Raw genomic sequence first — 72,089 nt, 5'->3', positions numbered from 1 at the left:
TATATTATTACACGTAGTGGCATTGCCAAGGATATATTAGTTGGAGGCAACCCTGCTCATGTCCCAAACCAAGGTATATATGCCTGCTTCCATGCTTGTCTAGACCACACTCTTTCTTCTTTTCTTTTGCTTTTGTTCTTTATTCCCCCATCATTTAATTGACCAAGTATTTTGATATAAAAAGTCATTTAAATAAAAATGTTTAAAATATTTTTTTAAAGATATTTTTTAGTAATTAAAATTTAGTATATATAATTAATTAAATTATATTATTTTTGTCAAAATTAAATCAGATAAATTAATTTGACCAAAAAATCAGTGAACTATACCTTAAACCGATCTAAATTAATATTTTTTTTATAAAAATGACTACAACATTTCTATATAAAAAAATAACTAAAATACTATTATTATTATTATTATTATTATTATTATTATTATTATTATTATTATTATTATTGAGAATTCTAAATCTTAACCATTTTCTTTTTTCTTTGTCATTATAGAGTTATGATTTATGATTTTCAATATATATATATATATAATAGAAGTATTTTAGCTATTTTTATAATAGGGTTATTGTAGTTATTTTTTATAAAAAAATATTAATTTAGACTGATTTAAGATTTGGTTTATTGATTTTTCGGACAAATCAATTTATATGATCTAATTTTGACAAAAATAACACGATTTAATTAATTATATATATTAAATTTAATTATTAAAAAATATTTTTAACAAAAGACGTTTTAACCATTGTTGTAAAAATCGAACCGGACCGACAGATTCAACCAAAAAACTGGTGAATCAAACTCTATACTGGTCCAGTCTGATCCGGTATTTGGACCGTACAAAAAATTGAACCAAATTCAGTGAGACTGGTCCGACCGAACCGTTTGAGAGTGAAAATATTTCCAAAATACTTGAAGTGGGGGTTCGAAACCTTGCCCTCATGGAAACAAAAGCACTCCACAAGCACCAAGCTACTATGCTTCTTATTAAAAATTATGCAAATTATAATACATATAGATTTTTTTCATAAAATAATTTATTTTTATTTAATTTATTTTAATTTTAATTATAAATTCACTTATTTTTTATAATTATATAATATCTGTTAATATTATTTTTTAATAAATACTCATAGTATATAATAGTATAATAGATATAAATTAATTAATAAATTATTAAAATTTAAAATAATAGTTATTTTAATATAAAAACAAAATAAAAATGTTTATGATAGTGTAAAAATAATAAAATATTTATTTTTTATATTCCATATTGTTTTAAAATAACTTGATATTTTAAAAATGTTAGTAAAAAATATGTATTTTAAATTTTAATTTTAAACTTTTGATTATTTTTTATTTTTTTTATCATAGGACCGGGTTAACCGGTTCAACTAGTAATCCATCGGTTGAATCAGTGACCTAGTGACCCAGTGACCTGACCGGTTCGATCACGAGATCGGTTCTAACAACTATAGTTTTAACCGTCTTTTATCTAAGTGGCTCCCTTTGATATATTGAGTTCAAATTTAAGGAAAAAAAGAGAACAATCATTTAATTGATTATTGGTAATAATACTTAGATATGGATTATTTAATTTAAAAAATCCTAATTATTTGTTATGTTATTACTTTGTGAAGAACTTTTTAAAGAATTATTGCGTATTTGCAGCATATAGGGAAGAAAAATCAGAATCAAATGTTGGATTAGACGGATTGGTTGAACAAAGTAATATGTCGGGCGTGGGAGGAAGTGTTGATAGACGTTGTTGGAGTTCTTGCTGCTTCTGGACAGGGTGTATATGTTGCGACTTCTTGTCTTTCTTTAATCCACTACCTGCGGGTAACTAAAGAAGAATGTGTTGTTAGAAATAATATATGTTTTGCTAAAATAAGATGTAGACAATAAAACTCTAAATACAAACTCAGTCTTCTTTTGCTCGTGTGATAGCCATGACTCTTGACTCATTTTAGTCTAAAATAATAAAATTAAAAAAGTAGTAAATTAAAATAAAAAATGAAACATAAATTAAAAAAATTGAATAGATCAAATCTATTTTATTATTATTATTATTATTATTATTATTATTTTAACTTTTGATGGTGAACATACAGAATTTCATTAACTAGAAATTAGAAGCCCAACCTTGTAAGAGTCTAAAAGAAACGAGGATTTTAGAATAAGATTCTAAGTTGTTTATTTAGGAGAATATTCTCATGAAGATATCTTCACATAAAAATAATATTGTACAAAGTTTGATATATTTGTCTAAATAGAATTTACAATGTCATCTTTATATAAAGATGTCATAATATGACTATTTCTCGTTTATTTATCTTAAAAAGTATAAAATGTTATTTTTACTACATTCTTGATATATGATACACTTCACTCAAAGACTTTAAAAAAAAATTCGAACTAATGGATATATTTTGTTCTAAATATGAATATGCATGCTCAACAAGTTGAAATGTTTGAAAATAACTAAATAAGTTTTTCTCGTATAAAGAAATTAAAGTAGCCAGATTAGAAAGTTAAAACGTTTAATAAAATCTTACTTTATTTACGTAAAAATCATATAATGAAAATAATAAGATTAGAAATTAGCCACCCTAAAATTATTACCAGATATACTCTTTTCGTTTTGTCAAACAACTTCTAAGCTCAAAGTGATTAAGTACTAATTAATTGGAATATTAGTATGAGAAGTAGTTTTTTTTTTATTTTGACTTAAATAAAGTAGGAATTATAAATTGAAGAAGTATTTCTATCAGTAATATTTTTATTTTTATTTTTTAAAAAAATTAGTAGGCATTTAAAGCATAATTTGAATCATGCTTGGGTTTCTACTTCGCCTCAGCTTGATTAAGTTGGGTTAACAATAGAATATGTGATATAAATCTTTTTAATTTTGTTCTTAAACCATCATAATTGGATAATCACAAGCTAGGTCTCGACAATTTAAATCTTCATGTCATCTCTAGTTTTTTATTTATGTAGAAGCAAAAATTTACCTATATTTATTTAACAAAAAAAGATAAAAACGATAATATTGTTTATTTTTTATTTTTTTTAACGTATAAATAAAACAATTTAAAATAGGTTTTTATTAAAAAAGAAAAAAATTAACTCTTAATATTTTCATGTATTATATATTAAATGAACTAAATTTAATAAATATTTGGATAAAAATTATATTATATAATGATATTTTTAACAAAAATAATTATTTAATAGTTTTAATTTTTTTTAATGAAACAATCTATCTATTTGTCAAGTAATATGAAATAAATATAATTATTTTATATTTTATATGTTATAAATAAAAATAATGGTAATTCACGCAAAGAAATAAGATGCAAACTAATATTATATGGATATGTCTTAAAATCAAATATTTTATATATATGTCCGGATTTAGAGTCTATTTTATATAAATCAAAACTATTAAACTCGATTTAGGGTCATTCCATGTAAATCGAATAAAATAAAGTCGATTTATCTTAGTACACAGTATATCGAATGTAATAGATTCGATTTACTATAATATGTAATAAATTGAATTTGATTTAGTGGTTGTGATGCTCCTAGTAAATTAATTTAATGGATTCATTTTTATAACTCCCAGCTTTGTCATTGATATTGATAAAAAAAAAATTTAAGGATCAATTATAATATAAGTTAGGGATAAGTATTGTTTTGATCCCTAAAATTTAAAATCAAAATCAAAATTGTTCCTAATCTTATTTTTTATTTAAAATCATCCCAAAATTTTATTTAATATTAAAATCATCCTTTCAAACAATTATACCCTCCTATAATCATTTTCATCACAACCCCTTATTCTTATTCCCACTACCAGAAGAGAGAGAGAAGTTGAGACTCAGAGAGACATAGAGAAGCAGAGACTCGGAGAGAAGGAAGCCTCGTCACGCCTAGCCGTCGCTGTCGCGACTCACCCTCACCATCGCCATCGCCGCACCACGACTCCCCATCGCCAGCGCCGGGACTCCCCCACGTACCGTCACCCATCGCATTCGCAGCGCCGCGCCTGACCCTCGCCCTCCTCGTGTTCATCGTCGTCGGAGAGGTAATGGTGGTGGTGGTAATCATGTTTTTCGCATTTTCAAGTTTCTAATTTTTCTTGTTCATTATAATCCCTACTTTCTTAATTTTTGTTCTTAATTTGTGTTCTTGTTCTTCATATACATAATCATGCACAATTATAAATGAAGAAACAAGAGTTTGATTTGTAGCGTGCGATATTAAGGCAGTAAAAGGTGTAAGGTTGGTTATTTTTGAATCTCCATGAAAGACAAAGCAGCAAGAACAATTGAATATAGAAGTTATTTTGCTTCTTCCATTTTTTAAGGTTGCTGTGTTTCATGTGTTTGAATAGCGGGGGTTGGAAGAAAACCAGGGGAGCCATTTTTAAAGGTTGCTGTGGTTCATATATATTAATTATATGTTCTTGGTAATTGCATTTATAAATTTTTTATTCTTGTAATTAGAGATGAATTTGAAGATTTTTTATTCTAGTTAGTTGGATTTAAGTTCTAAATTTTGTTAATTGAAGAAGAAGATGAAAGTTTTGTTATTTGATGAAGAAAAAGACGAAGAAGAAGAGTGAAACGTGAGAAAGGGAGAGTATTTTTGTTATTTAAAAAAATATTTTATTTAAAAAGGACGATTATAATACGAAATAAAACGTTAAGGATGATTTTAAATTTAAAATAAGGTCAGGGACGATTTTGATTTTAACCCGACCAAAACAATACTTATCCGATCCCTATAAGTTAACTAAGCCATTTTTCTCTTATTTTTCATTTTGAAATTTGAAAAAATTAGAATAATAATTTTTTTTTTTTGTAAGGGACTTATTTTTCAACTAATTGGTTTTCTAGAAAAACAAAAATTAGAAAAAAGAATATAAAAAATTTAATTGGCTTTGAAGAACTTCGAAAGTTGCATTGGCGATGTGCTCTGGGCACCCTTGTTTCTTTATTATGTAAGGAAAAACAATTATGGTATTTTTCTCCTTTTCATAAAAAAATTGTAACTTGGAGGGAAAAAAAGTATTGTGATAAAGACAACGCAAAAGGAAAATAATTGAAGGAAGAGAGGTGAGGATAATGACTCAGAAAAAAAAAGATTGAGATCAAGAAGAAAAACAAGAAAGATTGTCGTTGAACTTGAAGTAATGATTTTTTATGGCTAGGAAGGTGAGACCATTGTGGCCCCCTATTGAGAGGGCCAAGTTGCATGCTTTCTGCATATACAAGACAGTGACAATATGGATATTATTTCGAGTGGGTGTCACAGATTTAAAGGGCATGTTTGATTGTAGTGTTATATTTTCTCTGGCATTCTTTCCGATATCCATTGATATTTGTAACTCATGTAGAACAAAGTGAAGTAAACTGGAATGGGCAAAGGTGGTGATGGTTGTTGGTGAAGGGTTAGGAACTGGAGATGAGTAGGATTAGAGTTAGAGGTTAGATTAAATTAAAATAAAAAAATATTTGAAAAGTTTAAATAATTTTTTAGAATTTAAATAATTTTGTTAATAGAATTTATTTATAAATATAATATTAATTTTATTTTTTTGTAAATAAATTTATTGGTGGTCTAAATATTTGTAAAATTTATTCTTTAAATTATCTATTCATTTATCATTTAATACAAAATTGATTTTTTTTATCTTGATTAATATTTAATTTTACAATTAATTTTATCTAGATTAAATGCAAAGTTGGCTTCTTTCCATTGATGTTTAATTTATAATTTAATGTATATGCATATTAATTACAAATTTAACTCTTGGCAGTTGGCACTTGGCACACATTATCATGCACTATAGTGGCAAGTTTGGTAGGAAGCTTTGTAAATATTGAAGATTTTTGAGTTATATTTTTGTTTTATCAACTAAATATTATGGTAACTTATAATACAGTTAAACCTGGATTGAATTTTTGCAATAATAAATTTTATCTTTAATAATGAGTCATTTTTAACTAACTATCCGAGAGTATCTGTAATTATGTCTGAATCTAATATAAAATAATTTTGTAAAATTGTCCACATACTATATGTGTATTGTAACATCTTACCACACAAAACTTTACGCTATAGTCGTAAATTAAAAACGGTGACTAGTGAGGTATTACGATACCTAAAATAAAAAATACATACGTAGTATTTGAAGAATAATAATATAACTAGGAGGCTATAAAGGAAAGATAAACAAAACAATAACCATCACCACACTCAAAGCGTCAAAGATAGAAAATATCGTATACGGAAACAATATATATATATATATATATATATATATATATATATATATATATATAGATTTGGAATATAAACATAATAAATACTAATTTCGACCTTCGAAAAAAAGGTCGGTTAGATTATTACAAAACTAAAAAAGTATACAAGATAAAATTTTGCTTCTCTAAAATAAAATCTCTAGGAGGAATATACAATAATATTTTCAAAAGTAGAGAATAAATACTAAGCTACAAAATACAGCTCAAAACACAAGTCTTCTTTGCTTCACTAAAAGAGTCATACACACTTAACGAGATGCATCACGCTCTATATCTGAAAAACAGAAATTCTCACAACGGGTGAGAATTCGAAGGTTCCTAGTAGGATAATAGTTCCAAATATAGACTATATAAAGAGCCATGAACCTGCTAGACAATTCTAGTCTCCAAACTCACACGGTTCAAACCTATGATTTTACTAATTCTAACAGGGTTAATATGCTAAGTCTCAGCACTTATATATTGTCTCTAGCCTCAATATTTTCCAACACAAAGTTATCATTGGTCTCGATATCATAATTGTTCATTTCAGTAATTCAGTATTCAATTTAGTAGTAACAAATACAATTAATAGTCAATGCAAATTAGACACAAGTAAGAAATAAGTATAGCGCGTAATACAATTAACAATTAACATAAAATTCTGATAGACAAACCAAATATAATATGCACACCCAAATAACAGCAAGTAGATGCATATGATGCATGTCTGTTCTATTGGCCATGAGCTCACATGTCGGTTATTCTACCAAATTCGACACAAAATCCGGCTGGCAACTACCGGACGGTCTCTCGGTGTGCATTCGCATGAGAAATTTAAATAAGTCATGGTACCATTATCTCAACGGAGAGTGTTGTCTCACTTTCTCCTAGAGGTAAAAATCATGTCAAAACAATGGAGACTGCTATCTCACCTTGCAACCTGCGAGAATGGTGCTAGTAGAGATATAGTGCCCGGTACACTCTTGGGATATAGTGCCTAGCACACTCTTAGGATATAGTACATGGCACACTCTTCAATCATAATCACAATCAAAATCGAAATCGGAGTCGAAATCATAATTTCTTATTTTTATATTCATTACAAGGATAGTTATCCTCAAGTCGTGAGTGGGATGAAATTACTGTCCTCACCATAGTTGAAAATTGAACCAAAGAGAATCCTTAACCTTCTATCTAATCTCCCAATGTAACAAGAGAGGGGATTCTCAACATCAAACTTGTCCACAGCAATAAAAAAGGAAATCTTTCATCCTCAATTTGTCTAATTACTCAAGGATATAGTTTCCACCACACTCTTAGGATATAGTGCCCGCCACACTTTTCAATAATAATTTTCATCCTAAGCCTCATAAATCCTCACTTTTTGATCTAAGTCCCAAATTAATTCAGTTTAATCCTAGTCATAATTTTAACCAACTTCGTAAAGCATAACTCATCATAACCCCATTCACATAAATATATATGTACAATTTGGGAAAATCCTCAACCTCCCAATTTGTGAGCGGAATTAAACCACCGTCTTCACATCACACTATAACCACGAATAAGCGAAATGGAACCACTATTCTTGTCCGGTGCAGGTACCAAATCAACACGCAAGGGAGACAAAATCTACGACTTTGCCACGCAAGTAGGATAAACTTCTGACCTTGCCAATTAACTAACAGTTCTAAATAGATGACCCCTTCCTATCCTGCAATTACTAGAACAACCACATGATTCTTCTCAAATGAATGGTGATTGTGACGACTTCGATAATTTAAAAGAAAATTATTTAGATAAATATGAGTATAGTTATTTATTTTATTTTGGATAATTTGTATTATTAGTTGATTACGATTTAGATGAATATAAGTTTGAATTTTATCATTTATTTTATTTTAAATCTTTAATTTAAAACATTATTATTTATTATTTTGCAAAATTTACAAATTTATTATCTAATATTTTAGTATATTTATTTTTATATTTCAAAATTTATTTATATTAATTGTCTATTATTTTTAAATAAAACATTAATAAAAAAAATATGACTAATAAAATCGATAGAACTGTTGTTGCTTTTTTTAATTTGAAAAAAGAGATAACAGTCTTGTGGGTACTTTAATAATAGTAATTATAATCTCTTAAACATAATTTTTTATTTAAATTTGAGAGTAAAAAATTGTTTGAAATAATATACTAAATATGTATTAATATATTATATAAATTTATTATATAATAAAATAGAAAGAATATGTAATATATTAGTACATGAATGATAAGATTTATGTATGATTAAAGTTATGATGTGTGTATTAATGTTTTAAATTAATTAATGTAAAAAAAACTATATAATTATATTATTAAAAAATAATATTATAATTTATTATTAATTAAATTAAAGATTATTAATATAAATTGTACTATAATTATACATACTTTTTTTAAAAATTAAATAATCAAATTATTGTATCATTAATTGAGTAATGTATTTTTTAAGGTCACATATTTAGAGGATAGTTCTAATAGAAAAAATTTCTGTGACACATCGTCTAAGACATTGAAGATACAACCAATATAATAATTCACAATTTTTTTATACATTATAGTGATGTCTTGATATATTCTTTTTATTTTTGTCTATTAAATTTACCTCAATAATTAGAGAATTATTTGTTACTATTTTTAATAATATATCTATCGTTAATTTCTAACTACTACTCAAAACGATATTATTATTATTATTATTATTATTATTATTATTATTATTATTATTATATTGTTTGATATTCGTATAGATTAAAAAAAAATAAGAAATTATTTTAAACAAGTTATATATGTGTATGATATTTTTTTAAAATATATTTCAAACATAAATATAAGAAAATAAATATTTTTGTGCATAAGTATAAACGCTAGTTATCATTTAATACAAAATTGATTTTTTTTATCTCAACTAACATTTAATACAAAATTGATTTTTTTTTATCTCAACTAACATTTAATTTTATAATGAGTAATTATTTAAATCAGTTTTCAAAAAGATTTTAAAAATATACATTTTAGTCTTCAAGAAAAATTAATATACCGATTAATTCCCATGGTTTTATTTTGGCAGATAAATTAGTCTTTAGTTCATTTTCTAGCAAAGTAATTACCTAAATCAGTCTACAAAGATTTTAAAAACAGACATTCACTATAAGGGAGGTGGAATTGGCGGCGGTTTTTTTCTTGATTATCGCCGCAAAATCAAATGCCGGCGGTTAACTGGACCGCCATGGATATGGGCGCCGGGATTGCGTTTGGCGGCGGTTTTCAGCAACCGCTGGTATAACCGCCGCTAAATCAAAATTTTGCGGCACCCCAATAGAAAACCGCCGCCAAATGAGACTGACAGGATTTGCTTCGTATTTACCGGCAGTTTCCAAACCGCCGCAATTTATCTCCATATGTCTAAGTTCCCGCACATTTAGTGGTGGTTTAAAGGGTACTATAGTTTCGCTCAAATTTACCAGCGGTTGCAAACCGCCGCCAGATGTAACAGTTTTCATAATCTTTGAACCTAAACAGAGGCGGTTTAAAATCGCCGCTAATTTAAGAAAATTAAAAAAACGAAATTTGTGTTTTTTCAAAAAAAAAAAAACACGCATAATTTAATTAAAATATTATTGAATTATTTTTTAATTCTTTTTATATTTTTTATTATTTTAAGAGTGAATATTTTTAACTATAGAATCTAAACTTGTAGCAAAATCAAAATTAAAATATAAGCAAAATGAAATAATATATCCATCAAAATACAAAGGAAACAAATCTCTTTCAAAGAGGTGCTCAGTCTAATTCAATAAAAAGTTTGCTTCAATGCAAAATATCTCCAATCCTAATATTCTATTTTTCACTCTATCATTCCACAAAACTCATCCCTGCAGCGATGTCTGGTGGCAGCTCCTCACCCTGCCGTTTAAACAGATAAATCAGAGCACTCTCCATTGCCTTCATCTTTTTCTTATCTGTTGCTGCATCATCCTCCATCGCCTTCCTCTTCAATTTCTCGCCTTCCAGCTCTGCCTGCAGTTCAAGAAGCTTCCTTTGGGTCTCCTCTAGCTGGACTCCGTTACCCAGCGCATGTGAGTTTGGACCAAAAAGTTGACTAGGAGTCGGTCTGAAACCTACATCACACACTCTTCCCGGTTTCTCTTTTCCGAAAACCCGAGCAATGAAATCATTTTGAGACAACACTCTAGCAGACGCATCCTCTTGCTCAATCTCCTCAATTCTTTCCTATAGTCACAAATTAGCAAATACAAGCATGTTGTGGATAGGTCCATCTCATGTCAAGAACACGCCAAACAGGAATATTAATTATATCACTTTCATCACAATAAAACAGACACAAATGTTACAATAAAAATTACGGCGCAACAGATAACAACATAAAACAACTAAAATAGAGCATCTGTTTCATAGGATACCAATCATTATAAAAAGAAATAAAGGATAAGTGAAACTCAATCATTTAAATTCTACCCCAAACACTACAAGAATAAGGCCGATTAGCTACTACAAAAACAGTCAGAAAATCATCGCTAATCTGACGCAAAATACAATTTGTGACGGATTAGCTACCGCCTAGCAACCAATGCTTTCCTCGCTAATTACAAGTCGCAGATCAGTGAGACAAACACAATAGTCGCTAATTCATCGGAAAAGTTTTTTAGCGACTAAATAGATAGTCGCAAATCTATCACTAAATTAAAAGTTAATTCCGTAAAAGAAATAGACTAATAGGTAGTCGCTAATTAGCGTCAAACATTGCTGCAGTAAACTCATCGCTAAATCCAAGCTAACTTCGTAGAGAAAATAGAATGCTTAGTTGACGCTAATTGGTGAGGAATTTTTCCAAATCTAACTCGTCGCAAGTTGTTAGCTAATATGATCGCAAATCTATCACAATTTATAGCAAATCTATAGCTAATCTTTGAAAATCCTTAATTAAATTTGTAGGAATTTTGTTGCTAAACCAAAGCTAGTCTAAATGAGAAACCAAAGTTACAAAGTAGTCACTAATTTGCTAGAAAATAATATATATTTAATTAGTTGCAATACTATCGCAACTGTCATTACAAATTCCTTTTAAACTAGTAACAAATCGATAAATATCTCGCACTATAAGAAAAACTGGCTTTCGCTACGCTTTTAAAGCGTGCCAAAAAGTAGAGATACAACCATGCTTTAAGAAACATGCCAATTGAATTGGTTTTGGCTACGCTTCGAAAGTGTGCCAATAGGAACCATAACCACGCTTTTGAAGGGAGAAAATAAGAAAGTATAAAAAGAATTGATTTTTTATTAATTTACATGCTATAATTATAACTAACAAAATTACAATCCTACAATAAAACTAATAATTTAATTTACATTAGGCAAATGTAATGCCAATAAGCCATAACAACCTCTTTATTTCAAGCTAAAATATGGAGAAAAATGCTTATTCCATTTTTGGTAAATTTGTGGAGAAACCATCAATTGAATGTTGATTACCTCATCAGTTCTGCAGATTACAAAAAAGCAACACAAATCAATAAAAAAGGGAAATTTTTTGTCCATATATGAGGTCATAGAACTATAAGCCAACCTAACCCATGATGTAGAATTCCATAAATGGATTCATAGAAGATGATCACCAAAGTAGTAAGAAATTCAACAAAAAAGAAAAGAAAAGAAATTTATAATCATAAAGAATCCAACAACAGTCAAAATCAAAAGCACTGCACTACACTACACAACATCATGTGATTCTTGTTTGCATGCAAAAGAAATTAATTAAGATAAACAACAGAATCAAATAGAAGAATGCAAGATGAGAAATTAAAGCAGAAACTTTACCAAGAAATACAAATAGGATTGATTTTCAACTCCTCTCAACAGAAGGGAACATGGTGAGTTGAAAATAGTATGAGCCAGCAAATAGCTGAATAATTGATAAGAGACTCTGAAAAAAGAGAGTAAAATAATTGACTATTTAACACTAACCTAAAATCAAACAATTGATTCTCATTAAAAGAGATTGCATCAGAAAACAGGTTCAATAACATCAGTCTACAGTAGTAATTTGTGCAAGTTCAACTAACACAATCAGTAGAGGATGTTAACCTTCTTTCCAGGAGCTGCTTTATTGCCTGGTGCCTGAGCACTTTCCCCTCAACCAACACCTGCATTTTTGCCAGCTTCCTTAGCTGTCTTATGTGTTTTGTTTCCTTTAACTTCATATTTACCTTTCTCAGCAGCAGAAATTGGAAAACCATCCTCATCTTCACTTTTCGAAACAGGATGGCCAGTCTCACCCCTAATAACTATTGGAAACTGAGAACTTTTTGTTATCTTCCTCTTTCATCTAAGCTTCCTGTTTCTTTTTCTTCAATTTCTGAGCTGGATCTTCTTCATTTTTAGGCATTTCATCATCCACTATTTCCTTAATTCTAACTATATAATTAATTAAATGCAATTACAGAACGAATGAATACGCGAATAAACAAGAAGGTTCATGCCACAATACAAAATAATTGCTATTACTTTGTATGAGCATCAATTAGAACACAACATAATGATTTAAAAAAAATAAATAAGAAAAAAAACAACATAAGGAAGGGAAAAAGGCAGAAAAGAATCAGATGCTAGCTTTAACAAAAGTCAATAATAATGCAATCAACTAATCAATACCTCCCCTATTTGGGACAGGCGAAGATCAGTACATTTCCATATCACTGTCATCTGTGTAGTATACCCTCCAATTTCTCAATGCCCTCCCTGACCCTCACCCACTCCATTAAATTCCCACTCTTACACCCTTGCTCACTCTCTTTGTGACTATTTTAAAACCATGAGTTATCCATGGATGAAAAAATGCCCAGATCTTCATGTTCCTACATATTCATGTGAACAAATCTCATTAATCAAGTAGATCAAATTGCACAGTAAATGATAAGCATAATGTTCAACATACAGCAAAAAAAATTTAACCATCAGAAAATCAGTCCAAAAGAGAATTCATACTACCACAAACTCAGCCGCTGCAGCAATATCCTCATCAGATAGAAATTCAGATTCGACTCTTTTCGACATATGTTTAATTAGCATTCGGGTGGAAAAAGATTAGCAGTTAAAGGAGCCGCATCCAAAGCAATGAAATTGTGTTGCGGAAATGAGTAGACTCTTGTGGTAAATTTAGTGGTATTCAATCAATTAGGTAACTCTTAGCAAGTGCTACGCGTGCTTCATACTATATAGAAGTATGGAAATTTCGCCTCTTTTTTATATCACCATTTTCTTTTACGAGATTCTACTAATCCTTATGCTCTAACTAGTCTTAATATTCTAACAACAAATTACAGGTTAAGAAATAACTAAAAAAGAACGGGTACCCACTTCAAGTGGTTTTAGCGGAGAAGAGGAAAGTGATAGCTACTCATGAGCAAGAAGTATCCATCATTTTCTTTTTCTTATATATTTAATAAGAAGTAAAGAAGCAACAAAGTGTAAATAATAGGGGTAGGAGTGGCTAGGCCAGAAACGAAGGATGAGCTAACAGGCTGAAACCTTCCCACTAATCTATATGAGGAGTGCGCCTTTTCTATAACAAGTTCTCCAATGAGTAGATTTGTTCATTATAAATCCTTCTTTTTGCAGTTAGTTTCAGGGTGAAAGCCTATTACCAGATAGTAAATGGGGTTTCTTTTCTATCTATTATCATTCATTTACCATAGTCAGCAACAACATTTCAAAAAATCTCTCAGAATAAGCAAACATAAAAAAATCATTATTATTAACGCAGCAACTCAAATTAAATCCAGCAACTCACAATTAAACGTAAATTAGCAACTCACAATTAAACCTAACTTAGCAACTGAGAATTAAACAAGCAAAAATAATTTTAAGAGATAGAGAGCTTACTGGCACGAGGAAGGAAGGGTAGTGACAGTGATGTAGGAATGGGCAGGGACAGCGATAGAGGAAAGGAAGTGAGCTTGGACGGAGAGAGAGTGAGAGAGAGCTCAAAGCAGGGCCATTGAACTCGGCTACAATACGCTCAACCTTCGTGACGGTGGCAGAGAAATGGGAACTGCCATCGAAGACAGAGAGAAAGAGAGCGCTCGGATGAGAGGAGAGGAGAGCTTCCTACGACGGCGACGAAAGGAGGAACGAATCGAAGAGGGTCGAACCGTCGAGCAGAGCTTCCACACACGACGACGGGAGGAACAAATTGAGGAGAGCCGAACCACCAAACAGAGCTTCTCACGCGCGATGCGGCACCCACGGTCTATCCCTGGAGGAGAAGAGTTCGACGATAACCGAATAGGGATGGTCGCTGCTGCGGCTGCATTCAAGGAGGTTTGGCACTAGTAGGGTTCTCCAATTTTAATTTTTAGAGAAAAAAGATAGAGGTGAAGTGCCTTCATACGAGTTAAATGCTTGTAGGGGTGATTTCAAATTCGAAATAAAATGTTTTTTTTCGAGTTACTGTTTTTTTCTTTTGTTTTCAAATTTTCATTTTGATTTTTTTTTTAAAAGTTTAAATTTTAAAAAAAGATTTATAAGGTAGATAAGATTATTATTAATAAATACAAAAATATTTATGTAAATATCAATGATCTTATATTAAAACAAATAAATTAAAATAATTTTTATTCTTTTAATTTAAGAATATTTTTATATATTAAAATTTATATTTTCATAACCAAAATCTCAAAAATCAGTTCAATTTAATTAAATATATATTATTGAATATTTTGTATTTAATAAAATTTATTTAAAGTATAATTTATAGAACAATATATATCATATAAACAAATAGTAAATAAGTATTCGGCATTCGAATTCCATCTCATATATATACATACATACATACATATATATATATATATATATATATATATATATATATATATATATATATTCATGTAAAATATTTAATAGCTCAAGGACTAATGCGAGTGTCCAATTTGAGTTCATTAAAATTTTGAGGGTCAAATTGAATGCGACCTCAAATTTCAAGGTGGGTCAGATTTCAAGTCGGTTCCACAAAAATAAATGTACTAGCATAGTTGTCAGAACTAAACCGGTGATCGAACCGGTCAAGCTACTAGTTCACTGGTTTATTGGTTCAGCCGATAAATTACTAGTTGAACCGATAAAATTGGTCTCACGTAAATATAAAATATAAAAAAGTTAAAAACTAGTGACTCAATTTGAAATATACATATTTTCAATAACATTTTATGAAGAATCAAGTCTCAACTTCTAAAATAACTAATATAAAAAAAACCATAAAATTTATCAGTAATACTACAATAGTATCTTAATTTGACACAATAAAAAAATAATTAATTCACAAAGCATATCATCTAACTATAAGATTAGTAAATTTTAACACTAATATTAAAACAAATAACCTTAATCACAATACTAGCATTGAAATAGATCAAGTAAATTAATAAATTTTTAGTAGAATTTATATTTATATTAATAATGGTATATAATTAAAATGTAAGTAATTTGAAAAATAGAAAAAACAAAAATTAAATTAAATTAGATATTTATGTATACTATATAATTAATACTTGTCACGTATAATAATAAGAAGTACAATGGTCGAGTGGCAAGTGGAGATTAATTTTGCTGACGGTTAAACTGGTTTGTATCGGTTCTTGTCGATTTTGACCGATTTGATCCAGTTCTTACCGATTTATACCGATTTCCTTCCTTAAACGGTCCAAGAAGTAAATCATACCGAATTAGGGTCCGGTTCACCAGTTTTTCGGTCGAAACGGTCGATCTGGTTTGGTTTTTATAACTATGTGTACTAGCTTTTTTTTTAAAAAAAAAGGCATCTTTTTTGGCTCGGGAGTCGACCAACTTAATTTGTTATTTTTTCTGGTTAATCGAGTTAAGTCATTTAGACTTACATTTTTATGAGATTGATTTTAGAGTAAAATACCTATCTATTTAAGTTAAGTAAATGAGCTAGTGCAATGAATTTGACTCATTTTAAGGATCCTAATTAATTCAAGAGCTAACTCGGGATTAATCTTTTATTGAATGAATTCTAAAATGATTCTAATTAATAATAAAACTTGTACGATCATATGCAAATAAATTCTCATATATAACAATTTATTTATCTTATCTATTATATTTTTTTTAGTATATTTGTGATTGAAAATTATCAACATTATGCTCCTATTTCCTAAAAATATTGAATTTTTAAACTTGTCTTTAAATTATATTAATTTTAAACTTCAATTCAAATTAATAGCAAAATTTTCATTAAAATTCACAAGTTTGTGATTTAATTGGGAAAAAAAAAATCTTTTTTAAGGAAAATCTTTTTATTTGAGTTGTTTGTGAAAACTTTAAGAATTGACATCTTGCTAGAATATTGTAAGTTATTAGTTATTAAAAATTAGCTAGCTAATTATTAGTCACAACTTTGAGACTTTAATTATTCTCTCATTTAAAATTGATTTAGATTAGTGAAAAAATTGTGACAAATTATATTAGCGTGCTTGGCAAATTTGCTTCAAATTTTTCGTGAATTTTTCATGGATTTATATAGAGGTTAGTGAGTAGTAGCAACATGAAATAAGGACAAAATAAGGACTAATGTTTTTTCTGACAAATTAGTAGCAACATGAAATAAGCGAAAAAAAAGTCTATCAGTTGTTAAACGGTCGCTAATTCCTCACTAAATAAGCTTTTGATTAGTGACTCAATTGCGACCAGTTACTTCTAAAATTTTCTCGATCAGCTTTGGGTTTGTTATAACTCTGCGACGGATTTCCAACGAGATTAGCGAGTAATTTGCTACAAAATAAGTAGGATATAGCTTTTGCTTTACGACAAGATTGCAGTTGCCAAGTCGCTCGCTAAATTAAAATTGTGACAACTTAGCGACAAATGTATTTCGCCCGCTAATCAGCGACTTGAAATCAGCGAATGAAGTGTGTCAGTTGTTAAACGGTCGCAAATTTCTCGCTACTTAGATCCCAGGTGCTCAATATCTTATTTCCACTTTAGCGACTAATTAGCAAGGAACACTTTCCTAACTGAATGATTTATCCATTGCGACGAGTTAGCGATGATTGTTTTCTGTCGCTACCCTAATTTTGAATTTTTACAATATTATGCGACAAAATAGCGAGAAACTAGTTGCTCGCTAAAAATATAAATTTTGGTGACAAATTAGCTAGGAAATTGTCCATCGCAAATTGCATTTCTAGTCTTTGTGACGGATTAGCTAGTAATAGTGTTCCTCACTAATTAGACTTTTCGCACAAAATTTATTTAGCGACGAACTAGTGTGTGAATTCTTTCTCGCTAATTGTATATCAAACACTTGCAACGGAATAGTGACAATAATATTCCTCGCTACTTTACTTTTATTTGATTGAACCCCTAAGTGACTGATTTGCTAGAACATTGTCATTCGCTAATTAATTTGTGACAAATTAGCGAGGAAATTTTCCCCGCTCTTTGTTTAGCTACAAAAGTCAATTTGCGAGAAACAAACTTACTCGTGAATCTCTCGCTAATCAGTCGCTTTTTTCAAGTTCTGATATTTTGTGACCGCTCATTAATTTTGTCGTTAGTCCGTCACTAATTCCTGGCAAGTTAGTGACGAATTAGTGACAAAAAATATTTTTCGCAAAAATTCGTCGCTAATTTGTCAAATTATTGTAGATGTCTAAGTTACTATTTAGTTGAAAATGTCTAGAAACATAGCAAGGTAAATCTGTAACAATAATTAATAAGTAGTACTTACACCAATTGCTCTTGCTTCCTCATTGATATAGGAGCCATCCTTTTTTTTTTGTGTACTGTGATCCATGACTCTCCTCTACCGACTCTTCTCCCTTGTTGTTCCGACTATATCAACAAAGTTCAAGCCATCACCATATTCCACACAACCAAGGTATCTTAAGTCATAAAAAAATTATAAATTATGTTTTTATTATTTTATATAAACATAATTTTTATATACAAATTTAATTTTTTAATATTTATATATAATTCTAGCTTCAAATTATAAATACTAGTGTATCAGTAGACACTAATGTGTTAATTGATTCAGTCTTTTATTATTAAATATGTATAAAAAATTAGTTAGGATAATAAGTTATCTATAATTTAATTAAAATATTTTAAAATCCGCATGTCGATGTGTGTCGTATCGTGTCGTGTTTCATATCTGTATGCGTGTCCATGTATCATAGCTTCATATAATTAATAATGTTTAACAAAATTTATTTTAATATATATATATATATATATATATATATATATATATATATATATATATATATATATATATATATATATATATCTTTGCCTCCACTCTTAAAATTTTCTGGATCCGTTACTGCATACTAGAAAAAACAACTAATTTGGATTGATATTTAATTTTATAATTAATTTTATTCACATTAATTACAAATTTTACTTTTTTCCTGGTTAATGTTTAATTTAATGTACATGAAATTAATTACAAATTTTTCTCGCATAGTTATCAGGGGGCGGGGGGTTTGTTTTGGGTGTGGGTGGGTTATATTTAAGTAACGATGGTCTTTCTTCTTTTCTATATAAACTATCCTTTTCTTGATCATTTTCACATATTTCTTCATCTAATTTTAGTTCATCTACTAAAAATGGCTTCAAAATATGCAATAGTCATTATAGGACTCTTAGCTTTGGTTATTATTGTTCCTTCAAAGATAGTTGCAAGAGATTTTCTTCAGACTTTCTCTAGCTATGAAGCAGGTGATCTCTTTACACATTGCTTTATGTAATTATGTTATTCTCACATATTTTTAATAATTGATCTGTATCTATTTACTATATAATGATTGTTACTTTGTTACATAAATTATTTTATAAAATAAGTGTAAAGTAGGAATTAGATCATTGAAAATTTTGATTTAAGATTAATTAATTTTAAAAAAAATAAAATTATTAATTAAGTTCTTTATGATAGTAAAGAGTAAATATGTATGTCCTTTCATTAATGGATAGTACGAAATGAGACGAAATTGCACATATATTTCGTTATTTAGAGTGATGCGCGTCATGTTTGGAAGCTATTTTTAAAAAAGATCTTTTACAAAAATAAAAGTGATTTTATATTTAGATATCTCATATAAAAAGATCTTTTTATCTATCAATTATGTTTGGATAAATAATATAAAAATACTTTTTTGTTAATTTATTATGTAAAAAACATCTTGTTTAAGAAAAAAGATTTAAAAAAAAAGATGTGAATTGTAACCAAGGTTCTGAAAACCGGTTCGAACCGGCCGGTCGAACCGGTCGAACCGTGAACCGGTGAGATTTTCGGTTCGAACAGAAGTCATAACCGTTCTTTTTTAAAACCGTTATTGAACCACCGAACCGGCCGGGAACCGGCCAGTCGAACCGAACCGGGACCCGGCCGGTTTTCAAATTTTTCACCAAAACGGCAAAACCTAATCCTCTTCTCTCGTCCTTGAGCACTCACTTCACTTCACTCACACACACACTACCCGCAGCAACATTTGGCCTTCGAGCTCCTCCATCACTCTGTCGCTTGCTCCGTCCAGCCACTGCCGTGCCACCCCGCCGTCGCAACTGTCATCTCCAGCCACTCTCCCCCAAGCCATTCCCCCAATCCTCAGTCCTTCCTCTCTCAACTCTCAACCCTAGGTTACAGTCTTCCCCACCGCCGCAAGGCTCGACTCAACGCTAAACAATCGGTGCCTCCGCTTGTATATTCTCCTGCTAGCCCGTCGCACGTCGTGGGTCGTTGTGCTCATTGCCTAGTCGACCGTCGCCCTCACTTTCTCATCACCGGCGTTCTTGCTCCTTCTCCTTCATACTCTGCTCATTGCTCATTTCTCAGAGTCTCATATCGAAAGTAATGGTTAGTTTCTTGCCTTTTTTTTTGTTCATTTGTTGTTCAGATTCAGAGATGTCTCTTTCCTCCTTTGCTTGGTAAGATTAGTATGATTTAGTTTATTCATTCAAGATCTTGCTTAGGGTTTTTTTTTATGCTTAATCACTTAGTTGGGCATTTGGTTAAATTGGGAATAATTGTGCAGAACAATGACTGGATGAACGTTATAGATCTTGTTTTAGTTAGTGGTTATTTTAATTAGTAGGTTGCAGTTTTAGTTCTTATTTGGTTGTTGGATTGCTATATTAACTTATTTTGTTATGCTCTTGATCTTTCTAATTTGTTACTTTGATAAACTGTTGTTCTAGGGGCTGTTATTGATTTTGTAAACTGTAATTGTTAGATTGTGCTGGTTTTGACATTTTAATAACTTATTAATTTGATAAATTGTATTTGTGGTTTGTTATTTTTGATTTTGATATAGGTGCACAGGGAAGGAACTAGACAAAAGGTTATTCAATGTAATACTGAACACTATTAGTAATACGAACAAAGGTAATTCAATGTTCTTCACATCAATTCCTTAGTTCTAAGCTTGATGCAGGTGTCCACAAGGAAGGAACGACAAGCTATCTTAGATATGCTTCCTTAGATGTTGTGTTTTTCTTAGATGAGTTTGTGGAATGTTAAGAAAACCCATAACGAGAAGCTCTGTTCCCCGCGCTCCAGCTTTGTTTTTAATGATTAGTATGTTGTTCCAGTTCTTGTTTTCTTGTTGGTTTGCTATATTTTAAAGCTTTAGTTGTTCTTGTTATTTTGATTTTCAGTTCTAATTGATCTTATTAACTTGTTAATTTGATAAATTAATGTTTTAGTGCTATTCTTAACTTTTAAATTTTAGATTGTTAAGTTGTTATGTTGTTCTTGACCTTTTGATAATTTGTTAATTTTATAAATTGTTCTTGTTATGGTTTGCAGTTCTTGATTTGATAAATTGTTCATGTTATTAGTGTTGATAAATTATTCATGTTGTTGATCTTAATTTGCTAAATTGTTCATGATGTTGATCTTAATTAATTGTTCTTGACTTCTTGTTATTAGAAAGAGAATGGAATTGAGGTATATCAATTTACATGTAGCTATAAATTAAAAAGAAGACATTCACTGGGCAGAGCTCCTTTTGTTACTTCATTAAATATTTTTTTGGGTTTCTAATGCAATACTTGAGATTAAGAATTGAATGGAAGATGAGCAATTTGACATGTAATATGAAGATGGCGAATAATTGATTGGTTTGTGAGTGATTATTTATTTTTTTTGTTATTTGACTTTTGTGTTTGTATTTAGATAAAATTATAATAGTGGTTGATGTAATACTTTTAATTTGGATAATATTTAAAAGATTATATTAGTCTATAATTATATTTTTGTGTGTTTATTTATATTTTATTTATTATTTTTTTACAAAACGATTTTTCGGTTCAACCACGGTCGAACCGGTTGAACCAATGAACCAATGAACCAGTCACTAGAGCGGTTCGATGATCGGTTCGGTTTTTAGAACCTTTATTGTAACTTCTCAAAAAAGATATTTTTATTTTTTATTTTTTTATTTTTTTACTTTTACTATAAGAAATTTGCCAAAAATACTAAAAAATAAAAAAAGATTTTTTTTCATTAAAAAAAAACTTTTATCGATTTAATGGGTCCAAATACTAAAAAAGGTGAAGTTTTGTTTCAAAAATTATTATTTACATAGCAATCTCTCATAAATAGATGCATCACAGTAGTTAACGATACATATAAATTTCACGGTTAAATTTTATAAGATAAATTAATAAAAAAACATAACGTGTCCATTATTTATTATTATAAAAAACCAAATTGATACTTTTTATTTTTAGTCCGAATTCAAAAACTTCAAAAAAAAAAAAAACTAATTGTCACTTTACGCATAAAACAATTATACAAATAAAAATTATTGAAATAAATTTAATAATTTTCTTTCGCAATGACGTCTTTTTACCTCTAAATTCTCTAACATAATTCCCCTTATATATCTTACATATTCTGTTGCAATATATAATTTGGCACTTGATTGAAAATAAAGATTAAATAAAAATAAAATATTATTATTTCAGAAAACATATTTATTTATATAATTGCTCTAAAATATCTGCGTTGAATTATAAAAAAATCACCTTCATCATTAATATATTATTACAGGTAGTGGCATTGCCAAGGATATATTAGTTGGAGGCAACCCTGCTCATGCCCCAAACCAAGGTATATATGCCTGCTTCCATGCTTGTCTAGACTCTAGACCACACTCTTTCTTCTTTTCTTTTGCTTTTGTTCTTTATTCCCCCATTATTCAATGCAAAATTATCTTAATTATTTATGTGATCAACTGGTACAATTAATAAAAATAATTTTTTGTATTTCATTATTTTAAATTAGTTAATTACTAAAAAATTGGACAAATTCGATCGATTAATTAATTGTTTGATCAATTTTTTTTTTTTTTTTGAATGATTCTTTGTTAACCGATTTTTATATTGAATCAAATCGTTTTAGTGACCAATTCTTGATTAATCTACTCAATTAATTTTAGTTGACTAAGTATTTTGATATATTGAGTTCAAGTTTATTTGTTAAGTTATTACTTTGTGAATAACTTTTCAAAGAATTATTGTATATTTGCAGCATATAGGGAAGAAAAATCAGAATCAAATGTTGAATTAGACGGATTGGTTGAACAAAGTAATATGTCGGGCGTGGGAGGAAGTGTTGATAAAATTTGTGGGAGGCCTTGCTGCTTCTTTGGAGGGTGTATATGTTGCGACTTCCTGTCTTTCTTTAATCCACTACCTGCGGGTAACTAAAGAAGAATGTGTTGTTAGAAATAATATATGTTATTGTTAAAATAAGATGTAGAGAATAAAACTCTAAATACAAACTCAGTCTTCTTTTGCTCCTCTGTGATAGCCATGTCTTTTGACTCATTTTAGTCTAAAATAAAAAATTAAAAAAGTAGTAAATTAAAAAAAATGAAAGATAAATTAAAGAAAAAATTGAATAGATCGACTCCATTTGAGTTTTTTTTTTTTTAATTTTTTTTATGGTGAACAGAATTTCATTAACTAGAAATTAAAAGTCTAACCTTAAAAGAGTATAAAAGAAAGCGAGAATATCTTAATTAGAACAAGATTTTAAGTTGTTTATTTATCTTAAAAAGTATGAAAAGTTAATTTTTACTGCATTCTAGATATACACGTCACTCAAAAATTTTTAAAAAAGCATTCGAACTAACAGATATATTTTGTTCTAATATGAACATGTTCAACAAATTAAAATATTTGAAAATAACTAAATAAGTTTTTCTTGTATAAAGAAAGTAGCAAGATTAGAAAGTTAGAATGTTTAATAAAATCTTATTTTATTTACATAAAAATCATATAATGAAAGTAATAAGATTAGAATTTAGCCATCCTAAAATTATTATTGGATACAGTTTCTCCGTTTTATCAAACGACTTCTAAACTCAAAGTAACTAAGAAGTGTGTGTTTGGATTCACGTTGGGTAAATTGAAATTTGAATAGAAGTGATTTTGTAGAATTGATTTTGGGTAGAAGTGAGTTTGTGCCAACATGATTTATGTTTGGTAATTTTTACTAAAATTGATTTTGATAAAATAAATATTGTTTGGATAATATTAGTTAAAATCACTTCTAGATAAATAATTAATTAATTATTAAAAAAATATAATATTAAATTATAATATTATTTTTTTAAGTATATTTAAACTTTTTTTTATATTTTTTTAGTATTTTTTATATAATATTTTTTATAGTACTTTATTTTAGTATATTATAATTTTTTATTATTATAATAAAAATTAATATTTATTTATAAAATTAAAAATTAAAAATAATATATAAAAATTGTCAACTTTTTAAATTTTTTATAGTAAAAATTAATATTTATTTATTAAATTAAAAATAATATATAAAATAATATATTTTATTACTCTTTTTAAGTATTCTTAATAATTTTATTTTTATTATTATTTTAGATTCTAATTTTTTATAAGTTATATTATTATTATTATTATTTATAATTATTTTTTTAATTTATCATTTCTAATAGGAACAATAATACATATTATAAAAAATTAAAATGGTAAACAATGCACAAAAATTAGAATAATTGTTTTAATATTCTCAGTAATTATTTAAAAAAAATATAGAAAAACCAATAATAACCAGCAACAAACCTAAACGTACGTTGAGTAAACGCAAAACTTATAATTTCTTACTTCTAGTGAACGAGCTTTTGGGACGCAGAATCACGTTGGCGTTCAGAGAAAAAAAGTTGCCAAACATCAAAGAACAGCGTTTAAAGCACTGAAATATACTTTTATTCTCTCAAACGTGTTTCACAAACACACCCTAATTAATTGAAATATCAGAATGAGAAATAATTTTTTTATTATTATTTTGACTTAAATAAAGTAGAAATTATGGATTGAAGAAGTATTTTTGTAAGTAATATTTTTTTATTTTTAAAAAAATTAGTAGGTATTTAAAGTATAATTTGAATCATGTTTAGGTTTCTACTTGCCTCAACTTGATTAAGTTGAGTTAACAATAGAATATGTAATATAAATCTTTTCAATTTTATTCTTAAACCATCATAATTGAATAATGACAGGCTAGGTCTCCACAATTTAAATCTTCATGTCATCTCTAGTTTTTAATTTATGTAAAAGCAAAACTTTACCTACATTTATTTAAAAAAAAGGTAAAAACGATAATATTTTTTATTTTTATTTTTTTAACCTATAAATAAAACAATTCAAAATAGCTTTTTATTAAAAAAAAATAACTCTCAACATTTTCACGTATTATATATTAAATGAACTAAATTTAATAAATATTTAGATAAAAATTATATTATATAATGATATTTTTAACAAAAATAATTATTTAATAGTTTTAATTTTTTCTAATGAAACAATCCATCTATTTGTCAAGTAATATAAAATAAATATAATTATTTTATATTTTATATGTTATAAATAAAAATAATGGTAATTCACGTAAAGAAATAAAATACAAATTAATATTATATGGATATGTTCTAAAATCAAATACCTTACATGTATATCCAGATTTAGAGTTTATTTTATGTAAATTAAAATTATTAAACTCGATTTAGGGTCACTCCATGTAAATCGAATAAAAATCGAATAAAATAAAGTTAATTTATCCTAGTACCCAATATATCCAATGCAATAGATTCGATTTACTATAATATGTAATAACTCGAATGAAATAGTTTCAATTCACTAGGTAGTGTAACAACCTCACTATCAGAAGTCACGCTTCCGATTGCGCTACTCTAATAATAAGAAGTATACGAATACTTTACATACTAAATGCTAAAATAGGAGCCTGTGACTCGACATTGTATCGCTGATTTCTTTGAAAACCAGAAATAAATACTTTATCTTAAGAAAAATACAAGCAGGCATAGATTCATATACAAGACTCCTTACACAATAACTCAATATATTATACATATAAAACATACAATTCCTATCCCTCTTACAAACTTGTAATAACAAAAACGAAGGAAGAAAATAATCTAATTAATACAACAACATATACACCAAATGCACTGTAACTCTTCTTAATGTTTCTTCATCCGGTTCCTGAAAAGGTAAAGCTGTAGGGGGTGAAAACCTAATCACACGGTCTCACCACGGAGTTTCAAAGTTGTCATAAGAAGATATCTAATAAGAAAATTGTCCTCAAGTTCAGTGATTATCATTGCCTTATGAATCTTTTAAAAAATAATAGGAAAATCGTTCAAAACCTTTTCAAAGAAACAATGTTTCATCTTTCAGAAATCCGAAACCTTTCCTTTTTTATAAGAAAATTTCAATTAGAAATCAACCACGCAATCAAACAAAACAATCATTAATTCAGCATCAAAGTTCATTCTTAAATGTAGCACACTAGGACAAACACAGGCAAGACAGACAAAGAAAGCACAGGTTTAAGTAGCAATTACAGCAAATAGTTCAAGTAGCAGTTAAGAACAGTTTAGCAATTAGGCAAACCAAAATAAGTTCAAACCCAAGCAAAGCATACAAATGCATATAATGCATGCCTGTCCTATGGCTGATGAGGCTCATCTGTCAGTTATCCAGCCAACCCGACAAGTCTGAATTGTCCTTAGACTGTCCCCCGACGTGCATCTCCAAGAGTCTATGCATACTTTTTCTTAAATAATCAATATTGCTCAATAGGGGTAACATTCCCGGAAATTTATATAGTGTCCGGTCACACTTACGTCGTAGGGTCAACAGAGTATCGAGTTTTCAACTTGGTACACGTGGTGGCAAGCCATGGTACTTTATCCAGGGAACCTTGTATCTCGAATAATTCAAATTTATAAGCCAAATGAATAATTCCAAGTTCATATCTCAACATTCTCAACATAATAATCATTCATCAATCCAAATCTCATTTCCAAATTTGTTCAAAAACCATATTTCAAAGAAAATCCTCATCAATCCTCATCATCCTTCTTTCCATTTTATTCATTAACAATCCCAATTCAAAACATAATTCTTTCTTTGATAAATAAATCAACCTTAAAATTTATAATGTTTAAAAACAAATCTTTTTAATTAATTACTTCAAATAAAACTTCCAATTTTATAAAATTTCGACAGCATCTCCTCTAAAACTCGGACGTTACCACCCTTTTCGGGTCCCTTCCAAACTTTTCTCAAACCTTTTCTCATCCATTTCCAAATCTCAAACCAATTCCAACAATAAAACTCTTTTTAAAATCAAATCAGCTCAAATATTAAATCATTTATAAAATCAGACCAACTCTAAATCAACCCGCTCCCATAATCAATTTATTTTCATATCTCAAATTATTTCCAAAATCGATTCATTTACATTACTAAATAACTTCAAAACCAAGAAAAACCACTTTTTATAATAACTAAATAAATAACCTTTTAAACCAATTTCTTATCAACAACCGTACACCACTCAAGCAATCAAGCAATCAATAATTCAGTCTAACAAACCATCACATCCACAGGACAAATATAATCACAGAAGTATATCTTTTTGTATTAATATCTATTTATAATAATTCTGTAATATAAAATAAATTTTAAGAAAATCCCTACCTCAATTAGTCGCAAGTTTCATAATTAAACCCATTAAATCCTTATTCTCATGTTAATTGGCAGCAATCGCAGAAATTCCCAATCAACCACAGGGATCATGGCAACAACCACTTATCTGGCATATTTTAGAATTAACGCGGGACAGATATTGAGCGATATAAGAACATGATTGATAATAGAGTATTGCGATAAACAAGAACGGCACCAAATAATCTTACCATAAACAGAATAGAACGACACAGTAGTAGCTTCTAAATTGACCGGACAGCAGCTCTAATAACAGCCAGAAGCTCTGATGGTTCTGTAGCAGCAGTGACTATATAGTCTAATGCAAACTACTTCAATAACAACTCACGGTAGAAGCAGCTTAACAAAAAAGAACATCTGAGGCAAGATTAGAGCTTACCAAACTGACTTAGGCCTCAGTGGCGGTTTTTGGTGGCAGTGGCGGCGGGTTTCGGGTGGCAGAAGCTCGGTCATGGCAGCACAGCCCCAGCAGTAGCGGTAACGGAGTGTGCAACGGCGGCGGTAGCTTCGTGGCGGCAGTAGCTTCTCGCTGCACGGTGGCACCTCCATGTTTCCTCTACCGTGAGATCTCTTTCGCTCTCTGCTCCAAAGACGGCAATGATCTGCGAAGGGGAAGACGTCTGCGAGGTCTTCATGGCGGCGACACAACTGGGCGGCAGCTGGGTTTGTTGGCAACGATGACTCCACACGCGATGAAGACAGCGACGGTGGCGTGACGGTTGTGCCTCCTTCTCGCGCGGTCCTCCTCGGCGCTGTTGCAAACGGCGACACGATGCGACGGCGGTCCTGAGCGGCGCGGCGGCTCCCTCACGACACTCTCCTTCTCTCTCAGATCTCCTCTCTCCTCTGTCAGCAGCGGCGGCGACGGTGGCAGTGACACCCACCGCGCCGCCCCACTCTTCTCCCCCCTTTCCTTCCTTCCTCGTTCTCCCTCTTCTCTATTTCCGCTTCCCCCTTTTTTCCTTTCTTCCCTCTCTCTGTTTTTCCCTTTCCCCCTTTTTTTCTTTTGTTCTTTCTGAAGGATGAGGCATAAGGGGGTGAAGGGGTGGCGGTGGTAAATTAGGGTTAGGATAGGGTGTTTTAGTTAATTTTAATAAAATTAGGTGTATAGAGTATTAATTAAAAACCTAATTTAATCTATTAAAATTATTTTGGAGATATCATTTTATTATTAATTTACTAATTGATTTTTAATCGAATAGTTTAATTTAAAATTAAAGATAATATAATTAATTTTTTTTGTTTATCAAATTAAAGTATTAAATTCTAGAATTTCTATTATTTAACTAAATTGTATAAAATTCTTATTCTTTTATAACTATGAAACTGTATAATTTAAATATAAAAAATTATTTAATAACTATAAAATTAAGTAAAATTTTTAATTAATTATTAAAACTTGATTTAATTAGCTTTAATAAAATAATTTCTAAAAATAAAATTTTTAATTAATAAATAAATTAAAATTAATTTATAATAAGATTTATTTAAAAATTTTGGGTCATACAGGCGAAGAGATACAATTCATAATATTCGAAATTGTCCAAAATAAATCGAATAAACAAACTTTGATTTAGTGGTTGTGATGCTCCTAGTAAATTGAATTTAATGGATTCGTTTTTATAATTCCCAACTTTGTTATTGATATTGATAAAAGAAAAAAAATTTAAGGATCAATTATAATATAAGTTAACTAAGTCATTCTTCTCTTATTTTTCATTTTGAAATTTGAAAAAATTAGAGTAATGATATATATTTTTTTGTAATGAACTTATTTTTTAACTAATTGGTTTTTTAAAAAACAAAAATAGGAGAAAAAGTATAAAAAATTAAATTGACTTTGAAGAATTTCGGAAGTTGCATTGGCGATGTGCTCTGGGCACCCTTGTTTCTTTATTATGCAAGGAAAAACAATTATGGTATTTTTTTTCCTTTTAAAAAAATTTTGTAACTTGAACGGGGAAAAAAGCATTGTAGTGAAGACAACGCAAACGGAAAATAACTGAAGGAAGAGAGGTGAGGATAATAACTCAGAGAAAGCAAGATTGAGATAAAAAAGAACAAGAAGGATTGTCGTTGAACTTGAAGTAGTGATTTTTTATGGCTGAGAAGGTGATGGGTGGGGTGGTTCGGCTGATTTTTTTGGATATGATTTGGGGGTGTGAGAAATGCTGGGATATGATCATTACGGGTAATTACACTGTTATGACGGCGTTGCTTTTTGAAATTTTAGGGAGAAGAAATCGGACCCACCGATTTCATATAGAGAGGAAGTAACACAAATCGGTGGCACCGATTTGTGTGAGGGAGTCGTTCAGCAGCATGAAATCGGTGGCACTAATTTGTATTAGGGAGACGTTGAGTAGCATGAAATCGGTGGCACCGATTTGTGGGAGATAAAATATTTTACCCGAAGAGTGCAGTAATCGTGGGACCGATTACTGGCTGAGGGTGAACTAATCGGACCCACCGATTTGGAAGTTCACGCGATCGGTCCCTCCGATTTGCCCGTTAATACATACAAAAACTGGAAGGAACTCACAGAACCCCATTTCTTTATCGCCGGTCTCAGCTAATGTTCTTCCTCTTCTCTTCTCTTCTTTGAATCTTCTCCTTCATTTTTGTAAAATAAATTTCTGTGAGGTTGAGAATAGTCAAGTACGTGTAGTGTTATGGATGATAGAGTTGTATTGAAGATTTATTATTACGGACAGATCTTATTGCAAACATATGAGGGAGTTCAATTTGTGTGTGAAAATCCATTAGATGTTGTTATTCCGTTCACATTGTCATTTGAGGAATTGAAAGGTGTGATTTTTGAAAAGATAGATTCTCAAAGATGTAGGAGAGTATCGTGTATTTTGTACAGGTATCCTTTATTTGTGTTTGGTGGGTTTGTTCAATTTCAGACCAAGTACGTGACGAACGAAGCGAGTATGCATGAAATATTTTCAATGTACATGGAAAATCACCACCGAATGTCGTGCATCGAGTTATATATTGAGTTTGAGCAATTTGAAACGGACCGTAACATTGAATTGGAAGATTATAATAGTGAAGCGAAGATGAATTTGAAAGTAACTATGAGATCGTCGGTCCAGGTGAAGACGAAGATGAAGCTGGCGGGGCGATGAACACAGATGTGGTGGAAGTTGCAAATGCACTAGCAAACCCGCATCCATTTCAGGTGCCTTCTTTCATGCGGTTGTTGGATTTGGAGGCTATGCACGCACCGGAGTTTCTGCAGTATATGAACACAGGTGCGTAAACCTAGGTAGCTATCTGAAATTCTGAAGTAGCAGATCAATAAGTCGGATGAGTAATGTATGTGATATGTGACTAGGCATTTGTGACCATAGCGTTTGATTTTTTTATTAATTAATAGTTCTTTGTTATGAATTATATTTAGTTGTTCTTTACGTAGATGGAATAGCAAAAAAATAAGACTGTAATGATCTTACATGGTAAAGTGTGTTTATTAATTTTGATGTATGCAGCGCTTCCTGTTGTGGCGGATGGTGAGTTCACAGTGGGGATGGAATTCAATTCAAGGGAGGCAGTAATCAAGGCAATGAAAGATTATACCATCCGGAGAGGTGTGGACTATCGAGTATATGAGTCGGACTCGACGACATTCTATGCCAAATGTACAGAATATGGGAATGGTTGTGATTGGTTGATCAGGGTTACCAAAATGCAGAAGAAGTACTGTTGGGAGATAAGGAGGTACAATGAAAGTCACACTTGTATCAGGTCTACTATTTTTCAAGACCATTCGAAGCCGGATTCCAAGACAGTTGCAGAAGTAATTAAGCCATTGGTAGAGGTTGACCCGTCTATAAAGGTGAAATCAGTAATTGCTGAAGTCCAGTCAAAGTTTAACTACACCATCAGTTATCGCAAGGCTTGGTTAGCGAAGCAGCAGGCGGTGGAATTAATTTTCAGAGGTTGGGAAGCATCATATGAAACTTTGCCCATATGGTTTGAGGCCATGAGTCACAAGGAGCCATCAGCAGTGGTTCACTTTGAAACAATGCCTGCTTACCAGGGGGATGATTTGGTTCCTGATATACGTGTACTGCATAGAGTCTTCTGGAGTTATTACCCTTGTATAAGGACCTTCAAACACTGCAAGCCAGTGGTGCAGGTGGACGAGACTCATTTGTATGAAAAATACAAGGGTTGTTTATTAGTTGCTGTCTTACAAGATGGTAATAACAACATCGTGCCTATTGCATTCGCCATAGTAGAGGGAGAGACTTCTGATGCATGGTACTTTTTCCTTAGTAACTTGCGTCAACATGTGGTGACACATGATGGTATGGGACTTATCTCTGACCGACATAATTCTATTAGGTCAGCTATTGAGAGAAGTAATGGGGTTAGTCTCCTTCTAGAGCGTTCCATATGTTTTGTATCCGACATATTGAGTCCAACTTCTTGAGGAAGTTCAAGGCACCTTACTTGCAGAAGCTTATCGTCAACATTGGTAACTTTAAATACAATGAACTTTGAATTTATTGTAAGTACGATCAAATAGAATGGTATTCATTGTTGACTGAATGATTTTCATAGGATACTCGAGGACGATCAGGGAGTACCAGATGCGCTATGAACGATTAAAGGAACGGGGTGAGGCTTACACCAACTGCCTTGATCGGATCCCACGTGAGCAGTATGCTTTGGCATTTGATGGTGGATACCGATGGGGTCATATGACCACCAATCTTGTGGAGTGCATCAACTCCGTCTTAAAGGGTGCACGCAATCTCCCGGTGACTGTGCTTGTTAAGGCTACATTTTACAGACTGAATGAGTTGTTCACTAGGAAAAGAGCTGAGGTTGAAGCCCAAATTAATGCTGGACTTGTGTTCTCTGAGATGGTGACCTCCAAGATGCATGCAAATCAACGAGCATCGGATAACATACAGGTTAGTTGTTTTGATAGAGAAAATGAAGTATTTGAGGTACGCGAGATGCCAAGTGGGGTTGAATATGCAGTTTACCTACGCCACCGTCGTTGCGACTGTGGTGAATTCCAGGTTGACCGAATTCCGTGTCGACATGTGTTTGTTTGTTGTACAAATCAGCAGTTGGACTGGCAAGTGTACGTTCATGATGTATACAAGATGGACCAAGTTTGAAGAGTATACAGGGCTAGGTTTAGACCACTGGAAAATCCTGCAACGTGGCCTGCTTATCATGGACTTCGATTCGTTGGAAACTCATTCCTCAGATGTGTAGCCAAAGGTCGTCCAAAGATGACCCGTTTCTTGAATGAGATGGACACTCGTATGTTGCATCGCCATAGGCGATGCAAGCAATGCAGTACCGAGGGCCATAGTCGTAGTAGATGTCGCCAAAGTGCTGGACCAAGTGGAGGTCCAGTCGAAGAGTAGTAGTTACCTTTTTTTACATTTCATTTGAATTTACATTTATGTACGACATTGACATTTAAATTTACCAACTCGTGCTTGTATTCATTTCAAACCTGATTAACATACTCGATAGAAAAATAGTCATAATAACGTAATTAACATAATTTAATAGTAATAATAACCTAGTTAACATACTCAATAAGTAAATAGTAATAACAACCTAATTAACATAGTCAATAATAACTACCTAGTTCACATACTCAATAAGTAAATAGTACAACTTAATTTTGAGATAGTAGTAACAACCTAATTAACATACTCAATAATTAAATAGTTACAATTTCATTTTTAGATACTAATAACTACCTAATTAACAACTTAGTTCATCCATACAACTTCACTTCATCGGTGCCCACTTCATATCTTTGTATAGTTTTCTGCACTTCTTGGCAATCCTGTTAAAAGCAGATGGTGTATACCGATTCGCACTTCGACGTGGAGGATCAGCTCTAAGGTTGTAACCTTTGCCTTTTTCACTTGTGGTCGTACCTATGAAAACACAACAAATGTTGGATGCTGTTACTCAAATGGCAATTCAATATGTAATACAAATACAAGTTCACCATGAAGCTACTAATAGAAATTCATAATCAAGCCCTAAATACAAGTTTACCAACAGTTCATTTTACCTGCACTAGGAGCTGGATCCTCATCAATAGCATCGTCATCATCCTCATCCTCATCCTCATCCTCATCCTCACCCTCATCCGCATCCTTTGGATGGTCTACAAGGTAGTTATCAGTCTCATCATCAACTGCCCTATTACTATCATGAATCAGACTCATTGGAATACGTCTAGGGTTTTCACTCTGTATAATCCCTCCCGTCCCTTCAGCACTTCTGCTCGAGTTAACAGACATTCTGGCACCAGAATTAGCAGAGGAAGTGCGAATCCGAGGTCTCGAATCCAATGACATCCTACCTGGAGTAATCCCTCCCAAATGTGCTTGATGGTCAATGGGAATGTCAACATAATTACCTGAACGTGAGTGTTGCGACCCCGATGCCATAAAACCAAGCAGCTGACTAAATAAAGTATGCTCTCCATACTCAAACTGCCGACCACCCCAATACTGTTAATATACCGGGACTGACGCTGAAAAATAATCAGACGGATGCGTCTCAGGAACATATGGTACAAAATACCCACCCCCTGTTGTGGCGGTTCCGGTGGCGGTGGTGGTGGAGGTACCGGTGCCGGTTCCGGTTCTGGTGCCAGTGGTGGTGGAGGACCTTCTGGATTCTCTTCGAATACAAGGTTCAACAATTGCAAGTGGTCACCAAATGCTTGTCGATACCAATGCATATAAATTTTCAATGGATAATGTAAATGCACCAAGTCATCAGAGAGAGTGTGACTATACCGATTGGTCCACTGCATCACCCAAGAAGAGTGGGTATTTGCCCAATCTTGATTCTTAGGCCCAATTAAAACTTTGCCGTGTGATGCACCTAGATCCCCCTCTTGATTAGGAACACCCTGGTTCAATCCAAATTGCCTCCTGACTCTATCAGATGCATGCCACTCGATACATTCAAAAGATATAAATGGCACTGTGGCACTCCAGATAACCGAATTATAATGGATGTCTAAAAGAATCACGTCTGGGTCGATGTTTCCAATGCCATAAGCCTGCCAAACAAAATGGACACATCGAATCAGTCATATGATTAAACAACAATTAATCTACTAAACAAGTTATATACGGTACTTTAATTTACCAACATACCTGTTCTTCTTGTAGATCATCCAACAACCTCCTGTAGTGCGCAAGCGAATTATATCGGTAGGCATAGTTTTCACGGTCCCAGTTACGCCACCTGCCGTTCGATAATCCATTAGTTATACACACATACGATTATTAATCTCTACTTAATTTCTATTTCTAACCACCTAATAATAAAATTATACACACATACGATTATTAATCTCTACTTAGTGCCATTACAATATATATTGCTAATCAAATTTAATATTATCACTATTATTATTATTAAATCAGATTATTAAAAAATATAAACTTACATAATTTGGATCTCTAAGATAATTAACAATATGAAGTTCTGGTTGATTTACTTCTTTAATTTTTGGTCTTCTTGGCATTTTTTGAATTGTTATGGTCCAACAATGGTGATGTAGGAAGCAAATGGTGGGGTTGAGTGTGTGTTGAAGAGAGGGAGACGAGAGTGAAAGAGAGTGAAAGGGATACGAGAGTGAAAGAGAGTGAAATGGATACTACTGAAAGGGTTGTTGCTCTTTTGGATGAGGGAGTCACGAGTCACGGGAGGCAATTGTATGCGTGACGCGTGGACAGGAAACACAAATCGGTGCCACCGATTTGTGCACCATCTGCGTCCCAAAATCGGTGCCTCCGATTTGCTTCCTACCACTCGGTGCCACCAATTTCTTCTACTCAGCCGTCACAAATCCGTGAAACACCAATAACCCCCATATCGTTGTTATACTCTATCAAAGGGTTCATATCAAAATTAAAAACTCGGGTGGTTCACACCATTGTGGTGATAATGTAAAATTTATTCTTTAAATTATCTATTAATATTATCATTTAATACAAAATTGATTTTTTTCTGTATCTTGATTAATATTTAATTTTACAATTAATTTTATCTAGATTAAATGCAAATTTGGCTTCTTTCCATTGATGTTTAATTTTATAATTTAATGTATATGCATATTAATTATGAATTTAACTCTTTGGCAGTTGGCACTTGGCACACATTATCATGCACTATACTGGCAATTGGCAAGTTTGGTAGGAAGCTTTTTAAATATCGAAGATTTTTGGGTTAGATTTTTGTTTTATCAACTAGATATTACGGTAACTTATAGAAAAATGATCAGGTATTCCAAGTACTTTCATGGAACATGGTTGTTCCAAGGAGCAAAAGGTTTTCATGTTAATTTTGTCGTTTAGTAGATATTACGGTAACTTACTGAACTTTTGCAACAATAAATTTTATCTTTAACAATGAGTCATCTTCAACCAACGATCTGAGAATATCTGTAATTATGTCTGAGTCTGACATAAAATAATTTTGTAAAATTATCTACACACTATATGTCTGTTGTAATGTTTTACCACACAAAACTTTATGCTATAGTCATAAATTAAAAGTGATGAGGTATTACGATATCTAAAACAAAAAATATATACATAGTATTCGAAGAATAATAATATAATTAGGAGTCTGTGAAGGAAAGATAAACACAACAATAACCATCACCACACTCGAGGCGTCAAAGATAGAAAAGGCCGGCTAGAATATTACAAAACTAGAAAAGCATATAAAGTAAGATCCTGCTTTTCTAAAATAAAATTTTTACGATGAATATACAATAATATTTTTAAAAGTGGAGAATAAATACTAAGACACAAAATACATCTCAAAACACAAGTCTTCTTTGCTTCGCCAAAAGAGTCCTACACACTCAACGAGGTGCATCGCGCCTTATATCTGAAAAACAAAAATTTTCACAACGGGTGAGAACTCGAAGGTTCCCAGTAGGGTAATAGTTCTAAATAAAGACTATATAAAGAGACATGAACCTACTAGACAATCCTAGTCTCCAAACTCACAGGATTCAAGCCTAGGGTTTTACTAATCCCAACAGGGTTAATATGCTAAGTCTCAGCCCTTATATATTGTCTCTAGCCTAAATTCTTTCACTACGCCAGAAGCGGCAAATGGCAGCAGCCATATACCAGTAGTTTTCATAAATGCCGTTAAAATACTAGATTGTGGCAGTCTTAATGACGGTTTGAGATGGGGCTGCTAAATCAAACAATTTAACTGTGGTTCAAACGCAAAACACCACACACACAAAATCCCCAATTGGAATTAAAAAAGAAACCTCTCCCTCGGTGATTCAAGAAAAACACAAAACCTCCACATTCAGCGGTCTCTGTCCCTATCCTTATCCGTATCCATATCCCTGTCCCTTTCATACTCGTCGTCGCGGTCGCGGCAGTTGTAGTCAGCGGAGGGTTTGGAATTGGCAACGGAATCAGAGGAAGGTCGATTACGAGAAAGGAGCTACTCTTGGCGGCGCTTCTGTTGTTCCAATTTTATCTTTTGTCTTCGTAGGTTTGTTTCAATTTAATCATTTTGCTTCTTGATCGAATATCTTTGCATCAATTTAGTTTAATTTTGCTCATTCCCAATTTGTTTGCTATTTTGGTTCGAACCCTAGTCTGATGAAATTTTGCCCTAATTTAGTGACTGATAATATTCTTTGCCTTTCTTGATCTCTGTCTTTCTGCATAATTTCTTCAACTCGAGTCTCATGAAAAATGTTGTTACTATGCAATCTGATCTTGGTATCTATTTTTACCTTTTCTAAATTGATATTGATAATAGATTCTGATTATTGAATCCATATCTTAGTTATCAATATGATAGTTTCTATATTGGTTTGTGGTTTAATCACTAAAATTAAAGCTGTTTATTTTCATAATATAATTGAAATAGGAAAAACTTAGAGATGGTCATATAAAGAGGAGAAATGTGTGTTAACTCTCCTGCACTAATTGGCACAAAAAATAATGTTAATAGTCCATATTGAAAAAGAATGGATCGAGGCAGCCATTGATCATCTCAAAACTACATGTGTCTAAGGTTTCTCATGGTATTTATTGCCTGATGTTCATATAAATTTTGGTTTGCTTGGTTGATCTTTGCACCCTATAGGAATGGATTGTGTATGGTTCATTCTTTACTGTTTCATCTCTTATTTGTCCCTTATACTATTTCTATTTCTTCAAACACGGGTCATGGATTATTTTCTTTGTTTAAGCCCAGGCTCTCCTCAATCAATTTAAAAGTCAGAGACATAATGCGGAGAGGGGCTGATTTTGAATCCCCAAACTGTTGTACCATCCAAAGGTTTTAAATTAACTTTTTATAGTACTTCTCTAATTTATGCATGATTACATGGTGCAAATAATGTGTAAAGGTGTTTTTCATTATTGTTTCACTTGCTTGTAAAAAGGAGAAATGTTATTTATGGGGTACGATTTGATTGTTTCCTCTAATGGAAAACCTTTTTCTGTGTTGTGAAGAAAATTTATAATGTAAGTCTAGCTTTTGTTTTTAACAAAGAGAATGTCTGGCTTCTGTTGCTGGCATGGGCAAGAGATGGCTGTGGACAAATAATTTTGTTTTATTTAGAGTTTAACTGCCCCATAATGTATGGTATCAACTATCAATATCAAAATTTTTAATAAACAACAGTATAATTATATTTTCACTTAATGGTAGTGATCAATGTACTAAATATTTTATTCCATAATGATAGGCGATAACATTTTATATATCGAACTACACAAGAACCCACTAAAATGGAAATTTTTGTGTTTCTCTTTATATAAACAAAAAAGAAACACATGAAAAGATCCATCATATAATTCACACTTTTCCAAATCACTAGTGATCACTTAATCATGTACTTCCTCCATTCCAGAACGCTAGACTTTCAAGGTTATGTGAAGGGATAAGAAAATCATCAAGTATTCCAAACTTTCTTCAAGAATTGATTTAAGTAACTAAAAATGGTATAAAAATGATATTTTGTATTGAAGTTCTAGAGTGATAGTCAATTCAAAATATCTTAAGTTTAACATTATGGAGTAGAGTCAGTATTTAACTATTTATTAGCCTCATATACACTTAGTTGGATTAGATTAGACTAGCACTTTGGTAATTAGTCTGTTAGCAGTTAGGAACTAACCATTATCTAATTATTTAAGTTCTGATAATCCACACTCATGTTCAGTAACACCATCTTTTATGAATGCATTCTTAGATGCCCTTCTCTTTGATGATATTAGAGCTCCCTATATAATGGGGATCTACTGTACCACTTTAATCTTATGCATTCAGGGAAGAGAATCATTGAGCACATTCTTCAACATTCTCCTAAATTTATTCTAATTTCTAAACAAGATAAATATTTAAAGACATTAATATCTTGAGAGCATTTAAAAAGAAAAACAGTTAAATAATTTTCTTGTTCAGAAATTAAGAGGATGATTAGGATAAGGTTACAGGAGATACATGATTGTTGATTGTTGTTTTAATAAAATGAAATATTACCAAACAAAAAGTGGTACTTATTTTCTAATTTTTATCATACAAAATTCTGTTTACTATATAAGGTATATTTTTTTTAAAATAAAAATATAGTGTCAAAAGAATTTTAAATACTGCATTGCAAGCTTATAGAAATTAGTATTCACTTGTAAAAAGAAAAACTATTTTAAGAGTGAGCCCAGCATGAGATTACTGCTGTTTTCTTTGATATTTGCTAAAATTTTATGTTATTTTCGTTTCTTTAACTTCTTGTTAAATTTTATGGCTTAGAGTTTAGGTGAAGCCCAACAAATTGATGAAGCATTTCAGCTACTTGAATCATTGGAAAATGGTAATGCCTTAGGAAGTCCAGAGTCGTCAACTCCATTGATTTTGGGTTTGCTAAATGCCTTAATTCAAGCAGGTGAGTCAGACTATTTGATCTTATATTTAACGTAGTTAAACTGATTTTCACAACTTATAATAAATTTAGCATTAGGTCAGGACAGCTTGTCAGTGGTATTAATTCAATTCTATTTAGGTTTAGTACCTGCTGGAATTGTTTATTAAGTAACTACATATCAATTTCTGCAGTTTGCCATTGCATTTTATGTTTTATTTAGTTTGGAGAAATTTATATCTTTAAGATATATACATTTGTCTCATTATATAACTTACTAATGAAGGTTTTGCTCTGATCCATGATCTTGTAAGACCGAAAGTTTCATTGTGATAATTGTTTAGCAGTTATAGGGATTGCAAATGTTAGTCATAACATAACAAAAATATTTACGACACTATCTTAAATTTTTCTATTGGTTTGAGATGGTTCTCTAGCAGCAACTTTCTCAATTTCTCTATGTAAAATACAGGGTTTTGGAGAGGCAAAGGATCTGGCTTCAGAACTCCTTACAATGCAATAATTGATGCTTTACTAAAATATGGCTCAGTTAAGGGTATGTTGTTATTTTACTACAAGTTTCTTACTTTTCTTATTTAATAGAGAACTAGGATAATTTTAGGAGGACTTGAAAACATAAATTGATGTTATTTTGAATTAGTATTTGTGGGAGTGATGATAAATAGTAACCAAATTCATGTTTTTGAAATTAATGATATGTGTTGGCTTGATTTTCTTCTACTGTAACTAAAATTTTTTATGTAATTGGCAGGTGACAACTGCTCTTGCAGTATATGCTAATTGGAGCTTTGAAGGAATCAAGGGAAGGGGATGGGATTGGGCTGGTGTAATCTATCTATTGTTTATTTAGTGTTTCTTTATGTTAATATCTCAAGTTTAATAAATATGATGTAAAGAAAATATGTTATAGTAAAAAGAAATGGTATAAACCATTTGAGTAGTTAATTAACTTTTTTTAAAGCTCTTGTATGAACTTGCGGCGGTTTAAAATTGTCGCACTTTTTCAAAAAAATCCACATAAATTTGCGGCAGTTTCAAAATCGTCGCAGATTTTTTTTAATTCACTACCAAAATAGCGACGGTTTTGTAACCGTCGCAAAATCAATTATTTGATTTGCGGCGGTTGTGCCAGCGGTTAGTTAGAACCACTGCAAAATCATATTACCACCCCCTAATAGGCGACGCTTAACGAACCGTTAGTGTAACACCCCAACTTTCGACACATCATGACCAATGCCAAATGTTCAGATGTTACTCATCGTGCGGCCTACTTAGCTCTAGACTCAGATTTTTATAAATTAATATCAATAAAAGCCTTTGTCGGTTTAATCGTGAACAGATTACTACTCGTGGAATAGCGTTTAGTTGCTCGCAAGGTTAGTTTCTTCAGAGTTGTCGTGTAAGAAAACACAAGGCAACCGAAAATAACATATATAAACATACATATAATATACACGAGTTAAAATCAAGGATACGTGTCATCCATCAAAGTCGAGTATCACACCAAGTTATATGTATAGATACAAAAGAAGAAATCAGTCCCAACCCTCACAAGGGTTTTCTAAGCTGGAACCGAACTACTAAGACGTCCTACCCCTCTAAAAGTACTACAAAAGTGAGGGGAAAGTGATACTAAGATCATCAAACAGGAGCGAAAGATCCACTGCGACTAACTCTAGAGTGATCTCCGAACATTGTGCGAGAAAGAGGTCCAAAACATGCTCCATATGAAGACTCCGCCGCGCGCCAAATCCTCATAGCTCAGCGGTTAGAACGAAACTCACAGGGCTCCTCTGCCGGACCCGTCTGGGGAGGGGGGAAAGAAAGAAAAGAAGGGTGAGAACCTAGAGTTCTCAGTAAGGAAAAAAGGGAACCTAGGGTCTTTATCTCTAAGTTGTCGCGAAACAGGAAAAGAAAAAAACACAGAGACTTAAGGAACAAACATATATATAACAAGTAAGTAGCATGAACAAGAAAGAAATGGCAGTAAATAATTCACAAGAAGTTCATATGCGCAAACAATATGATGCATGCCTGTTCCTAGCGCAGGCCATGAGCTCATGCGTCGGTTGTCTACCCGCAACCCGACGTTACTCGGAGTGAACCCCGAATATGGTCCCTTTACTGTGTCAGTTAGACACCTTGGCATCACGGTTACCCGTGTCAATTAGGCCTCATTATAATAACATTTCAATGTGTATCACAGTAAGGAACAGTGCTATCAGTTAGGCGAACATTCCCGCATTAGCAATCTCAGGCTATCCGTTAGGCGGGCACTTTCGCATTAGCAGTTTGGCACAAGGCCCATTCAACATACACTTTTCATAATTTACTTATTCATTTCAATTATCTCTTTCAAACATGGTTTCTCATTTACTTTCTCTTTATCATGCCTCCGCATCACCAACACTATAAAACATACCTTCGCACCACCGCCTAAATATACATATCTCCACACCACCGTCTAATTATACATACCTCTGCATCACCCATTAACCTTAAACCTTCTTGGGGACAACTTACACATTTACATTTAACTAAGTTCCTGAACTTTTATAGAAATTCGGACATAATCTCCTCTAAAATAGCACTAAAACCACCCTTACGGGTTCCCTCAGCTTTAACAACGTTCAAACTTTCCTTAACAATTTATCAGGTAAACATTCTTAATTGGTCATTATAATCTCTTTAATCCCTTTAGTTATTGTAAAATCACGGGTTTAGAAAATAAAACTTGGTTCTGGGGCATTCCGACCATAACTGAAAATTGTACAAATGTTTTAAAATTCTGCTATCATTGCAGAAAAACAGCAGTGAGCAGTAAATTTGTTAAATTCACTAAAAATCTAGTTCTCATTCATTGCCTTTCAAAATTTATGTACTTATACAAGACTCTTTCAGCTTTCCAAAAAACTAAATTTCAGATTATTACCATGTCACATGAAAAAGTTATGAGCTTAGGAACACAGCCCTGTTTTCATAAACGAGTTCAGAGTTTCCAGCAAACAACTGATTTTCCAAGTGACTTATCTAAGTCTACAAAATAGATATGAACATGAAACTTGTACTCACTTAAAATAGACTGATAGATCTTTAAAATCATTTTGGAATCAACTCAAAATTCTGTTTAAATTAAAATTTATAGCATATGAAAGTTGGTACTGTAGAACCAGAAAACCAGAAAAATCTGCAGCAACCACTAAACTTCAAAAAATCATATCTTTCAAACCGCTTGGCCAAATTCTCTGAAATTTTTATGGCATGTTATAGACACACTAAAGCTTTACATAAAAATAATCTCATCTAAAAATTAGGTCTGGACTGCTCCCAGAAAATTATTCGTTTGACTGCCAATTATGCATATTTCTGCAGAAATTCTGCACAAAGCATTTCCAACAATCTCACATACCAAATCCTATATTCAAGCCTAGGATTCATCTAAAACCATAATTTTACCTTTATTTTGACTAACTAAAGTTGCTAGCATAATCAACACAGCTCTAAGAGTTTATATTCATTAATTTACCCCTTGTTGCAAAGGCCCACTCATAACTCAAACTCACTTTTCTGCATCTTTATCATAACAAAAATTCACTATACACTTTTCAACAAACAAACACATGATAAATCATCAATCATAAGCAGTATACACAGCTGCAAGTAACATATCTTGTATAGACTATCGCTTACCTCTCTTCGAGAATTTCACAAACCAAAGTCTGTCCTTTGCTATATTAAATCAGAAAACCCTAACAAACATAATTAAAGAGATTAGTCAATTCATAGAGCTAATTGGCCGAGTTGCATATGGAGCAAGAGAAGAGTTCTTACTCTTGTGATGGGCTGAATTGATTGGTTTGGTTACCAATTAAAAGAATTGGAGCTCAATAAGGGTAGAATCTTTAATTTAGGAAAAATCAACAGAACACAAGTTACTGGTTCTTACCCAACAAGAGGAACACTAAGGAAACCAGGAAAGGAAAGAGGTAGGGTTCCTTCTTTGGCTTCGGGTAGCAGCTCTCTTGATGACCCTTCTCCTTCTTCTTGGTGGTGACACACGCAGATGATGATGATGATGATTTCTGCTGGGTCTTCCTCTTCCTTCTTCTTGGCCGCCACTCTTGCTTCCTTTCTTCTCTTCGTGTGGTTTCCAGGAAAATTGAGAGACTTGGCTCATCTATATATATCTACAGAAGGTGGGAAGAGGTGAGCTGGTGTAACAAGGCTTCGTGGCCTCTTCCTCTTGCAACACCACATCACAGTATTGATTACATGAAGAGGTAACCATGGTCTTGGACAACATGTTCGGTTGTGAGAGAAGAAGGGAAGATGAGTTTAATCAGAGTTTCTCTAGGTCTGGGTTATTTAAGGAAAGCATGGTTTGGTTGAACCGGGAGAGGGGAAATCAAACCGGTTCAAAAATTTGAATTATCTAACTAATAAGGTTCAGGGGAAAACTTATTCCATAGAATAATTGAATCGGAGAAAGGTTCGTCGCTTGGAAGCACTAAAAGAAAAGTTTTGCGCTACGTGTTATAATTCTAATTCGTTATCTATGCTACTTATATATAAACCTATGCGTGTCAGCGAACGCTGTAAAGAATAAAAAAAAATCACAGGCCTTATGGGATATGGTGGTTACATTCTACCCTCCAAAAAAAAATTTTGTCCTCAAAATTTCGTTACCTCGAGTGTGGGGATCGGTTTTGGTAGTATTTTCCGCATCCAAGACAAACACCCTTCCTGGCTGTTGCTGTCCAGGGGAACCAAATTCAGGCTTTCGTCGAATGCATTCTTTGGCTATATGTCCGGGCTTTCCGCAATTAAAGCAAACCCCAGACTTCAGCAAGCAGGGTTTTCCCCCATGATTCCTTCCACACACAATGCATATCAGTCTTGGTTGGGTCAATTGCAATTGTTTGCCTAAGTCCGGTTGCCGAGTTACTTTGAAGTTTCTTCCTTGAGGAGCGAGGTTACGATTGAAATCCCTTGTTGGAAGGTTTCTGTGCTTAGTTTGTGCTGCCACCAGCTTCTTTACACATTCTTCCTTCAGTTGGCTCTTGTTAACTAATTCTGCAAAATTCTGTATTTCCATCGGGCCCACATGAGCTAACAGTTCTTCTCTAAGTCCTCCTTCGAACTGGATGCACTTCCGTTTCTCGAATGCAGCTGGTGCTCCTTGAGAAATGTTCGAGAACCGGCATAACTCTTCAAACTTGCGAGAGTACTCACTGACTGTCATGTTTCCTTGTTTCAACTGAAGCAACTCCAATTCCTTAGCGGTGCGAGAACACTCAGGAAAATACTTCTTATAAAATTCAACTGAAAATTCCTCCCAGGAGATGTCAATAGCTTCTCTTCCTAGTAGTTGGAGTATTCCCTGCCACCAATGTTGCGCGTCATTCCTCAACATATAAGCAGCAAATTCCACTCGCTGTCCTTCAGGGACTTGTTGGGCTCGCATTGCTCGTCCTATTTCTTTAAACCAGTCATCAGCTCGTGTAGCACTAGTGTTCCCATGGAATTGAGGCGGATTTATCTTCAAGAAAGTGGCTAGAGTCATGGGCCGGTTACGTAGTCCAGCTTCACCTTCTTCGCCATTTTCATTTTCTTGTCTAGGCCCATGGTTATTTTCAACTCCATTCTGACGATCAAGACGTTCAGCTACTCGGTTAGTAGCAGCTATTGATTCACGTACAGCAGCGACCATAGCGTTTACGGATTCGAGAATAGCCGTTGCATCAGGGAAAGTTCCCTCACTTGTTCCTTCCAGTCGAGGGCGTCCTCGCCTATTCGCAGCCATTTGAGTCCTATCAATACCCAATAATCAATATTAAGGTGATCAGTCTTAATATATCAAAATTAAGTATTAATATTACTACAATGGATGTTCACAGACCTTCATGCAGAATATATTACCAAAATATCCTAACTGCATGGTATAAAAAGATTCAGAGTATGCAAGAAAGCATAGACAGTCCATCCCAAGGCTCAAAGGATGAACTGCTCTGATACCAACTGTAACACCCCAACTTTCGACACGTCATGACCAATGCCAAATGTTCAGATGTTACTCATCGTGCGGCCTACTTAGCTCTAAACTCAGATTTTTATAAATTAATATCAATAAAAGTCTTTGTCGGTTTCATCGTGAACATATTACTACTCGTGGAATAGCGTTTAGTTGCTCGCAAGGTTAGTTTCTTCAGAGTTGTCGTGTAAGAAAACCCAAGGCAACCGAAAATAACATATATAAACATATATATAATATACACGAGTTAAATTCAAAGATACGTGTCATCCATCAAAGCCGAGTATCACACCAAGTTATATGTACAGATACAAAAGAAGAAATCAGTCCCATCCCTCACACGGGTTTCCTAAGCTGGAACCGAACTACTAAGACGTCCTACCCCTCTAAAAGTACTACAAAAGTGAGGGGAAAGTGATACTAAGATCATCAAACAGGAGCGAAAGATCCACTGCGACTAACTCTGGAGTGATCTCCGAACATTGTGCGAGAAAGAGGTCCAAAACATGCTCCATATGAAGACTCCGCCGCGCGCCAAATCCTCATAGCTCAGCGGTTAGAACGAAACTCACAGGGCTCCTATACCGGACCCGTCTGGGGAGGGGGAAAAGAAAGAAAAGAAGGGTGAGAACCTAGAGTTCTCAGTAAGGAAAAAAGGGAACCTAGGGTCTTTATCTCTAAGTTGTTGCGAAACAGGAAAAGAAAAAAACACAGAGACTTAAGGAACAAACATATATATAACAAGTAAGTAGCATGAACAAGAAAGAAATGGCAGTAAATAATTCACAAGAAGTTCATATGCGCAAACAATATGATGCATGCCTGTTCCTAGCGCAGGCCATGAGCTCATGCGTCGGTTGTCTACCCGCAACCCGACGTTACTCGGAGTGAACCCCGAATATGGTCCCTTTACTGTGTCAGTTAGACACCTTGGCATCACGGTTACCCGTGTCAATTAGGCCTCATTATAATAACATTTCAATGTGTATCACAGTAAAGAACAGTGCTATCAGTTAGGCGAACATTCCCGCATTAGCAATCTCAGGCTATCCGTTAGGCGGGCACTTTCGCATTAGCAGTTTGGCACAAGGCCCATTCAACATACACTTTTCATAATTTACTTATTCATTTCAATTATCTCTTTCAAACATGGTTTCTCATTTACTTTCTCTTTATCATGCCTCTGCATCACCAACACTATAAAACATACCTCCGCACCACCGCCTAAATATACATATCTCCACACCACCGTCTAATTATACATACCTCTGCATCACCCATTAACCTTAAACCTTCTTGGGGACAACTTACACATTTACATTTAACTAAGTTCCTGAAATTTTATAGAAATTCGGACATAATCTCCTCTAAAATAGCACTAAAACCACCCTTACGGGTTCCCTCAGCTTTAACAACGTTCAAACTTTCCTTAACAATTTATCAGGTAAACATTCTTAATTGGTCATTATAATCTCTTTAATCCCTTTAGTTATTGTAAAATCACGGGTTTAGAAAATAAAACTTGGTTCTGGGACATTCCGACCATAACTGAAAATTGTACAAATGTTTTAAAATTCTGCTATCATTGCAGAAAAACAGCAGTGAGCAGTAAATTTGTTAAATTCACTAAAAATCTAGTTCTCATTCATTGCCTTTCAAAATTTATGTACTTATACAAGACTCTTTCAGCTTTCCAAAAAACTAAATTTCAGATTATTACCATGTCACATGAAAAAGTTATGAGCTTAGGAACACAGCCCTGTTTCATAAACGAGTTCAGAGTTTCCAGCAAACAACTGATTTTCCAAGTGACTTATCTAAGTCTACAAAATAGATATGAACATGAAACTTGTACTCACTTAAAATAGACTGATAGATCTTTAAAATCATTTTGGAATCAACTCAAAATTCTGTTTAAATTAAAATTTATAGCATATGAAAGTTGGTACTGTAGAACTAGAAAACCAGAAAAATCTGCAGCAACCACTAAACTTCAAAAAATCATATCTTTCAAACCGCTTGGCCAAATTCTCTGAAATTTTTATGGCATGTTATAGACACACTAAAGCTTTACATAAAAATAATCTCATCTAAAAATTAGGTCTGGACTGAATTATTCGTTTGACTGCCAATTATGCATATTTCTGCAGAAATTCTGCACAAAGCATTTCCAACAACCTCACATACCAAATCCTATATTCAAGCCTAGGATTCATCTAAAACCATAATTTTACCTTTCTTTTGACTAACTAAAGTTGCTAGCATAATCAACACAGCTCTAAGAGTTTATATTCATTAATTTACCCCTTGTTGCAAAGGCCCACTCATAACTCAAACTCACTTTTCTGCATCTTTATCATAACAAAAATTCACTATACACTTTTCAACAAACAAACACATGATAAATCATCAATCATAAGCAGTATACACAGCTGCAAGTAACATATCTTGTATAGACTATCCCTTACCTCTCTTCGAGAATTTCACAAACCAAAGTCTGTCCTTTGCTATATTAAATCAGAAAACCCTAACAAACATAATTAAAGAGATTTGTCAATTCATAGAGCTAATTGGCCGAGTTGCATATGGAGCAAGAGAAGAGTTCTTACTCTTGTGATGGGCTGAATTGATTGGTTTGGTTACCAATTAAAAGAATTGGAGCTCAATAAGGGTAGAATCTTTAATTTAGGAAAAATCAACAGAACACAAGTTACTGGTTCTTACCCAACAAGAGGAACACTAAGAAAACCAGGAAAGGAAAGAGGTAGGGTTCCTTCTTTGGCTTCGGGTAGCAGCTCTCTTGATGACCCTTCTCCTTCTTCTTGGTGGTGACACACGCAGATGATGATGATGATGATTTCTGCTGGGTCTTCCTCTTCCTTCTTCTTGGCCGCCACTCTTGCTTCCTTTCTTCTCTTCGTGTGGTTTCCAGGAAAATTGAGAGACTTGGCTCATCTATATATATCTACAGAAGGTGGGAAGAGGTGAGCTGGTGTAACAAGGCTTCGTGGCCTCTTCCTCTTGCAACACCACATCACAGTATTGATTACATGAAGAGGTAACCATGGTCTTGGACAACACGTTCGGTTGTGAGAGAAGAAGGGAAGATGAGTTTAATCAGAGTTTCTCTAGGTTTGGGTTATTTAAGGAAAGCATGGTTTGGTTGAACCGGGAGAGGGGAAGTCAAACCGGTTCAAAAATTTGAATTATCTAACTAATATGGTTCAGGGAAAAACTTATTCCATAGAATAATTGAATCGGAGAAAGGTTCGTCGCTTGGAAACACTAAAAGAAAAGTTTTGCGCTACGTGTTCTAATTCTAATTCGTTATCTATGCTACTTATATATAAACCTATGCGTGTCAGCGAACGCTGTAAAGAATAAAAAAAAATCACAGGCCTTATGGGATAGGGTGGTTACAGTTAGAATTCTGTTTCGCGGTGGTTTCAAATCCTTAAAAAAATTGTCGCTATTCGCTAGTAGTCATCATTGATCTCAATATCATAATTGTTCATTTCAGTAATTCAGTATTCAATTTAGTAGTAACAAACACAATTAATAGTCAATGCAAATTAAACACAAGTAAGAAATAAGTATAGCACGTAATACAATTAACAATTAACATAATATTCAGATAGACAAACCAAATAAAATATGCACACCCAAATAACAGCAAGTAGATGCATGTGATACATGCCTGTCCTATCGGCCATGAACTCACGTGTCGGATATTCTACTAAACTCGACACAAAATCTGGCTGCCAACTACCAGATCAATCTCTCGGTGTGCATCTCCAGGAGAAATTTATACAAGTCATGGTACTATTATCTCAACGAGAGTGTTGTCTCACCTTCTCCTAGAGGTAAAAGTCATGTCAAAATAACGGAGAGTGCTATCTCACTTTGAAACCTGAGAAAATGGTGCTAGTAGGAATATAGTACCCGGTACACTCTTGGGATATAGTGCCTAGTACACTCTTGGAATATAGTACCCAGCACACTTGATAAACCACTATTTTATGGTTTATCTTATACTCAATTGAGTGGTTTTTATCAATTCTTTACCCACTTATTCATACAATTCGCATGTTTTACGTTTTTCTTCCTGATTTTGTGCTATGATTAAAAACATGTTTCTTTGGTCTTAATTTAGCTAATTTTATCTTCTCTTATTACCATTCGATGCCATGATATGTGCGTTAAGTGATTTCAAGGATTACAGGGAAAAAATGACTTAGAGGATGGAAAGGAAGCATGCATAAGTGGAAGGAACACAAGAAACTGAAGGAACTGCTAAAGCTGTCCAGCCTGACCTCTTGGTACTAAATCGATCATAACTTGAGCTACAGAGGTCCAAATGATGCGGTTTTAGTTGCGTTGGAAAGCTAACATCCGGGGCTTCGCAACGATATATAATTTTTTATAGATTCTCCGAAGTCAGATGATGCAAACTCATGGATCACGCGGACACATGACCTGGACAAAATGCAATCCGCGCGAACGCGTGGACGACGCTTCCACGTGACTTTGCAGCGACCTGTATGTACAAGAAATTGCTGGGGGCAATTTTTGGGCTATTTTTGACCCAGTTTTCGGCCCAGAAAGGACATATTAGAGGCTATAAAGTGGGGGAATACATACATTCATGATTGAACAATTCATACAACTTCTCATTCACATAATTTTAGGTTTTAGATGTTGTTTTTAGAGAGAGAGGCTCTCTCTTCTCTCTTAGGTTTTAGGATTAGGATTTCTCTTAATTTTAGGATTTCTTCTTCTCAATTTCTAGGTTCAATGTTCCTTTTATTTATTTTCCCAATTTAATTTATGAATTTCCATGTTAGATTTGATTTCTTTTATTAATGCAATTTGAGGTATTTCAGATTTATGATTTTTACTTAGCTTTTTATATTCTTGGCTATAATTGATGAATTGATAAATTGGAGACCCTTGAGTTGGAAGACTCCAGAGTTAATTGGTGATTGGCTTTCTGGCCACAAACACTAATCATTCCCAAGGGAGAGGATTAGGACTTGTGAATAGAAGTTGGCTCCTAACTTAATTTTCCTTTATTTAGTAAAGGATAACCAAGTAGAACAACAACCATTACCATTACACTTGGAAATTCCAACAAGGATAGAACTTCCAGTTAATCATTCTACCGGTCAATGCTTTTTATTTAGATATATATAAATCTCTTTTCTTTTTTATATTGCTTTAATTTATAATTATATCTGTGCCCATTTTCCAAACTCCAAATTTCCCAGAAAACTCATAACCAATAATAAATCATACTTCCCTGTAATTCCTTGAGAAGACGACCCAAGGTTTAAATACGTCAGTTTATAAATTTTATTGGGTTTGCTTAAGTGACAACCAAAACTTTTGTACGAAAGGATTCTCTGTTGGTTTAGAAACTATACTTACAACGCGATCATATTTGTGAAATTCTTTACCGATAGAAATCCGATCGTCAAAATGGCGCCGTTGTCGGGGAATTGCAAACGTGTGCATTATTATTGGTTATTGTAAATATTTTATTTTGCTTCTTTATTTGTTTTTATTTTGTTTTTAATTTTTATTAGTTACTATGAGTTCTCACCCCCGTCGCTTTGAGTTTGGTTCTAATGTTGTTGAAAGGAATGGAAGCTATAACAGGAACATGCATCAAGGTCGAAACAATAAAATATGGAAAGAGCCACGAGGATCTGATCAACCCTTTCGGCAGCAACACCTTCCAAAGTACCATGGACAACAACCATCCTATGATGCATACCCAGACAATAGTTATGGTGGACCCTTTCGTGACAACCAATCTCCACCAGTTTACTATGGTCAAGAGCCATTCCGAGGTGTATACCAAGATGATAGATATGGTGGACCCCCTTGTAGTTACCAACAAGTCCCATCATATGCTTATAAACCACCTCCACAACATACCTTTGAATCACCAAACTCACAAGCCCCTTTACACCATTCACCTCTATATGACCCTAACCCATATCCACCCCAACCTCCACTGGATGATAACATCCTTGGTGTTATTCACCAAGGGCAAACAAAGCTTCATACCACACTTGACTCTATCACTAGTCTCACCTCTACTCTTCAAGCACTTATATGCCGCATGGACCAACCCTCTACCTCCAATATTCAACCATCAAGCTCTAGTGCACTTCCTTTTCAACCACATAATGATCTCTCCATCCCATCACCACCCTCCATGGAAGAGCACCCACATCCATCAATCCAAGAGAAAGATGATTCCAATTATGCTATTGATATGGAACAGGAAAGAAGGAATCATTTTCGCGAATCCATACTTCATAAGAAGCTAGAGGAGGCCCAAAATATAGAGACAAGAGAGACCCTTGAAGATGAAGGAACATTCGAAAGGAGTTGTCATGGAAAGAAAATCATCAAGGATGTGTACGATTTTATACTAAAACAACTGGACAAAGCAGTAATTATTGAAGAGACAGAAGTTGTTGAAGATTTAGGAGATGCGCGAAACCTCCATGGGAAACTCAAGTCATAGAACCTCCTTCCAAGCATTTGAATTTGATGCTAAAGAGGGTGTACAACTCCAAGGCATATCATGGTTGAAGACTTTGAAGGGGATGATCAAGAGATGGATTCAATCATTGATGAATTTTTATCTACATTTGAATCCTCTCCCATTGGACTTGACATGGAGATTAAAGAAGAAGAAGCACAACCTCCCATGCCCTTGGTGAACAATGAAGAGGAGATCAAATTGGAAGAAAGCTACCAAGAGGAAGAGGTTGATATTGAAGAAGCTTGCAAAGAGGTGGAAGTTGTCGAAGAAGAGCCCAAGGGAATGGAGCTGGAAATCACCTTGCCAAAGCTATTGGAGACCCCTCCCCCAAAGGCATCACCATCTATTCCTTCATTCAAGTGGGTAAATCTTTCTTCTCTAAGCTTAATTAGTCCACTTGAATATGCTTTTCTTGAGATAGATGGGCAACTCAGAGCTCTTTGTGGCTTTAAGAGTAAGAGGGAGATGGTTAGTGGTAGGAGTTGTCATGCAAGATTCAATATGGTGAAAAGCTCAAAGTTTAAATGCAAAGGTTGGTGTAAAGCTCAACTGAATGGGTCTAGGAAGTTGTTTGGCCGCTTTAGTGAGAATTCAGATTGCTTGCCACCCGGATGGAATCATGATGATCAACAAGAAGACGGGTGCAAAGGCAAGGTCTGAGACCCCAGAATTCAGTCCAGAAATCAACACTCTTGGGACCTTGTCACTTGCTTTGACTTGCTTGAAGGCTTTATACGCCTAGTTTGGGATCCCGGAGGCCATTGGAATTACAAACATTGGTGGAGATTCCTGGATAAGTTCAAGCACAAGCCACCATAACAGGGAGCTCACCAAATGTCCAACTTAAGGACTATAACTAAAAGTGCTAGCTTAGGTGGGAGACAACCCACCATGGTATGATCTTTCATTTTTATTCTTAGTTTTATTTTTTTTATTTTTATTTTTTATTAGTGGTCATTCATAAATTTTGCATAAGCATCTGCATTCTGCATTCTACATTTTTGCATTAAAAAAAAAGAAGCACGCGATGCGCGAGCGTCGCTGACGCGTTCGCGTCATGTGTGCATGCGAAGAAAAGAGAAAGAAGCAGAGAGTCACGCGAAAGCGTGGCTGGAGGCGTGCCTTAGGCACAAACATACCCACGGGACCGCGTCGCTGACGCGTTCGCGTCGTTTGCAAAATAGCCTCCCCACGCATCCGCGTCACCCACGTGAATGCGTGGCCATGTGAAATCAACGTAAAGAGGTGTATGACAGCAAGTTATGATGGAGTGGGGCTGGAATGATGCTGGAAGCACAAGTCCTATCACGCGACCGCGTGCGCCACGCGTCCGCGCCATTTTTCAAAGTAAGGCCATTCACGCGATCGCGTCAACCACGCGACTGCGTCACCCTAAAATTTGGCAAAATGAGTTTCAAACAGAGAGTTGCGCGAACGCGAGGCTGCTCTCACGCCAATAGCACAAATCAACTCACGCGACCGCGTGACCCACGCGTTCGCGTCGCTTGAAAACACCGCACATCACGCGATCGCGTGACCCACGCATCCGCGTCGCCTGTGCCACACAGCTTATCCAGATCAGTGCCAGATATCTTATCTTTTCTTCCCAAATCCTATTTTTTCCTTCTTTCTTCTTTATTCTTTCTCACTTTTTATTTTTTCCCCCTCTTTTTTTCACATCCATTATCAAGGTTCTTTTCCTTTCTTCTTCCCTCTTTACTTTTCCATTCTTATTATTTTAATTTATGTTTTCTTCTTTTTTTTCTTTTTACTTTCATTATCTATGTTTTCTTTTTCTTTTTCTTTTTAAACCCTTTTTATCGGTGTTGGATATTTATTTGGGTCATTATTTTCTATATTTTTCTTGTGGATTATCATGGAATTATTTGACAATTAATATTACTTCTTAAAGGGTTGCTTGCATGTTTTATTTTATTTTTAAAAATATATTTACCATGCATGCTATGTGTTTGTGAAAAAGCCCGTATGGCATCATGCACTACTTTTATGTTATCCTACTACTTTAATACCTATTTTTCACAAAACTCATTTTATATTTTATTAATTAAATATAATTGTCAATACAAACATATTGTTAGTTTGAAAGAGATGATAATCTAACTTGGACATTTAGTGCTTGATCTATGCTACTCATGCCTTTGCCGGCATGCCAATAAACATCTTGCATTTAATTGTCATTACATGCACTTGCTATATTTCCATTGATGAACTTTTCACATGTAGTCATGACCATGTGTTAACGACATCCTTCTTTACCGTGCATTGATTATCACTTGTACTATCCTCTTCCTTGCTCGAACCCTTAGCTTTACATGTACTTACTTTTTCCCTTTTCAGGATGGCCACCAAGAAGGGTAAAGAGAAAGCTACTCCCAAACCATCGGCAAGGAAAGGAACAAAAAGAGCACTAGCTGCGGAGCCACCCGTCCACTTGTACATCTCTGCATGCACCGAGGACGGTGCAATCTTTAAGTGTGATGGGGAGGTCGATACCAATCTCCATGGGTTAGTTATTTCCTATTCCAACACCAATATTTTATTTTATTTGTTAGTTCATTGTTGCATTTGCATGTTTCATTGCATGTTTGTTTGATTTTTATGCATTTAGCTACTACTTGGTTAAAGTAATAAGTTTCTTTTTAAAGACCCTATTTTTGAAAATTTCACTAAGTTAAATTAAAATTTTTTGTTAAACTTGTTTGAAGATTGTAAATTGGAACATGGTTTTTGAGCCAAAGAACACACAACCCGTGAGATTTGAGCTTAATTACATGTGTACATTATTTAACCATAATATCTTATTCTTGTGTGTTTTCTTCCCTATGATTGCAATCTTTGCTTTGTTCCATTCTATATGTCCACTATTTAGTGTATTTACATGCTTGCATATAATTGAGGCTATTACTTGTTTTAGCTCACTTATCCCAAATAAGCCTACCCTTTTTTATGTCACCCTTGTTAGCCACTTTGAGCCTTTTAATCCCATTTATTCTATATTTTACCACATCACTAGCCTTAAGCGGAAAAATAATTAAATACCCCAATTGAATCTTTGGTTTGCTTAAGATAAAGATTGTGTATCAACTAAGTGTGGGAAAACTATGGGAACATGTGTTAATAAGGGAATGTGTTATGTTTTTACTTTGATAAAATATTGGGAATTTGGGTACCTACTCATGTGAGACTAGAAAAATTAAAAATCCATGTGCATTGATATGTTACGTTTACTTTTATATTTAAAAAAAAGAAAAAATATATATAAAAAAATCCAATATATATATATATATATATATATATATATATATATATATAAATTCAAAAAAATATTCAATAAATAAGTAAATAAATAAGGGGAAAAAATTACACCAATGCTAAGTTAGGTTAAGAAAAAGATCAATGCATATGTGATAAAAATTAAAAGAAAGGTTGATGCATGAGTATGTAATAAATTATGGGTAGCTAGGCATGATTCTAAAGTTATATAGAGTATATGTATGTTAGGTGAAAGCTTAGGTTAATCAAAGATTCATATTATAGCTCACTTGGCCATACATATATCCTCACCCTTACCTTAGCCCCATTACAACCCTGAAAAGACCTCATGATATTTGCATTGGTATACTAAATATGTGTTAATTGGTTAGACGAAGAACAAAGTTTAGAAAGCATGATTAGAGAAGAGTAGAGTGAATTACCCTATACACTTGAGAGACTAGAGTGATATACACTACCAGTGAGGGTTCAATGCTTGATTCTATGTTCCCTGCTTTCATGAACTATCTTCTTATAAGTTTACTTGTTTTCTGTATGATTTAAATTAGTGAAATCTGATTTATGTTTGTCTTGAAGAGCTTATTTACTTTTAACCAAGTAGATAGAAACATCTTAGCATATAGTTTCATTCATATAGATAGGTTGCATTTCATACATTCTACCATTCCTCTTCACTCCTTTATAGCTTCTCTTGAGCTTAGCATGAGGACATGCTAATGTTTAAGTGTGGGGAGGTTGATAAACCACTATTTTATGGTTTATCTTGTACTCAATTGAGTGGTTTTTATCAATTCTTTACCCACTTATTCATACAATTTGCATGTTTTACGTTTTCCTTCTTGATTTTGTGCTATGATTGAAAACATGTTTCTTTGGTCTTAATTTAGCTAATTTTAATCTTCTCTTATTACCATTCGATGCCGTGATATGTGCGTTAAGTGATTTCAGGGATTACAGGACAAAAATGACTTGGAGGATGGAAAGGAAGCATGCATAGTGGAAGGAATACAAGAAACTGAAGGAACTGCTAAAGCTGTCCAGTCTGACTTCTTGGTACTAAATCGACCATAACTTAAGCTACAGAGATTCAAATGATGCGGTTCCAGTTGCTTTGGAAAGCTAACATCCGGGGCTTCGCAAAGATATATAATTTTCTATAGCTGATCCAAATCCAGGTGACGCAAACGTGTGGACGACGCTTCCACGTGACTTTGCAGCGACCTGTACGTACCAAAAATCGCTGGGGGTGATTTCTGACCCAGTTTTTGGCCTAGAAAGCACATATTAGAGGCTATAAAGTAGAGGAATGCATACATTCATGATTAAACAATTCATACAACTTCTCATTCACATAATTTTAGGTTTTAGATGTAGTTTTTAGAGAGAGAAACTCTATCATCTCTCTTAGGTTTTAGGATTAGGATTTCTCTTAATTTTAGGATTTCTTCTTCTCAATTTCCAGGTTCAATGTTCCTTTTATTTATTTTTCCAATTTAATTTATGAATTTCCATGTTAGATTTGATTTCTTTTATTAATGCAATCTGAGGTATTTCAGATTTATGATTTTTACTTAGCTTTTTATATTCTTGACTTTAATTGATGAATTGATAAATTGGAGACCCTTGAGTTGGAAGACTCCAGAGTTAATTAGTGATTGGCTCTCTGGCCACAAACACTAATCCTTCTCAAGGGAGAGGATTAGGACTTGTGAATAGAAGTTGGCTCCTAACTTAATTTTCCTTTATTTAGTAAAGGATAACCAAGTAGAACAACAACCAATTACCATTACACTTGGAAAATCCAACAAGGATAGAACTTCCAATTAATCATTCTACCAGTCAAGGTTTTTTATTTAGATATATATAAATCTCTTTTAATTTATATTGCTTTAATTTATAATTATATCTGTGCCCATTGCCCAAACTCCAAATTTCCCAAAAAACTCATAACCAATAATAAATCATACTTCCCTGCAATTCCTTGAGAAGACCACCCGAGGTTTAAATACTTCGATTTATAAATTTTATTGGGTTTGCTTAAGTGACAACCAAAACTTTTGTACGAAAGGATTCTCTGTTGATTTAGAAACTATACTTACAACGCAATCATATTTGTGAAATTCTTTACGATAGAAATTCGATTGTCAACACTCTTCAATCATAATCACAATTGAAATCGAAATCGGAATTGAAATCATAATTCCTTATTTTTATATTCATTACATGGATAATTATCCTCAAACCATGAGTGGGATGAAACTACTGTCCTCACCAAAGTTGGGAATTGAAGCGAAGAGAATCCTCAACCTTCTATCTAATCTCCCAATGTTACAAAAGAAGGGATTCTCAACCTCAAACTTGTCCACCGCAACAAGAGAGGGAATTCTTCATCCCAATTTGTCTATTTACTCTAGGATATAGTTTCTACCACACTCTTAGGATATAGTGCCCGCCACACTTTTCAATCATAATTTTCATCCTAAACCTCATATAAATCCTCACTTTTTTTTTATCTAAGCCCCAAATTAATTCAGTTCAATCCTAGTCATAATTTTAACCAACCTTGTAAAGCATAACTCATCATAACCCCATTCACATACATATATATGTACAACCAGGGAGAATCCTCAACCTTCCCAATTTGTGAGCAGAATTAAATCACCGTCCTCACATCACACCATAACCACAAATAAGCGAGATGGAACCACTATCCTTGCGTGGTGCAGATACCAAATCAATACGCAAGGGAGACAAAATCAACGACCTTGCCACGCAAGCAGGACAAACTTCCGACCTTGCCAATCAACAATTTGTTGTTAATCTCAAATACGCAAGTGGGATAAGAGCACCGTCCTTGCCCAAACAGTCATTCAGACCACAATCATTCATAATCATTGACTTTAATCAATCTCTTCAATTATTAGATTCATTAACCCTAATTTCGCTTTCAATTCATCAATTTTGTTATCTCGTGAGCGGGATAATACCACCGTCCTCACCATGGGTGGGACGCACCATCTCCACAACATTTTCATCCGATTAACCAAAGATTTATCCGGGAACAATTCAGATTAATCCATTATATTCCTCCCTAGTGTATTCAATGCTTATTAATTAGTTATTCAACTCCATATGGAGGTTAGAGAGGATTATAAACAGACTGAAAAGGCTAAACAATTGAAAATCAACATTTCTTAAAATCCTGCATAGTGGTGCGTATGCACGCCTCGTGCGCACGCGTGAAACCTGACTCGATTCACGCAAGAAATTCAACTCATGCGTACGCGTGGGACCTGTCTCTGCCTTAAATTCTGCAAACTCTGCATAAGTCAGTGTAATCCTACAAACTATTTATTATTTTTTTATTTTTAGTTTTGATACTAAATTAAATTTAATGCGATATATATAATTGCATATTAAATTTAACAATATTTTTTTAACATAATTCTAAAAAAAATTATAATTTAATATAGGAACAAAAATAATAAAATAATAAGATCAAATATATTTATTTATATATAATTACTATTAATTTTTTATTACTCAGTGGGGGCAAGTGCCCCCTCTCTCCCTAACCTAGGTTCGTCCCTGATCATCACCCAACATCAAACATACCAAACACAAAATTCATTCAATTTAAGGCCTCCGGCCACAATATCACAATTTATATGGCTCAACTCAATTTCGTCACACTTATCAAGGGAAAATTTACCTAATCACGGCCTTCGACACAATTTTCATATCAACCACTAATGGCAATTCAAACCACACAATCATGCTACATTATCCATAAACAATCAACCACAATTTCACTCAACAATTCTCGTCAAACTTATCGGAATGCATTCAATCCTGGCCTCCGGCCCAATTAACATTCAATAATCATTAATCAATCAATCTCATACATTTATCACCCACATCAAAACATACCAACATATAATTCATTCAATTAACAATTTTCCCAACACAAACATTTACTCTAAGCCAATGACAACCAACAACACCCAATGTTCAACAATATCCTAGGGGAATTTAACCTATATTTTCACATAACGTTATATAGTGTCTACCTGAAACTAAAACTCATACCTTCGTTGACTGCAGTTTCAAATAACTTAGATTTTCTTCTCCGATCAAACCCGAGCCTCAATCGATCCTCCAAACCTCCACCAAGTGAACTAAAATCAACCCAAGCATCCAACTCACACCAAAATCACCGAGCAACTCTACCCAAATCTAATTATAGCAATACCACACATTTTCAAGCTAGGTTTTTCACATATAATTAGGGAAAATAAAAAAAATTTTCTTATCTTTTACCACGTAACCTTGGGTCAAAATCCCGCTAGAACTCGAGATTAAGCTTCCACTAAACAACAAAATCACAATGTTTCAACATCCCAACTACCAAAATGTAAATTTGAGGGAAAAAACAAAAATGGTTTAGAGTTCTCGCAAATACCACTGCAAAAGTACAACAAGATGGTCGCGTAGCCATGAACGAGTCTTCAATCAGAGGTACGGTTTGTGAGATATGTAGATTTGAATGTATGAGTGAATAGTGAATTAGGGCATGGTTTCTTCACTCTTTTCTCCTCTTTGTGCTTTCTCTCTGTCAAGGGTGAAAAGTAATGAAATTTGCTAAGTGACGAGGGGTTAAGTGTCATGGGCTTGGGCATTAATGAGGGCCCGTTGTAATTTTAGCCCATTGCCCTACCTAAAGTCAAAATCTTTAAAATAAGTATTTGGATTTTTATTCTAAATATTTTTCTTGTTATTTTTACAGTTTTACTTTTTTCACATGCAGTATCGAACAGACTTAAGCCGATACAGTTAATTTTAATGCTGGTACATATTTTTTCGCAATTAATTATATTTTCGTGCTCAAATTTATTTTTTAAGTTAAATTTTCATGGGTAAATTTTTAAATTATAAGTTTTTTAATTTTCAACCCTTTTTGCTCGCTTTTGATTTTTTAATTAATTACTCATTATTTATCTGAGTTTTACATGTGTCTGCCATTGTAACTCCGAATCTTTTACCAGTCTTTCTTTCAAATCAAGTTAGCTTGGATAAGCTAATCACAACTTCTATCATACCTCTTGCATTTTGCTAGAACGTCATAGGCTTGGACTCATACACTATGTAATTGACTCCTTTAGAGATAGTATAAGTCTTGATTGCAGAGATCACTAACTCTCTTATACTAAATTCTATTCCGATACTAAACTCAACGTCTTCTCCCATTGTATTGTCTTCACAAATTAAATCCAAACTATCATTAATCAATCATGTGTAAATAAACAAATGATAACTATATTGAATAAACAGACCCATATTTGTATACTAAGAAAATTTCATTGCATACATAATTTTGAGAGTCAGAGCTCGCATAAAAGATGGAACACTGAAGGAATACTAGTTGACAAGTGTACTTACTGCATTTTGCATGACCAGATTGTCTGCCTCGTCCCCAACCTCATTTTTGTCACCGACTTAGTAGTTGCCTTTGAATTCTACTTCATTATCAACGTTATCTTCTTTCCAGGCTATGTACTTGACATCATCTACATCTAACTTGTGGTCAACCGCATCCACAACCATATGTTCAAACTCAACATACAACTCTATCATTGACACTTGAAATTGAGTTTGTTGGTAAATATGAAACATCTACTGCATATTTGCATCACTAATGATGGTCATTGCTTGAAACTGTATTAATCCACCAAATACGATGACCAGATTCCTATATAGAAACATTACTCACCCTCTTTGAAATTGGACTTTGTATGTTAACACCACTACAAGAAAAATCGACAATTATTGTCGATATTTTTTGACAGCTTCCTGTCGATATTGTTAAAAAAGATTAAAAATAAAATATTAAAATAATAGCCAGGTCATCGATATTTTTATGATAAATTAATCTCTACCCTATTATCGCCACATTATCGATGAACCATGGATGGAAAATACTTTTATTTTAAAACCGACAAACATGACGTCTATTTTATTATTTAAAATATCGACAACGACTACCGTCGATAAATTTGAATGGTCTAGATCGTTTTTTAAAATCAAATAAACGGTATAGATATAATGTATAAAATAAGACGTTTAGGGTGTTGCTCTTTTTAAATTGAAATCGACAAATATGCCGTCGATTTTTATCACTAAAAACACATATACGCGCATCCACTTCCCGCGTCCAAAGTTCAGAAACACAATTCCCCCAAATTCCTCATTTCATCCACAAATTCTCCAATCACCAGAAACATAATCCCCCCTCGTTCTACCCCAAATTCACACCATTTTCAATCGTCATTCTCCGCTGTTGTCATCGCTCCATCACAGTTACACTACCGTTGCTCCTCTTGCTCGCGCCGCCGTCGCGCTCTGTTGCTGCTGTGTCGCTGTCGCTCCTCACGTTTGAGCCACTGTCGCTCCTCTTGCTCGCGCCACCGTTGCTTTGTTGCTGCCGTGCTGTCGTCGTTCCTTCTCTCTATTGCCGCCGTTGCTCCTTCTACTTTGGTTTTTCTCCACTCTCTCAATCGAGCTCACTAGAACCAGGTATATTTTTTTGTTTGTTACTGAACTTCCAAATTTTATTGTCTTGTTTCTCTTTCAGGGCTCTCCATTCTTGCTTTTTTTTAGATTAAATATTCTCTTGCTTGATGCTTATTTGGACTATTGTTTAATGTTTACAGGTGATTAACTTAAGAGGAGTTGAACAAATGTAAGTTGTTGTTCAAACTTTGAACTCTATATTTAAGTGTTGCTGATCTTGGTGGTGTTCATGCTATTTGATGTTATTTTAGTTTCATTTAAGTTAAATCTTTTAATGAGAGTTCTATTCATGCTTGGTGGAGTGATGATTCTCTTTCAACCTGTGCCAAATCTAGCTTTATAGAAATGCATTTTAGAAAAGCAACTTTCTTGTATAGATGTAGTGTACTCAAAGTTTAATAAGTTGGAGAGTTGTAGGAACATGGTAGCTGTTGCATAAATTTATAAAATAATTGAACAACCATCTAAATCTGAAGTTAACATCCCTGGGTGGGGTGTTTTCTCCTATTGATCACTACATTAAAATGCAGTGCAAGGGGCTGGATTGGCATTTATCAAACACTATACTTCTGGTGGTCCGGTGTCATTAATTTATCTGTGTGACATGTGGTAAGATATGACATGTTATTGTTGGTTGTTTGTAACATTTAGCATTGGATAGATAAGATTATGGATTAAAAATGTTATGTTTGCTGAGTTTAGAAATTTTAGCACATTGACTTGAATAATGTTAAAAATGCGAGATTAGTGATAGGAAAATCTAAAATGACATTAGTGTTTTCTTGTCTTCTGTTTTGTCCTTATATTCTTTGTTTTTTTTCTCTTTCTATTTGAATGCATTGTTTTCAAATATATTGGGGATTGTTGGAGAAGCTTGTGATGCCAGGTTGATGGCTATTTTGGCAGGAATGATGAGCATGTGTGTAGTCTAAATTAGCTTCCCTTCATTGTGCTTCCCTTCAGCCCTTCTGGCCATGTTATGCTTCTGGTATGCGCTTGCTGTCACAGCGTGCTACCCATCGCTGCTCTCCCTCGATTCTGGAAAGGCATGGTTTCTACCTTTTACATGCCATTTTTTTGTGTTAATTACTTAATTTCTAGGTTTCCTCTTATTGTATGCATAATAGAAAACCTAAGTGCTAGATTATTAACAAATTTATGAAATTAAGTGTCATGCATGTTTATACCAGCAGTTTCCATGCCTGCTTCTTCTTATATTATATGGTCTTCCAAACCATGCATGCACGAGACAATAATATGCATATGCTTGGTTTATCCCTAGAAGATTAATACTCATTTTTACCTAGTTTATTTCCCCCACACTTCCTTAGCTTGTTCCAGACTACTGTAACAGATCACATGGTATATATAGTTTCATGCAATTTTCTATTAATAAAAGAAATGTATATATCTAGTGTTAAAAAAAGAAAAAGGTACAAATAATACACCTTACACTAATTGTTTTGAATAGAAAATTTTGTAGTTTCTGCAATGACAAGGAAATTGCTACGATATTAGCGGGCATTGCCAGAGTACGAAGTGAAATGCTTTCAAATTTTATTTTATATTAGAAATTATTAATAAAAAAATAAGGTCTCATTTTAAAAAGATTCTTTTATTTTTGTGGATAATTTTGAGTTTTGAATTAATTGAAAAATAAGTTTGTTAAAAAAAAACCACTATCCTAATTTTTAGAATTTCAAAAATTAGAAATAACAAAATTTGATTTGAGTTGGCTTATTGTAGTTGGGTCCTTATCTTTTTTCTTAATTAAATATTAAATTATCACTTTGTACTAAAAATAATTGATAAAATGAGATTGCTCTTATTTTAGAGAGACTATTTTACTTTTATGGATAATTAATTAAATTTTACCATATTGTATAAAATTTAAATTAACATAAAACTAAATATTTGGATGATAAATCTCACAATTAGTTTCAAATTAATATTTATAATATAATTTCATAAATATTGATGTAATCAGTTTATAAGACGCAAAATAAAATTAAACTAAAATTTAAGATTGTAGACGCTTAAAAACAAAATTGTTTCATAACAAAAAAAATCAATAAATAGCTAGAATTAGTTTTATTTAATACTAGCGGCTCAACAGGCACGATCAGCCGCTTTTTTTATGAGATTTAAAGTTAATTATTTCAATGAATTTTAAAATTTTAAATTCGAATAACATAAAAATAATAATATAGAATAATCTATAACAATATAAAAATGTTCAAATTAAAATAATCATATATTACCTATCTATAAACAATAACAATATGAAAATGATTTAATTATAACAAACACATACATCACCTATCTACAAATCTACAAATAACATAATTCATATAAAATAATTATTACAATATTATTTTATCTTCTTCTATCTAACTCAAAGTCATAAAAATAAATAGAAAAATACGATTGTTTACAAAAAATGAGCCATATTTAAAAGTTACTTTTTTTTCTTTGTTTAGGGGACCTTTTTTTTTAAGTGGTAAACCAAAATACGGATCTGTATTTGAAGAATCTTTCTTGTGCCTACAAAAAGTGTAAAGAAAAAAAATAATTATGCCTTTTTTTGTGATTATATATCAAACTATAAGTAAAAACGTTAAGATAAATCTAAAGTAATTTCTGAATTTGTACCGAGAAAAAATCTTTAGCAATTCCTCATACATCTCCTTATCAATAGATTCTTGAGCCTTGAAGAACTACAAAATTTAGAAATCAATAAAATATACCATATGCCAATACAAATTTCATTATATTTGAACGAAAAGTTAACAATAAAAAATATAAAACCTGCAAAATTGAAATTTCTTGTTTGAGGTTGGATTTCCTACACATGCACAACAAAAGAAGCCATTAAACCCTCTGTAGAGCATTCAAATCTATAAGTATCCGATATTACCTCTATTTTGGGTGGTTTCTTAATCTAATGATAGGTACCTGCAATGTTGTTCTTACTAACATCAGTTGATTCCGCTCCTATGAGTTTGTTGCTGGAAAAAGAAAAATGTTTAATTTTTATCCGTAGTTTAAAATTATTTTTGTAACTTTATTCAACATGAGAAACATAATCTCCGTTACAATCTCAGAGTAACCTTTTAATATTTTAGGCATATACTTTTTTCCTTCATATTTTATTAGTAAAAGAAGAACATAGAAGGGGATAGATAATAGGCATATCAATAATATTCTGATTACGATGATTGTGTTACCTTGTATGTTGTTGGAGCAGTATTTCCTTTTTTATCATCTTCCAGAATTGGGTCTTGTCTGTTTTAACCGTTCCTCCCTAGTCAATAGAATAAATTTGAAGGGAATGAACCTATTAGATAACATATGATTATGATTACTAACATAGAAATAGAAGTATGTATATTGAATGCAATTTTGACAGTAATTAATTTAAAAAATTACTTTATTGTCTATTGGTTGGATTGATGCAATTGCTTGCTCATCTTTCCATGCACTCCAGAGATTTTGGAATCCTTCTTCCTGTAATTGATATTTGTTAATATATTTCTAGTATATATATAGTATGTCTTAGTTAATGATAATTAGTACGTACCTGTTGCATAAAACAAATGTTCAAGGTGGTTATCTTTATCTCCTGGCATATATTGATGAGCTCCTTTGAAATCAAATTGTCTATTAAAAAATTATTAGTCGTTAATCCTCAATAAATTAAAGTTTGTATACATAGATATATATATCAATGAAAAAGATTTAAAGATTAAAATTATATGTAGACTGAATTGTACCAAGAAGTAACTACACACACTTACTAAGAACATAAATTACCTGGGGAAGGTAACAATATTTCTTTGAAAACTACATTTCTGGTAAATTCTCCACTTGTTCCATCTATTTTTCCTTCTTTGACTAAAATTTTTGTAGTTGACTGAGAAATACTTCGAGACAGAGCAACATATAATTGGCCATGGCTAAATACATGTTTAGGGAGATAGATCCCTACTTTAGGAATTGTCTGTCCTTGTGATTTGTTTATTGTTATTGCAAAACTCAACCTTACAGGAAATTGCTTCCGGATAAGGATAAATGGCAGTCCTGTATTTTCTGTTGTTTTGTGTTTTATCCGAGGCAAGAAAGCTCTTCTTCCACAGTGATGACCGGTTAAAATTTCTACGTCCAACATGTTTTGAAAAGTTCCACGACATAGTAACCTTGTACCATTGCATAAGCCGGCCTTAGGGTCTATGTTTCTCAATAACATCAAAGGTGCACCTCTTTTTACCTTCAACACATGAGGTGGCAACCCGCCTGTAGAAACTGAGTTAAGATATTCTTGTTGATATAAATTATTAGCATCTCCTTCTACTTCATCAAATGACACTAAATTTCGTTCTTCTCCTGGAAACTGGTTGATAATTATATCATTAAGCTGTTGCACATCATGATTTTTTGGCGTCAATATTGCCCTTTCTACCATGTAAGAAGCGTCCCACCCATGAGATTGTAAGTTTGGAAATATTTCTTCTATTAACTTGTGTAACGATGTTTCACCCTCCCACGGAATTGCTATATTTGCTTGTATCCGTACAAAGTCTTCATGTATGGTGGGTTCAATTCCATCACCAATGCGAATAAGGTACTCAGCAAAAACATGATCATTAGAAGATCGCATATTTTGTCGCAAATGGAGAATTTTAGTGGAAGCCCATAATTGAGACTTAACTATAGAAGCTGAAATCATTTGTGACTTACTACCTTTCGGTACCACAGGCAGTACTTGGCGGAAATCTCCTCCCATCACCATCACTTTTCCTCCAAATGGCATATCGTTTGCTAATATATCTCTCAGAGTGCGGTCTAATGATTGCACCGATTCTTTATTTGCCATAGGTGCTTCATCCCAGATGATTGCCGTTGTTTGTCTAATCAGCTTTGCAAGATCTGATTGTTTGCTTATGTTGCAAATGGACGATGGTTCTGCATTAATTGGGATCTTAAACCTAGAATGAGCTGTTCGACCCCCAGGCAATAATGTTGCGGCTATTCCTGATGATGCAGTTACCAAGACAATATGACCCTTATTTCTCAATTCTGCAATTATAGCTCTGTAAAGAAATGTTTTGCCTGATCCTCTTGGCCCATCAACAAAGAACACTCCACTTTCTCTTCGATCAATTGTATTCATAATGCACTTGAAAGCTTTAGACTGGTCATTGTTCAATCTTGTTACGGAACACAGGTCTTCCCGGGGTACTTCGACAGACAATTCTTCTTGGATAACTCTGGGTATCGAGTTGTCATTGTCATTTTCATGAGTTAGAGCTGGCAAATCGTATTGTGTAATCTGTTTTCCGTGCTGAAGGAGTATATCATTTATATCCCTGAGTAGCCAATTTATGAACACTAAGGCTGTTGTGGTGCTGGTTGACGGATAATCATCCATCATATATGAAAAAAATTCATCCCATAAGCTTCTTACATCTGTAGGCTCACAAAATATTAAGATGGTTGCAAACAACCTTCGTAAAGCACATGGCAATCGTAAAACAGATGCCTCAACCAAACATTCACGGATGCTACTATCACTCTCTAACAATCCTCGATGTTGAGCAGATTGCTTGAAGGACGAATATTGGATCCCATTCACTGTTAGCAAGTCATCCCAACTGATTGGTCCTCTGACATTAGATAACAGAATACGCAAATAGAATTTTTCTCCTTCTGAAGGTGATACAGTATAAATTCTACCGATGGATCTCCTCTGTGTCTTGCGCCGACGCCATTCCTTTTCCTTGTTGTGCCAAGTGTAATACTCTGGAATTTCCCTGTACAAAAGATGCCTAGATTGTTGGTCCTCCTCACGATTTAGAGCAAAGAACTAGTGAGCATTGTTCTAGAGAATAATCATCATTAAGTATTTCAGGAATGGTTTGGTGATTATAGAAGCTCACTTGATGTTGATTTGGCAAATGAATTTGTAACCTTTCCACTGATGGATACATTCGGTAAAGGTTAAATTTAAATATTCTCCAACATGCCTCTGGAGCAGCAATCCATCTTGCATCAACAAACTGTTGGACCTCGTCAACATTAGAACTGTTGTGAACTTCCATTGCAACCCGGTCTGGACCCTTGTAGCAATATTTGCAGAGATACTTTATACTCTTGATGCTACTACATATCTCAACATTAATATGGCAATCATACTTTAGTAGTAGCCAAGGGTTGTACGGAACTATCCATCTATTGTCAACCGTGACATTTTGGTTAATTTGTACTGGAGTGTCGAATCGTCGCCTATATTGCGGATATGAGTCGTCACCTCTTCGTGTTTCTGCTGCGAACTCTTTTGGGTAGTTGCGTTTACATTTGCCATTTTTCATGCAGGGTGAAGATTGATCAAGTGTACCACAAGGACCATGAATCATATGTTTTAGCACAGCATCATGTAGGTGTGGTTCTACTTCTTTAGATGGTATCTCTGCACGTACCAAACTATCATATTGCTCCGGGTCAATTAACTTGTCATTATTTTCTAAGATTAGCAACATATGTACATGTGGAAACCCTCTTTTTTGAAACTCAGTGACATAAATATAGCTCTTCACCTTTCCCAAGACACCCTTAGTAATTACATCCTCTTTCAGCTGTTCAAATTTGGCTCGAAAAATTCTTGTTGTTAGATCTGGACGATCTTGTGGAGTTTGAACTGGGTTGAGTTCTGAAGTTATTTCAGTCCAAGATGGATTGCATGTCATTGTGAGAAAAATATCTGGCTTTCCCTCTTTAAGAACAATCGCCATTCCATCTTCATATCGTTGGGTCATGTCGCGACGGCTACCAATGAACGACGATGGTAATATTGTTCTTTTTCTTCCAACATTTTCTGAAGACAAATATATAGAGAAATATTATTAGTTTTAATAATTATTTTGGGTAATTCTTAATGATTTTCGAAGTAGCAATTAGATACAACAATATTTACCTGCATTAGTTTCTCCTGTGTGCAAAGCATCTTGTAAACCTTGGTATAATTCAGCCCGTAATTTCTTCTGTCTATGTCGAACCCATCTTAACTTTTCGGTTTCAATTTTCACATAGTTATCAACAATATATTGTTGTAGTAGTCGTCCTGCTTGCAATACGGTGGAATGATCATCGGGGCGGATCTATAAATTTTTTAGAATTTGCAAAAAAGATTAGATACATTGATCAATTTTTTGGCATAATTTTATTGAAGTCTATACTGCGTAGGAAATGGAGATTTGTACCTGGAGCATATAACTATTATATATTCGACACGATACTTTACCGCCACTTTGACTTCGGGTATTGATATCCCATCCATGAGTTGCAAATGGAAAAAGAAGAGGATATTGTAGTGGATCGTAATAGCCAACGAATTCTTGAATCCTTCCTAGGCTACCAGCATGAGTTTGCACCTTAATATCTCGCCCACGAATCATTGTTTCAACGTCATCACCAACAATTATGGCTGCTACCTGCGACGCAGTTGGAAGACTATATTGTGGCTGATTAGCAGGTCGCTCTCTAATGACCAAACTACACTCATGTACATCTGACCGTTGTGCAAGCTGGCGAAACACATGGAGAAAAGGATTATACCGGTGTAGCAATTGTTGTAACTTGAAAACTAATATTTCATGTAGTTGTGTGTTCTCTAGCATCCTATTCTACAACTCGTGATCAGTATCATATATGTACAGTTGCAAAAACCGTGGCCGCGTGCCCTGATCCGGATGAAATCCTCCTATACTGTGATATATTGAGCCTTGAGCACGAAATGTATATATACCACGACCTGTTATAGCCAGTTGTTCGTCTATGTGCACACCACATGAAGTGAAGGAAAATACATGATTGTATCCACGAATATGTTTTCTAAAATGGTTTCCTTCTGCAGAGGGGTCCAAGAAGATTTCAAGCAATTCCTGAGGAGCATTTACTCGGGGAAGAGAGACTTTTCCCCCATTACAGCACATCTCGAACGTCTCATGGTGAAATAGACATGCGCTACAGTAATGACATGTCCTTGGGACTGGTAGTGGAGTTCGAAGTATTGTTCTATCCTCTTGAAAATTTCGAGCACAATTATGGGATGCTCGAACAATTTGTCTAATTTCTGTACTCGTATTAAATTAACATATATTTGGTTACATTCATAATGAAAATCATAAAATGATGAATTTTGTAACAACTAAAAAAATAGTTCTTTGTTGATTATACATACAAAAAATTACTTCCATTATAGTAGTCATCATAAAAAAGAGATAAGTAGCTATCAAATATTTAAGTGATGTTTCAATCATTTTTCTTGACTTTGTTACATTGTATAATATTGTGATGTTGTTTGACTTTATTTTTTTTAAATTTTGTCATTCAGATGTATTTAACAACTTTAATTATAAAATATTTTATTTTATTCTTTCTAAAGATGTTTTTTATTCGTTAAATAAATATTTTTATTCTTTTAATTATAAAGAAATATTATTTATTCTGTAGCAATATAGTTTATTCTTTTTTTAATAAAATCATTTGTTTAAAACCTTTTATTCGAAACTGTTATAACAAAGTTAAAATCACTTACGATCTATAACAACATTATATTATTCTAAATGTTTATTATTTCTTGTTCCATTATATTTTTGTTTATATGGTAACACTATGTTTATCATGGATTATTTTTTTAGATTAAATAGTCCATACAATATAGATTGAGTCTGAAATAAATAATTTTTTAAAAAAATACTTCTTTATATATCATAATTTTTTTTGTATAAAGTTCTCTGTTCATCAATTGTCTTATAGCATTTTTAGTTAATTATCTTATATAGGATATGACAATTTTGCCTTTGGCCAAATTTTTTAGCTTGTATGTTTTGTTTCATGTTTTTTAAATGTTTAAATATTACTGGTCGAAATAATACAATACATGACGATAATATTGGTTCATATTTTATTTATTCTATTACTTCTAATAATTTTTATTTTATATGCTTTCGCCTAGAGTTATCATTTTAATTTTTACTATTTATTTTATTTCTTAAAATATATTTTATTTAATCATTTTATGTTGTCATATTTGTGTGAATTATAATAATAAAATAATTCAACAAAATATAAAATTTTTTAAATTAATTTTTTTTCGTTTTCGCTTAAGTTTCCATATTTTTCATTTTGATTGGCAAATAAATATTTTAAGTATTATATTGGTTTTTATAGATTTTTTGTGTATAGATTTTAATTTTTTTTTGTTAGGCACGAACACTCTTTTTTTATAATTAGTTCTTGTAATGATCTTAAATAAATAATTTTTTTTACATTTTATTTAATTATTGTATAAAGTCATGTTTGTGTGAATTATAACAGAATGATTCAACAAAATATAAAATTTTTTAAATTACCTATTTTATTATTTTTGCTAAAGTTTACATATTTTTTATTTTAATTGGCAAATAAATATTTTAAGTATTTTATTGGTTTTTATAAAAAATTTTTGTGTATAGATTTTAAATTTTTTTTTGTTAGGCACTGACACTCTTTTTTTATAATTGGTTCTTGTAATGATCTTAAATAAATAATTTTTTTAACACTAATTATGCTCACACTTAATGTTTACTATGAATACATTAATATGCTAACAGATAAGGATAAAATAAATTTTTTTTTATAAATTTATTTACCTATTAAAATTATGTCACAATAGTAAATATATAAAGAAAAAAAAAGTACAATACTAACCAGTTACATTTTCTTCACGTCTACTGTTTTGATCAGATCTATTTCCATGAATTTCTGATAGTATGCAAAAAGAACACATCAACAAAGTTATAAAATTTTTCATTAAATTAAGTCTGTACACTATCAGTGGTAATTGAGAGGTTACTTTTAAAGAAACAAATCATACCAAATTAAATTGATTGGAAGTAATAGAAAACGTAGAATACCCATTAATATCATAATTATTCAAACGCTGAATAACTAAAAAAATAGATAGTGACCGTAAAATACAAATACATGATAGGCAGTTAGAGTTCCTGTAAAAAGTCACCATTTGAAAAAAAATTCAAGTGTAACCGTATAATAGATTTATTAAGTGAAGAAATTATCATTTATTTTTTACAATGTTATATATTTATTAAAAATATTTTAACCTTTTTTTGTGTATTAAATAAAACGTTTA

At 32.8% G+C, this 72,089-nt stretch overlaps 2 protein-coding genes and 2 long non-coding RNA genes across 5 annotated transcripts; 2 read left to right on the top strand and 2 right to left on the bottom strand.

The window, feature by feature from the left end:
- Nucleotides 1–25,731: 25,731 nt before the first annotated feature.
- Nucleotides 25,732–28,534, bottom strand: LOC130947551 (uncharacterized). The gene is made up of 3 exons (XR_009072711.1): nt 27,876–28,534; nt 27,688–27,794; nt 25,732–25,966 (listed from the first exon to the last, which is right to left on the bottom strand). It is a non-coding gene; the product is annotated as an uncharacterized LOC130947551 (long non-coding RNA).
- Nucleotides 28,535–30,626: 2,092 nt separating this feature from the next.
- On the top strand, nt 30,627–32,640 carry LOC130949104 (uncharacterized). Its single transcript, XM_057877926.1, has 3 exons — nt 30,627–30,756; nt 30,994–31,815; nt 32,072–32,640. The coding sequence occupies exons 1-3, from the start codon at nt 30,627–30,629 to the stop codon at nt 32,638–32,640; spliced, it is 1,521 nt and encodes a 506-aa protein (XP_057733909.1).
- A 3,935-nt stretch (nt 32,641–36,575) lies between these two features.
- On the top strand, nt 36,576–40,806 carry LOC130947902 (uncharacterized). 2 transcript variants are annotated; one of them, XR_009072855.1, is made up of 5 exons: nt 36,576–37,042; nt 37,757–37,840; nt 39,317–39,449; nt 39,898–39,981; nt 40,198–40,806. It is a non-coding gene; the product is annotated as an uncharacterized LOC130947902 (long non-coding RNA). The 2 variants fall into 2 exon arrangements; XR_009072856.1 differs by lacking the exon at nt 37,757–37,840 and having other exon boundaries at nt 36,584–37,042; nt 40,198–40,481.
- A 3,198-nt stretch (nt 40,807–44,004) lies between these two features.
- Nucleotides 44,005–69,888, bottom strand: LOC130949103 (uncharacterized). The gene is made up of 8 exons (XM_057877925.1): nt 69,763–69,888; nt 69,157–69,579; nt 68,871–69,054; nt 67,924–68,771; nt 65,714–67,763; nt 45,366–45,378; nt 44,133–45,256; nt 44,005–44,039 (listed from the first exon to the last, which is right to left on the bottom strand). The coding sequence occupies exons 1-8, from the start codon at nt 69,886–69,888 to the stop codon at nt 44,005–44,007; spliced, it is 4,803 nt and encodes a 1,600-aa protein (XP_057733908.1).
- Nucleotides 69,889–72,089: the final 2,201 nt, after the last annotated feature.

Source organism: Arachis stenosperma, chromosome 9 (assembly GCF_014773155.1).
Source record: "Arachis stenosperma cultivar V10309 chromosome 9, arast.V10309.gnm1.PFL2, whole genome shotgun sequence".
NCBI classification, from domain to species: domain Eukaryota; kingdom Viridiplantae; phylum Streptophyta; class Magnoliopsida; order Fabales; family Fabaceae; genus Arachis; species Arachis stenosperma.
The sequence above is the reverse complement of the archived record's forward strand: the minus strand, read 5'-3'. Positions and strand labels throughout refer to the sequence as shown.

What these genes read in the sequence shown, in the direction of transcription:
- LOC130949104 (XM_057877926.1), top strand. Translation starts at nt 30,627, where the DNA reads ATGAACACAGATGTGGTGGAAGTTGCAAATGCACTAGCAAACCCGCAT. An exon ending in TCTGCAGTATATGAACACAG is followed by an intron (nt 30,757 to 30,993) that starts GTGCGTAAACCT and finishes TGATGTATGCAG; the next exon opens with CGCTTCCTGTTGTGGCGGAT. An exon ending in ACATGTGGTGACACATGATG is followed by an intron (nt 31,816 to 32,071) that starts GTATGGGACTTA and finishes TGATTTTCATAG; the next exon opens with GATACTCGAGGACGATCAGG.
- LOC130949103 (XM_057877925.1), bottom strand. Translation starts at nt 69,888, where the DNA reads ATGTGCTGTAATGGGGGAAAAGTCTCTCTTCCCCGAGTAAATGCTCCT. An exon ending in CACAGGAGAAACTAATGCAG is followed by an intron (nt 68,772 to 68,870) that starts GTAAATATTGTT and finishes ATTTGTCTTCAG; the next exon opens with AAAATGTTGGAAGAAAAAGA. An exon ending in GATGGATTGCTGCTCCAGAG is followed by an intron (nt 67,764 to 67,923) that starts GCATGTTGGAGA and finishes AATGCTCACTAG; the next exon opens with TTCTTTGCTCTAAATCGTGA.